The sequence below is a fragment of the Nicotiana sylvestris genome, chromosome 5 (genome assembly GCF_000393655.2).
Source record: "Nicotiana sylvestris chromosome 5, ASM39365v2, whole genome shotgun sequence".
In the NCBI taxonomy this organism is placed as follows: Eukaryota; Viridiplantae; Streptophyta; class Magnoliopsida; order Solanales; family Solanaceae; genus Nicotiana; species Nicotiana sylvestris.
The window spans coordinates 177,718,171-177,790,259 of record NC_091061.1 but is presented as its reverse complement, the minus strand read 5'-3'; the positions used below and the strand labels follow the sequence as shown (position 1 = coordinate 177,790,259).

Below are 72,089 nucleotides of genomic sequence, written 5' to 3'. Positions count from 1 at the left end.
CGAGTTCGAGTTCGAGTTCCGAGATAGAAAAAATTATTTTAGGAATCGTTTGACGGTCTTATGTGACATGAATGCGAACTAATCGAGATTTCAAACTCTTATTGAATATTGAATTGATAAATAAAAAGATATCTTATGTTCCATTTGTCATTGCTAAAATGGGATAATTGAAAGTTCATGTACCGATTTTAAATTCGGTGCAAGTTTAGGTGGTTCTAAGGTAATTTTGCCTTTTAGATTTCAACAGTTTAGGTCCTAAAATACATTGTCTTTTTCAGACATCCAAAAATTACTGATTCCAATAACTACTAAAATTAAGTACTATCCAAAAGAGCTTTCTTCACTAAAGTGAAGTTTATTTTCTTGGATTAAGCAATGCAGAATGTTGTCCTACTTTTGAATTTGTCTGCGACTTTATTTGTTTTATTTATTTTTTTATTTTTTTTGTTAATAATTGTTACTAAAAATTTTGAGCTTTGTATAATGGAAAGATGAGGTAAGCTAAATACAAAAGAATTTTTTTAAAAGAAATATTAGCGTACTTTAAAAAAGCTTTAACAAATAATAAGGGATATCAAAGATAGCAATTTTTTTTTTTTTGGAGTTGTTAAAATGAAAGAAAAATACATGAGATTCGATTATCCTAACTACTCAATCTAAGAAATCCAATCTGATGGTTCTTTGGTGTTCCTATTTTCTTTTTAATAAATAAAAGTGTCATTTTTTTTCTCTAGTTGTTGTAAATTATAATTTTAGTTGTATTATGTACTTAGATATAAGTTCAATGGAACATTTTATTTACATATTTACGTCAAATAAAATAATAATAATAATAATAATAATAATAATAATAATACAATTGTTATTCACACATATGTTTATCACTTAATTATAATTAAATAAGATATAAAATATTTTTTATTTTATATGAACACCATAATGAGTATTTATCCGTGTTCTAATTTCATCAGTAGCATATTCAGTATTTGAACTTTATAAGTTCGAAGTTTTAAAATAGCGACCTCCAATGTTAATATAAATTGTTAGTGGAAATTTTAATAAAAATACAAAAAATTAAACCAAAATCATTAAATTCCACATATAAATCCCATAAAAAATCTTCATTTCTCCACCTTTTCGTCCCATAAAATTCACCGACAATCCCAACCTAAAATTAATAGGAAAAATAAACATTAAAAAAATATCCAACCTTACTGGCTTTAAATTTTTATATTTTAGTAGTTAAAACCACACTCGTTTTTCTTCAATTTTATATTACTCCTACTTAAGTAGCCACCATCAATTTGTTATATATATTTTATTTTGACAATAATTGTTTAAAGTACCAAAATACAGCCGAATCCATCAAATTCATACTTCTTTCCCAATTCCCAACTAGTATTTCTCTATCTTCCCAGCTCACAAAACACACACACACACACTCCCTCCCTCTCAAAAAGTAAACTATGAACATGATACCCACTCCTTAAGAACTGAAAAAAACACCAAATCTGAAATATTGAAACCTCAAAACCTATTTGGGGTTTTGAGTTTTCCTGTTAAGGAAAAAAAATGAGCTCAAAAATCTTAATTTTCTTCACCATTTCAATTTTCTTGATTTTCCGGCCGACAACCTCAGACATTGTTTCCGACCGTTCAACACTTCTTTCAATCCGATCTGCTTTACGTGGCCGTTCACTTTTATGGAACATATCAAGTCCGACATGTTCTTGGCCCGGTGTTATTTGTTCACCGGACAAATCCTCAGTTCTCGAACTTCATCTCCCCGGAATGGGACTTTCCGGCCAAATCCCACCTGGTCTTTTCTCAAATCTCACTAAACTAAACTTCCTTAGTCTTCGTTACAATGCACTTTCCGGCGTAATTCCGGCCGACTTATTTTCTCCATTAAAAGACTTGAAAAACTTATACCTTCAGCATAATCTGTTTTCCGGTCCGGTTCCCGATTCGATTTTCAGTCTTTCTAATCTTGTCCGGCTCAATCTTGCTCATAACAATTTCTCCGGTCCAATCCCTTCTTCTTTCAACAATTTGACTGGTTTAGGTACACTATACTTGCAGGATAATGGGTTTTCGGGTCAAATACCGGATCTGAATTTACCCGGTTTAGTTCAGTTCAATGTGTCAGATAATCAGTTAAGCGGGTCAATTCCTAGTAAACTTTCGGGTCAACCCAAGGATTCTTTTTTGGGTACTTCACTATGTGGGAAACCACTGAATTCATGTGATAATAATAATAGTAATGGAGATGAAGGGGGAAAAAAGAAGAAACTTTCAGGTGGAGCAATTGCTGGTATTGTAATTGGTTGTGTTATTGGTTTGCTTTTGATTCTTTTATTACTGTTCTTTTGTTGTTGTCGGAAAAGGAGTAACAAAGAAACAACAAGATCTGCTGACGTGGCAGGTGTTAAAGAAGTTGGAGTTGAAATTCCTGAAGAAAAGGGTGTTGAGAATAATGGTGGAAAAGATGGATTTTTGGGTAGTGCAATTGCAGCTATAGGAGTTGGAGGGGGTAATAAAGATAAAGGAAAAGCTGAGGCAATTGTTGGAAATGGAAAAAGTTTAGTATTTTTTGGAAAAATGAATAAAAGTTTTGATCTTGATGATTTATTGAAAGCTTCAGCTGAAGTTTTAGGAAAAGGGACATTTGGTACTGCTTATAAGGCTGCATTAGAATCAGGGATTACATTGGTTGTGAAAAGATTGAGGGATGTAACTGTACCTGAGAAAGAGTTTAGGGAAAAAATTGAAGAAGTTGGAAAGTTGAATCATGAGAATTTGGTACCTTTAAGAGCTTATTACTATAGTGGAGATGAGAAGCTTCTTGTTTATGATTATATCTCAATGGGAAGCCTTTCTGCACTTTTACATGGTAAGAAAATAGTAACTTCTTTTCTTTGCTATGTTGTTTGGACTATACTTATGATACTGTTATTATTTCTATGGTTTCTGTTGATATATTGTCTTTTTTCGTCTTCTTGAGTCGAGGGTCTGTCGGAAACAACCTCTATGCACCTTGGAGTGGGGTTAAGGTCTGCGTACACTCTACCCTCCCTGGACCCCATTGGGATTTTACTGGTTTGTTGTTGTTGTTCTTCAGACTCTTGAAAGTCATCCGGTGCTTGTCGGATCCTCCAAAAATAGTGCATTTTTGGAGGATCTGACATTGTCGTGACAACGTTTTTTTGGAGAATCCAAGCAACATTACAGTATAGTAGTGTTTTGCTGATACTGCTACTTTTGCTGATTTTTATGAGGGTAGTAGTTTTGGATAGTATTTGTTTTCTTGGATCTTGTTATCTGTTCTTGAACTGGTGGTAATGTGTAAAAAGTTGCTGAGTTTGGCTGATGTGCTGTAGTTGAATTTCTTTTCGTCTCTCGTAAGTCAAGGGTCTGTCGGAAACAACCTCTCTACCTTCAAAGTAGGGTAAGATCTGCCTACACACTACCCATCGCAAACGGCACTTGTGGGATACACTGGTTTAGTTGTTGTTGTGCTGTAGTTGAATTATTGTGCCCAAATGTGTTCACGAGATGCATTTTAGAATAGGTCAAAATGCAGTTTTTTTAAATATTGGAACGAGGACCACTTTGGCTCAACCACTAAAATCAAGCTTTTCTTGTTTTCTTTTTGTCTTTAGGTGCTGAAACTTTCAACTTACACTGTCAACTTTTGGTGTGAACTTGATCTGTCATTGAAGCATGTTGCTACATTCTGCATATTTAATCTTATCTTAAAATAATATGAAAACATTGTGCAAATGAATGTGAAATTTGACATGTTATAATACAAGTTAACCTGGAATGGCTCTATAATCTGCAGTTTTTGTAGAGAAATTAGCTGTATGAACTCTTATTCACCATTTAGATTAGAAATTACGTTTTATTCACAAATGAATCTGAATTTCTTTTGACATGTAAGGAGTATAGGAAGTTGTTTCCAACCTGCATATATGTGAATGACAGAACAAGTGAGTTCCGTCGCGCAATTAACCTGGTTGTATGAATTTAAACCAAATTAACCTCTGTTTGATAACATATCAACTACTACGACAACAACAACTGTGCCTCCTTATATGAATCCCCACTGTCCATGTCGCGCCGTTTAAGCTCATCTCAGTCCAATATGATAGGATTGGAACGAGCTTAAATGGAGCGACATGGACAGTGAGGGTAAAAAGATATGAATTATTTGGGTACTTTACTCGGCATATCTCCATTGTATGACTGTCAGTAAGAAAGTAGAATTATTTGCAACTTTCATGTCATAATAGTTTGTCATTCACCTTGTCTTTTCTATAGGCAACAAAGGAGCAGGTAGGACACCATTGAACTGGGAAACAAGAGCTGGCATTGCCCTTGGAGCTGCTCACGGGATTGCCTATCTTCACGCACAAGGCCCCTCCGTTTCACATGGCAACATTAAGTCGTCCAACATCCTCCTCACCAAATCATACGCGGCCCGTGTTTCAGATTTTGGCCTTGCTCAACTTGTCGGTCCATCATCAACTCCCAACCGAGTTGCAGGTTACAGGGCACCAGAGGTAACCGACCCTCGTAAAGTCTCCCAAAAAGCAGATGTCTACAGCTTTGGCGTCTTGTTGTTGGAACTCCTAACGGGGAAAGCTCCCACCCATTCTTTAATGAATGAGGAAGGCGTAGACCTACCAAGATGGGTGCAGTCAGTGGTACGAGAAGAGTGGACAGCTGAAGTCTTTGACCTCGAACTACTTAGGTACCAAAACGTCGAGGAGGACATGGTTCAGCTCTTGCAACTTGCAGTTGATTGCACTGCTCAGTACCCGGACAGACGCCCTTCAATGGCCGAGGTCACTAACCGCGTTGAAGAACTCTGCCGTTCTAGCTTCGTGGATTCTGGAGCTGACATAATTGACAATGCAGAAGTGCAAACTGCATGAAATTGAACAAGAAAATAGTTCCATCACATTATTTCCTTTTTTTCCTTTTTTATTTTTTAAAATCGTTTTCGATTGAGCATTTTAATTTCTTTGTTCATTCTTGGAGATTCTTCAGTGAAGATCAATTGTTCATTTTTTTTTCTGGATTTATTTTTCTGTAGCAAAAAAGTTTCATTAAGATCTGGTTGGCAGTTGAAGTGGGGTTGGTCTTTAGATATTAATATATTCTTTTTTAAAGGGGTGTGAGCTGTATAAATAATTGAGATGACCTTGTAGTTACAACTCATTGCACAGTTTCTTGATTCTTTAGGATTTGCTTCTGATTAAAGATTGATTTGTTGGTAATAGTGATTGTAATTATCATTAATGGTGTGTAATGCCAACAGCCAGCAATACCATGTGAGATTATTCCTTTCTAATGGTCCAAACAACCTTATCAAAATTTGGAAGGACAAAGGTAGACAGATCCAGAATTTAAACTTTATGGTTGCCGAACTCTATGGTGAAAGGCTACCTCCAACCCTTGACTAGACTTATATGTCTTTTTCAGTCCCATTTGTAGTTTGATCTGGTACGAGGTATAAGGGATAATTAATCCCGAGATTAAATGTGAGATGAGTTTATCTCACGTTTGGTTGGGATAAAATCGTGGTATAAGTAATCCTGGGATTAATTATCCGGGATTGTTGTGTCTTTCTATTCTCATGGGAGGGTAAGATAATTAGCCGAAATTGTTAATCTCCGGAATAATTAATCATGGGATAACTTGTTTGCCAACCAAAACACCACTACATGTGTTTTCACCATTTCTTTAATACCAGCAAACTGATATTAGTATTGCAATTGATTAAGACTTTTGTCAGATTTTGAGTCTAATTAGAGTAACGTAATAAACTTAATAATCTTATTTCAACTTAGACGTCAAAACAGAGTAAAGCATACTAACCACTGTCACAATTTAATGTAATATGGAGTTAGGAGAGATTATTTTGGCTTGTGTAGTTAACAAAAAAGACATCATTCCAAAATGTTAACAAGTCTGAAAACGATTTTAAACTACTTCCCACCAGACTAAGTTAAATTAGAAGCAAATTCAAGGTCTCTTTCTCGGGTAAAAGAAGTTCACGACCCGTGGGCCTTCTACCTCCACGTGGCATTGCTCCATCAGACTTTCGCCCATTGAAATTCCCCGTTGGGTCGTGTCTCAATTCTAGTGTGGCTGATCATCTTCTTGGACTAGCTACTTATCATCGCATTGGTAAGCTATTATCTTACCAACTAGCTAATCAGACGCAAGACCCTGACTAACTATATACACACACATATCTACACTTTTAGTACCCGTAATGTGGTATAATGATCGATGAAATTGGTGCAAATCTTATAGCCTGTTTGGCCAAGCTTATTTTTGGCCAAAAGTGCTTTATTTTGCCCCAAAGCACTTTTGGCCAAAAATTGAGGTGTTTGGCCAAGCTTCTGGAAGGAAAAAAATGTTTTTGGGGAGAAACAGAAGCAGAAAAAGTAGCTTCTCTCCAAAAAGAACTTTTTTGAGAAGCACTTTTGAGAAAAATACACTTAGAAGTAGTTTTTTAAAGCTTGGCCAAACACTAATTGCTGCTCAGAAGTGCTTTTCAAACTAATTAGCCAAACACAAACTGCTTCTCATCAAAAGTACTTTTGAAAAAAATACTTCTCAAAATAAGCTGATTTTTGCAGCTTGGCCAAACGGGCTATTAGAGACCAAAGTTCAAGTTTGAGACAAAAAAAACATTAATTTTAATGGAGGCAAAATATACTAGCTGAGTTCCACCTAACCCTTGGTCGGTAAAAACTATCTGGTAATTAGTTACTACAATAGTCGAGGTGCGTATAAGCTGACATCAACATCACCTTTATAAAAAATAAAAATAAAAAAAGATATATGTCCCTACTTTTGTAGGTTTATATCATCACAAGTTCCCCACTGACAGGGTTATTATTCTTGAAGTTATGAAAAATATTTGCTTTTGAGTAAACTAATAGTTGATCAAAAGGTCCTCTTTATCAAAATAAGAGAAAGGGTTAAGATCTTTAAAGTTCACTGAAATGAATGTATATAAAGAGCATGACACACATCAAGTACCAGGAAATTGTTTTGTACCAAATGATTTTATTTTTTCCCCCTTTGACCCCTAATTAATACTTTAATACCAATATATATATATATATATATATATTAATAATAGCACCGATTTTACTCTTCTTTTTTTTTTTTTTTTGAAAATTTAGCATCTGAACAACTCAACCATATTATATCAACATTATTCGTTAAATTTTGACATTCTTAGCGATTCAACCATTGACCTCTCCTGACTACAAAGTTTGAGTAAATTTTGATATATTGGTTTACACCTTTTATTTTTCTTAATTTTTGAAGTTTAAATGAAATGATAAAAAAAACGTTAGCAATGAATATACAGTTTAAAGAAAATGTCGGAAAAAACTGAGAGAAGCTAAGTAGAGATTACTCGTAATGATCTTAGACATTCAAAAAAAAATGTTTCAATGTTATTATATTTTTTTTGCTTTTACAAATACTAGTCATTAGGGTACGCGCGTTGCGCGTGTACCTCATATTAATGAATATTAAATTTTAAAAGAAAAACATAAATTTTAAACTGAAAATTTTGATTGAGTTATCATAAAAGAAAAGTTAAAACAAAGTATAAGTTTACTAATATAGTAATTGTTTGGTGTATTCCTATATATAGGTGGTATTTTCCTATTTTAAATTTGTACATAAGTGTGCTCTTATTTTAGGACTCCTTTATTACATACATAACTGTAATGTTTATTTATGTTTATTTATTAATCATATAAGAATTAAGTATAATTTAATAATTATTCTATCATTTCAAGTCGTCTTATATATGTAAAGTAACTTGCATAAGTTCAAATATTTAAGTTGGTGTAATTTTATGTGTTTATTGGCTTATATCAATGAAGTAGTAAATTCTCAATAGATTATATATATAGTAATGAATATTAGGAATTTTTACCTAATTTGATAAGTAGTGGTTCAAATCAGATTCATTCCTATTTATTCTCTCCTCATTTTTTTAGGCTTTGCAGCTCATGAAACAAGAGTTAAACATGAAATAGGACTTAAGTTTACGAATGCAATAAGAAAAGCATTATAGTGTAGATGCATAATACAAATAAAATAAGGAAGAAGTATCTATACATAAATTCTTGATTGATTTAAACTCCTTAATATTAGGAAAAAACTTAAATGTCGGTAAATTTTTTAAAATCTGGAAAAAATTAGTATTGTTAATTATTAAATGTAGAAAAAATAATAGAGAACTAATAAGACATACATCGAATTTCTAACTAATTATTTTTATTGAATCACCCAGACAAATTATCTCAAATTTGAAATCCTTCGAGTTCAAAACATGAAATTGAAAAAGATATATTAAAGGAAAATACTTGAGAAGTTGGTGTAGAAGATTTTAAGATAAAGAGCAAATAAAAACTATCTTTATATAAAACCCGAATCATTGTCAAAAAGAAATTCTGACAGCTCTGTGTATTCAATAATAATGTAGAAACGACTTTTACTTGTACTATCTATGTGTATTTGCCAGGGCTAGTTATTGCTTGATTTTAGCACATTATCAAATCTTTTCTTCACAAAATTACTAACGTGGTTACAATTGCAGATTCTAAGGCTAGTTAATTATCATATCACAGTTTCTATATATATTACACTATGTTGTCTACAATAAATCTGTCTAAATAGAGTATTGCAAGACTTTAAGCAAAATAAGATTTTAAGTTGGTCAACATAAACAAACTACCAAGAAATCATAAGAAACGTAATAATGGCTTTTTCGTTTTCCTTCTTCTTCGCGATGAAATGCATATTCTTTTTAACTGATCTTCATGCTTATTAACAACCACAACATCTGCGTGCAACAATGGTTGATAACAACTATTCCTACTAATTAATAAATAAAAAATGTCATCGTATCAGAACTAACAAATAATACTACTAAAACAAGAGGTAATATGCATGCTAGCATAGTTTATGTTCTTAGTTGGTCAAATATGAGAGAGTTAAACACAACTGAAAAAGTAATTATCATAATTAAAAAGTCAAAAAATCTGAGCATGAATAAATATAAATTGTTTGTATTCAGAAAAAGAGAATCTGGAAATCGAGACTTGAAATAATAGCTCTTTTATAGAAGTTTTGCCTATACAATTCGAAAAGGAAAGAATTTATGATTAGTAAAAAATTAAATGACTATTTCTATATATTAGAAAAATAAATTAATGAATATTCAGATATTAACGAAATAACTAAATGACTATTTTGTCTAGTGTGAACTCTGTTTTAAAAAGGTAAAAAAGACGAACGATATTTCGCTAAGGACCTTCGTGCTTTTAATATAGTATAGATTACAACTTCACAATATTTTTATACTACCCCTCTCGCTAGGTTACATGCGTTGGATATCTAGGATATGCTACGTGAGCCATGTCTACTAGAAGTAATTGTTGCATCGAATGTGGTGGACGATGCAATATTACCAAGTTTTCTTTTTGTGTTCTTCCCAACTTCGCCAAGTGATCAGCACACGTATTTCCTTACCTCAGAGTATGTGCCAAGTTTAGATATGATGCTCCTGCATTCTTCCATCACAACCTGATCTGGGTGACTTTCAGGGACGTTACCTTCCACAGTTAGCCACATTAGGGCATCAGTCGAGTCGGTTTCGATTATTACAGTTTTCAAGTTGTAACTTTTTGCTAGAGTCAGACCGCCATGTATAGCCCATAACTCTGGTGTAAGACTTGATGTCCCTCTCATGTTAAGTCGTCCGCAAAATCCTCCTATCCGCCTTCCTTTATCATTTCGAGCAACGCCTCCAAACCCTATTAGTCCTGAATTAGGCATAAAACTGCCGTCTGCATTGATCTTGATAAACCCTAACGAAGGAAATGATCAACTGATGAAAATAGGTGTAGTACTACTCTATTGAATTTTTGTTGATTGAAAATGGCAATTAGTTGCACTTCTAGGGCCGATTGGAAGATGACTTTGCCAACAAATAGAAGACACGTACAATGATGCCATAACTTTTTAAATACCGTGTAGTTGCACTATTAGACTTTGTTTGACTATCAAAGGAAGAAAAAGAGAGTATAGAATTAAACAAAAAACTTGAGCTCTTAAATTTGTTATCACAACACATGTATATATAAAAACTGGAGCTAATCCTAATTTTTGTAGGATTCTGCGTTTAGGAAACGAATTAGAATTAAAAATTGGCTCTAGTCCTACTTGTTCCTTTATCACGTCGAGCAACACTTTCAAACCTTGCTAGTCCTAGGTTGGGTACCAAACTTTAGTATTTAGGAATTTAATAAGGAAATAGGAAACTAAATAACATGACTTTTAAATCCAAATTAGAACTCATATGGGATTTCCATTTAGGAAACCCAGACGGAGAAGGAAACAAAAGAAAAAATGGAAACGAAAACGTGACTTTTTAAATCAAAACACCAACGGGGTTATTATGGTTTCGAATTCCCTTCCTGTATTCATTATTATTACTATCCCATGTTAAATAAAATTATAAATTATGATTTTGTCACTAAACTTTTTCCTACCTACGAAGAAATGAATAAAATCCGTTTAAAATAAAAACAAAAACATTAAAAAAGCACATCAACTAAAAACGCGTTCTCGTGAAATTCGTAACCAAAGTACTCTCAATTCTGATTAATCACGAAAACAAACAAAATAATACTTACGTTGAAAAGAACCTATCCAATAGAGAACTGAGTTTAATTAAAGCCACAATTGTATTGCTTCTTAATTGTCTTACTTTATCAACATTATAGATGCACCAATCTGCTTAATTAGGTCATGAAAATTTCTAAAGGTATGCAAATTTCTTTATCGCTCGACTGTATATATGTATCTTCGCATTCATCGCCTCATCGGGTATTGTCAAATTACTTATTTTATACTTCTCGCCCGATATTTGATTTTAATATCTGTTACACTACTTATTTTTTGTCTTCGCATTCATCAGGTAACACTACTTACTTATTGTTTCTCGCTCGATGTCCGGTACTCATATTGAGGCTCAACTAATCTGAATTCACGCGGCGTAAGGCTTAATAAAGGGGGAAACACTTCCTAACATGTTTTTTCTATTCCCAAGATTCAAATCCGAGCCCTTTAGCTAAAAGGATGGAGGGATATCCATTTCACCACAATTTTCGGTGATGGTACCTGGCACACTATGTTAAGAACAGTTCATGTTGAATTGCAATCTTTTATGCCTGAATTAGTTGTTAATTATTATGATGTAAGCTCAGCGATGTGTGTTTTGTTTGAGGGAACAGAAAATGATTTATATTCTGAAAAATATTTTTCAATATTTGGTTGAAGAATAGAACTTTTTTTCTAAAAAAATATATTTGATAAAGGGGATACATAAGTCATTTTCTTGCAAAAAAAAATATTTTCACTCACCAATTTAACACCAAGAAACAGTTCCATTAAAGCTTTATTAATCACCAACTCATCCTTATATTTTTTTACTAATAATTAAACCTTTATTAGTTACCAACTAACTATGTACAAATCTCAGCTCAGCTACAACTCAGTTGGTTGATCACTCCCGTGTATTATTTCTTCACTAGTTCATTTGTCCTCGCTTCGCGCGATTATTAACATTGAGTTTATTAAGTGATTATTTTATAAATTAGTCCATATAAAAAAAGAAGGAACATAGCAAAGACTAAACCAATTTTCACTTATAAAAATCATATCTAAACTCTAAACTAATCAAATGTAATTTTTAGTATAATTGGAAGTATTAAAAAAACAACAAAGCTTGATCGAAAAATCTTCTAAAATTATAGAAAATCACAACAAAGTAAACACTTATTCGGTCATTCCCCACTCGTAAAAAAATTTCTTTAAAATAATCAAAAGCAACAACAGTAAACAAAGGAAAGAACAAATTCCTCATTTTGTCTAAATTTAGATAGGAAAGGAACTTATGGACTTCGAATCATAAAAGTGAAGCATATAGGGTGTGTTTGGTATGAAGGAATAAGTGGTTTTATCATTTATTTTTTCTTGTTTGTTTGGTGAGAGTAAAACTTTTTTCGGAAAATATTTTTTAGTATTTGGTTAGAGAGTAGAAAATATTTTTTTTATGATACTCTCCTCATACCAAACATTAAGCCAACCAAACATGAGAAAATTGAAAAATATCTTTCGGAAAATGTTTTCCTTCATACCAAACTAGAGGTGTCAAACAGGCCGGGTTGACCCGGGTCCGACCCGGCCCAGACTGATTGAAACCCGGCTCGGCCCGGTACTTAGGAGGCCGGGTGGGTTGGGTTACTGGGGTTAGGGGGTTGGTCCGTTCACCTTTAATTCATCCGGTTAACCGGATCAGTCAAACCCGGTCAACCAAAATTCCTGTAGAACCGGTTAACCGGCCCGGACCGGTTTAAAGGCTAGATTTTATTTTTTTTATTTTTTTATTTAAGGTTTTAGAGTCTAAGACAATGCAAAACCTTTGAATTTACTCTTTTTCGTTAATTTACTTGTTGTTAAATGTAAACCTTTCAATTTGTAAGTTTGAATTTTGAAATAAATGTAGCACTTGCAATTTATAAGTGCAATTTTTTTCCATCTTCATTGTATTCTTTATATTTTTACTTTATATTAATATAAATTACAATAGTTATACAAAATAAAAAAAAAACAAAAAACAAAAAACACTAACCCGACCCGGCCCCTTGGACCCGTAGGCCGTAACCCTTACGGTTTATTTTTTACCCGAATGAACCCGAATCCGTTAAGCCAGGTAACCCTAACCTGTAACCGGCCGGTTCGAAACCCGGACGGTTTTAATTTTCCCTACCTAGCCCGGCTCAGCCCACCCGTTAGACACCCTTATACTAAACACACCCATAATCAATGCTTTAATCACATAACAGAAATAACTTAAATTAGAGTACGTGTGATATTACAATAGATATAAAAAATAAATAGAAAAGTTTCAAGGATATGAAAAAGAACTATAATTCAGCCTCATGCAGTTGCACAAGCTCTGGGCTAAATTGCTCTGGGCTAAAGCATCAATTTCAAATGATTGAAGATACATTATATCTCAATTGGTAATACTTATTGTGTCATCAATTTGAATCCTGTTAAATTAAATTTTTGTACATATTTAATGAACATTTTAACATATATATATATACATGTTTTGGATTAAAGTTATTGAGTTCTGCCGAACAGCTTCACCTATGATTAGACTAGCTCCACCTATGATTAGACTTATATGTCTTTTTCATTTGCAGTTTGATCTCTACATATGTTTTCACCATTTTTTTAATACCAGCAAATTGATATTTGGTAGTGCAATTGACTAAGACTTTTGTCAGATTTTGCGTCTAATTATAGTAACGTAATAAACTTATTAATCTTTTCACAGAGAAAAGTGTACTAACCAGTAACCACTGTCAAAATTTACTGTACCATATATGGAGTTAGGAGAGATTATTTTGGCATGTGTAGTTAACAAAAGAGACATCATTCCAAAATGATAACAAGTCTGAAAACGATTTTAAACTACTTTCTGTTTGACTCAAAAGATATTAAAACTTTTTTGAACAAATTAATCAAAGATTTGGAACAGTAGAACCCTAGCTATTTCCAATAGATGTCTGTGTTTCCTTTCAATAATGCCATTTTATTGAGGGGTTCCCACACAACTTGTCTAATGAAGAATGCCTTGAGAAAGCAGAAATGCTGCTTCTTGTGAACCCTTCCCTAATTCAAATGCATTATCAGTCCTTAATTTCTGCACTTTAACCCCAAACTGTCTTTCAACCATGATGAAGAAATTCTTTAAAACTGCAAATACATTCCCCTTTGTACTTAGCAGAAAGGTCCAGGTACCTCTGCTAAAGCCATCCACTATGGTTAAAAAATATTTGAAACCATTGTAGGTAGGCACCTTGTAAGGAACCCAAGTATCAACATGAATCAACTCAAATATTCTTTTGGATGTTTTTTGACTTAAAGGAAAAGAGAGTCTAGTTTGCCTAGCTCTAGGACATACATCACAAAAACAATCAGAATTAGAAGAGATTGAAATAAAATTGAACTGTTTCATTGCATGGAAAGACAAATGCCCCAATCTATTGTGCCAAAGATTTACATTAGAGATTGCACTTGCAGAAATAGGAAAGGAAACTGAAACTTGACTGACATCATTCTGATTGGAAAATGAAACTACATTAGGTTGTGAACTATATCTAACTTTTCTAGGCTCCAACATGTATAATCCTTCCTTTGCTTTACCAAAAACTTGAGGCCTCTTCATTAAAAGGGCCTGTAACAAACATTGACTAGATGTAAGTGAAATGATGCAATGAAACTGTAGACAAAACCTATTGACAGATAGAAAGTTATATCTAAAGCTAGGGACATACATAACATTTTTCAGAATGAATTCTGGAGATATAAGAATTCTGCCTGCATGAGTGACTATTAGCTTGAAGGAATTAGGAAGATTAATATGTAGTGGAGAGGGTAAAGAAGTTAGAGATAGGAAAGCATTAGAGTCAAAGCACATGTGTTCTGAAGCCCCTGAATCAATAATCCAAGTACTAGAGTTAAAAACTGAAAAATAGGAACCATTATATTTAATAATAGTACCAACGTCAACATTTGCATTGATCTCTGGATTAGAACTTCCTGCATCCCCAACCTTAACCTGCTTGATTAGATGCACTAACTGTGAGAATTGATCTTTGGAGATGTGCTGAGACAAAGGCTCACTGCAGTTGTTATTGTGTTCTTCTGTTGTTTCAGCTGAAAATGTCCCATTTCCCCTAACTTGAAACTGGCTTCCTTTGGTATTGGTAAACTCAAAATCCTTAGGGAAACCTATGATTCTATATCAGTCATTGATTGTGTGCCCTATCTTCTTGCAATAGCTACAAGACACATTGGGATTAAATTTGGTTTTCTTTCCCTTGAAGGTTGGGTTCTTCTGTGTTAGATTTTCAGGTTTCTGCATATGATTCTTCTGGATTTGTCCAAAATTCCTTTTTGTCAGTTTTCCATTTTTCTGTGGATAGTTACTTTGAGCCATAAAATTACCTTGATTTCCCACCATGAAAGATGATGAATCAACAGAGATTGGAGGGTTTGCATAGATTTCTCTCTGGTTTTCATCTTGTAGAACCAAGGAATATGCATGATTGATGTTGGGCAAAGGGTTCATTATTAAGGTATTTCCTCTAGCTTGTCCATAACAATCTTTCAATCCCATGAGAAATTGAATGAGTCTTTCATCTTCTAAGGACTTTTCTAACTTTTCCTTTCCCTCACAAACACAAGAGCATAGACACTTGACATCACAATTCAGAGAATCTAGCTCATCCCATAAATGTTTGAGTTTCGTAAAGTATCCTACTATGTTAGTTGTTCCTTGAACTAACCCTGATAATTCTTTGCGCATGTGATAGAGTTTGGTACCATTTGACTGTCCAAACCTATGTTCAAGGCTGTTCCACAAATCCTTTGCAGATTTTGAGTAAATAACACTGTCTCCAATGTCTTTGGAGAGGGAGTTTAGAAGCCAAGAGATGACCATGTCATTGCATCTACTCCAAGGCTGAAAATTCTTGGAAGTAGAAACTGGAGCTGGGCAAGTTCCATTGATAAAGCCTAACTTATTCTTGGTTGAAAGTGCAATTGGCACAGACCTCCTCCATCCCTGGAAACCTCTACCAGTGAAGATTGCATTCACCAAAGTCATTCCAGGTGCATCAGAAGAATGGAGGAAGTAGGGATGGTTTGGATCGAAGATTACTCCATTTCCAGATCCAGTTTGGGTGACAGTAGTTTCAGTGTTATCAGGAATGATGATGACGATGAAGAGAATAAATAAGATAGAACAAAGAGAAGAATGTATCGAGTTTCATTGCTCTGATACCATGAAAGATTGTAAAAGAAGAAGACAAAATTTAGGAATTTTCTCTCTGTATTCCATTGTGTAATCATCAACCTATATATACAAGTTGTCCTATCTAGAAAGAATAAAAGAATGTACACTTGTCTAAATCCTATATGCTATGAGAATAACTAACTAACCACTATTATTATTATTATTATTTATAATGCTTATTCACACATCTCACACATGTGAGAATAATCTGATAGAAAAAATAGAAAAAGAAAAATTCTCTAATCTGGATGGGGAGGATTTGTTCTATCATGTGCCATGTGATTTGCTGAGGGAGCTCCACGTGTGAATCCTAATTGTGTAAATGAATCCTTGTCATTTCTAGATAACTCCGAAGACCTTTGCTTTGTCTGAAAACCAGTGTCCTCTTCTTCTTCTTCAATTGAACATTCCTTTCCCTTGTTTCTCTGATCAACTGAGGGAAAATTAGAGGAATTAGAGAGTGATGAGTTTTTCTCAACAAGAGCAAGGTTATCTACTTGGTTAATGGTCTAACTAATCGGGTGAAAATCAAAACGGGTCAAATCCATGAGCCCAACAGGAAAAAGCCTCTCGTCTATAAATACTTCCTCTTGTTATAAAATAAAAGCAATGCAATAAAATATAAATAAGAAGAGATAGAAAGAAGGTAGAAGTGTTTTCTTCTTTCACTTTGGTGTATCTTTCCATTGCAATTACATGGCCTTTTATAGGCATAAAAAGTAAAGATGATGGACATAAAGTAGGAGATTTAATCTTTAAGTTATTCATAACATAGGCATCCAATGTAGCATCCAATGTACAAACTATTCATAACACTCCTCCTTGGATGTCCATGTAAGATAATGTGCCTCATTAAGAACTTACAAAAAAAATATTGGGATATACATAGTTCTTTATAATATGCATTGCTTGCTACCTCATTAAAAACCTTACCAGGAAAACCCAGTGTGACAAAACCTTGGTTAAGAAAAAGAGTACAACGTGTAGTTACTCCTCCTGATGAAAAATCACTTAATGTCTCGAAGACGACGCATTGTAATCTTATATATCAACTTTTCAAATATTGAGGTTAGTAATGCCTTAGTGAACAGATCAACCAAATTATCACTATTGTGTTGAGTTATAGATCTCAACCAAATGCATTCTCGACTTGCTTCGTGAATGGCTATTATCTCTGCATGATTTGAAGAAGTATCAACCATAGTTTATTTTGTCAAACGCCATGGTATGGCTGTACCTCTACTTGTAAATAAATAGCCTGTCTGAGATGGACCTTTGTGTGGATCAGACAAATATCCTGTATCTGCATAACCAATCAATGATGGTTTGGATTCATTTGAATAAAATAAACCCATATCAATGGTCCCTTGGAGGTATCTGAATATATGTTTAATACCATTCCAGTGTCTTTGTGTTGGCGAAGAACTAAATCTTGCCAATAAGCTTACTAAGAAATCTATATCTGGTCGGGAATTATTGGCAAGATACATTAATTCCCCAATTGCACTAAGATATGGTACTTCGACACCAAGAAGCTCTTCATCATTTTCATGAGGTCGGAATGGATCTTTCTTTATATCAAGTGATCTCCCAACCATCGGGGTACTCAATGGATGTGCTTTATCCATATAGAATCGCTTTAAAATCTTTTCGGTGTATGTTGATTGATGGACAAATATTCCATCTTTCATATACTCAATTTATAGACCAAGACAAATTTTTGTCTTTCCAAGATCTTTCATTTCAAATTCTTTCTTCAAACAGTCTACTGTTTTTGGAAGCTCTCCAGGAGTTCCAATGATATTTAAATCATCAACATACACGGCGATTATAACAAATTCAGATCCAGACCTTTTTATAAAGACACAAGGACAAATTGGATCATTCTTGTACCCTTCTTTCAACAGGTATTCACTCAGGCGATTGTACCACATACGACCTGATTGTTTCAATCCGTATAAAGATTTCTGAAGCTTTATTGAACAAGTTTCTCGAAAACTTTTATATGCTTCTGGCACTTTAAATCCCTCAGGTACTTTCATAAAAATTTCGTTGTCTAATGATCCATACAAATAGGCTGTAACAACATCCATTAGATGCATATCAAGTTTTTCTTGCACTGCCATATTTATGAGATACCTGAAGGTGATAGCATCCACTACAGGAGAATATGTCTCCATATAATCAATTCCAGGCCTTTGGGAAAACCCTTGTGCCACAAGTCGTGCTTTATATCTAACGACTTCATTTTTATCATTTCGTTTTCGCACAAAAACCCATTTATACCCTACTGGCTTTATGCCTTCAGGTGTTCGAACTATGGGTCCGAAGACTTCACGTTTTCCAAGTGAAGTTAACTCTGCCTGGATAGCGTCTTTCCATTTTGGCCAATCATTTCTCTGTCTACATTCATTGACAGATTTTGGTTCAATATCCTCATCTTGTTGTATTATTTCAACAACAACATTATAAGCAAAAATGTTATTGATAACAATATTATTTCGGTTCCATCTTTTTCCGGTTGAGACATAACTTATTTATATCTCTTCATTCTCATTATTTCAGGTGCCAGGACCTCCCCTAAGGTCTTATCATTTGTTACGTCTTGGGGCTCTTCTTGAGCCACTACCTCTGTGTTATGTTCACTTTGATCACTCGCTCTTTTTCTTCTTCGAGGATTTTTATCTTTAGAACCGATTGATCTACCACGTTTCAAGCATCACTTAGACTCATTTGCTTTAATTAATTGTTCTTCCGTGATATCAACTCGAATTGGAGCATTAGTAGCTGGAATATGTACTTAGTCACCCTTGGTAGGTCAGCGGATGCATCTGACAATTGATTTGTAATATTTTGTAAATGAATAATCTTTTGAACCTCTTGTTCACATTGATTTGTTCGAGGATCTAAATGAGATAGTGATAATGCATTCCAATCTATCTTCTTTTTCAGCTGCTTATTTTCTCCCCCTAATGTTGGATATACTAATTCATCAAAATGGCAATCAGAAAATCTTGCCGTAAATAAATCTCCAGTCATAGGCTCTAGATATTTTATAATAGAAGGAGATTCATATCCAACATATATCCCCAACCTTCTTTGAGGACCCATCTTTGTGCGTTGTGGTGGAGCAATTGGAACATATATCGCACAACCAAAGATCCTAAGATGGGAAATATTTGGCTCCTGACCAAAAGCCAATTGCAATGGGGAGACTTTATGATAACTTGTGGGCCTTATCCGCACAAGTGTTGCTGCGTGCAAAATAGCATGACCCCATACTGAAATGGGAAGTTTTGTTCTCATAAGCATTGGTCAAGCAATTAATTGGAGGCATTTAGTCAATGATTCTGCTAGACCATTTTGTGTATGAACATGAGCAACCGGATGCTCAATTGTTATCCCAGTTGAAATCCAATAATCATTAAAGGCTTGGGATGTAAACTCACCAGCATTATCAAGACAAATTATCTTAATTGCATAATTTGGAAATTGTGCTCTTAGCTTTATTATTTGAGCCAACAATCTCGCAAATGTCATATTGTGAGTTGATAGTAAGCACACATGTGACCATCTTGTAGATGTATCTACCAAAACCATATAATATTTGAATGGTCCACATGGAGGGTAAATGGACCCACATATATCACCCTGTATACGTTCCAGAAATGCAGGGGATTCCATCCTAACTTTAATAGTTGATGGTCTAATAATTAATTTTCCTTGAGAACATGCAGCACAAGAGAATTCCTTAAATTGAAGAATCTTCTGATTCTTCATTGCATGTCCATGTGAATTCTCAATTATTTTACGCATCATATTAGAACCAGGATGGCCCAACCGGTCATGCCAAATAATAAAATTATCTTGATTAGTAAACTTCTCGTTTACTACGGCATGTGTTTCAATCCTGCTAATACTTGTGTAGTATAAGCCGGAGGAAAGAGCAGGTAACATTTCAAGCACATATTTCTTACCGGACATTATTGTAGTAATATAAAGATATTCAATCTTTTCATCATTTGTAGTCTCAATATGATAGCCATTTTGGCGAATATCTTTGAAACTTAATAAGTTTCTTTGAGATTTACTACAATATAGTGCTTCATCAATAGCCAAATTTGTTCCTCCTGGTAGTAATAAATTGGCTCTTCCAGAACCTTCAATTAATCTTGTACTACCGGATATTGTATTAACATTCGCTTCTTTCATTACCAAATAAGAGAAATATCTCTTATCTTTTAAAATAGTGTGTGTTGTAGCACTATCCATAAGACATATATCATCTTTATTAATCTTGAATCCAATTGAAAACTGGGGAATTTTCATATTCTTCATAAAAAAAAAGACAAATAGTACATCATAAGAAATATGAAAGACAAGCAGAAAAAAAATATTACGAAATACATTAGGAATGTAGAAACTAGCAACACATGATGCATTAGGAAAATACACTCAAGAAAAATAAACTAGTTGCAAACATAAAAATAACAACTTTTATAGCTTCATTCTCCAGTAAGATGATTAGTTCTTCAGTCAATATCCTCAAAGAAGTCTCCAACTTCTAAATGAGTAATATTTGTTAGGCCTTCAAAATCATCATCTTTATATGCAAGATGTGCCTTAGAATCATATTTATTTGAGGGACCTGCTTCATCATCATTATTTTGAAAGGTCAAGTGTGCCTCCACATTATTTTCTTTTTTCTTGAGGGAGGCTTGATAAAGTTTGACAAAATGTTCTGGCGTACGACAAATGCGTGCCCAATGACCTCTCATACCACATCGGTGACACATACTAGCTTTACCTTTTGAATGATTAATTTGAGAACCCTTATTGTTCTCCAATTTATTTCCACCATAATGACGATAATTGTTTCGCCCCCTGCCACGTCCACGTTTACGACCATGTCCACGACCACGACAATTATTTTGCTTTCTTTCAAACTTATCTTATGTTGCTACAACATTCACTTCCGGAAATGGAGCTGACCTAATGGGATAGGCTTCATGATTTTTCATTAATAGAGTATTATTCTGCTCTGCCACAAGTAGGCATGTGATTAACTCAGAATATTTCTTAAAACATTTTTCATGGTATTGTTGTTGTAGCACCACATTTGAAGCGTGAAAAATAGAAAATATTTTTTCCAATAAATCCTCATCTGTGATAGTATCTCCACATAATTTTAATAGAGAACTTACTTTAAAGATAGCAGAATTATACTCACTTACGTTTTTAAAGTCTTGCAACCTTAAATGTATCCACTCATACTGAGCTTTCGGTAATACCGTAAGTTTTAGGTGGTCATACCGATCCTTCAAATTAATCCACAATTCAAGTGGATCTTTTACGGTTAAATATTCAGTTTTTAACCCTTGATGTAGATGATGACGAAGGAAAATCATGGCCTTCACTTTATCCTGATTTGATGCTTCATTTCCTTGTATAATAGTATTTCCAAGACCTTTAGCGTCAAGGTGAATTTCAGCATCAAGAACCCATGATAAATAGTTCCTCCCGGTGATGTCAAGTGCCACAAATTCAAGTTTTGATAAATTTGACATAGTGAAAACTATCATAAAAGATGAATAAGTTAGAGAAATAATTATAATAATAAACAATTAATGAAAACAAAACGATTAAGGTAAAAGAAATGAAAATAGAGCTATATCATGTTAACAATCTACTATTTCATTTTATTCTTGCCATAAAGTAGAAATTACATACTTGTTTCATTTCACTTTATATTATTGATATATATGTGTTAATAGAATTGAACGTGACTAACATTATTTATATGTTCCAATAAATATAAAGTAATTAAAAAATTATTGCTTGTCAATTCATTTCTCACAGTTCTTCAAAATGCCTTAAAGATATGTTTTGATCCAGGGAGTCCATGACATTAGTGCATAGCTAGTTTGATGACTTTGAGGTCCTCTAAGAGTTGAGCACGGAAGGAAATAGTTATTTAATCACTGCAATGTACTTAAACTATTTAAGATGCCCAAGCGCACAAGTAATCTGCAAACAGTGAGCATATGATATGTACTGCCATAAATAAGATGATTATAATGATACATACCTTAATAAAATATGGCTCAACTTAGCGGGAGTTAAGAATAAAATTAGAGCTTCGTGTTGATAACATGTTATAAAATAAAAGCAATGCAGTATAATATAAATAAGAAGAGATAAAAAGAAGGGAGAACACTTTGGTGTATCTTTCCATTGCAATTACATGACCTTTTATAGGCATAAAAAATAAAGATGATGGACATAAAATAGGAGATTTAATCTTTAAGTTATTCACAATATGGACATCCAATGTAGCATCCAATGTACAAGCTATTCATAACACCTCTTACGAAATTATGGAGCTCTCTTTAATCCTAGAGTTATAATCCTAAAATATCTTGGTTTTGAACCTTAAGCTACAGAGTACTCAACTGTGTAAATTTAGTTCTTATCTCTGATTTTTTTTATTTTGGTTTAAAAAACTGGTACAAAGATTTATGTCTTATCTCAAATTTTTCTTTTTTATGTATAGAAACTGGTATAAAGAATTGATTTTTCTACCAATACTTAATTTTTGTATGAAGATTTATGTCTTATCTCAAAATTTTTCTTTTTTATGTTAAAGAAACTGGTATAAAGAATTATTTTTCTACCAAAACTTGCGCTTCACAGTTCGCTCCGAATTGATTTTTGTTTTTTGTTTATTGTGCTGTTTGTATTGTGGCTTTGAAGTACATAAAATTAATTTCTTAAAAAGGTTGTGGGATTGTGGTTGCTGACTTTAGAGTTTTAATTTCAGTTTTTTTCTTTTCCACTGTTATTTGTCCGTGCCAGTTTGTGTACAAGGTACCTACTGCTTCGCTCTGTGCACTAGACTTCGACAAGTGGAAAGAAGTTACCTAGTTTTGTCGTTCCAACTTCATTAGTCCACCCATACGAGCGATTTATAGCCCGTTTGACCAAACTGCAAAGTTCAACTTATTTAGAGAAGTGTTTTTCTCAAAAATATTTTTGGTGAAAAGTAGTTTGTATTTGACTAATTAATTTGAAAAGCACTTCTGAGCAGCAATTATTGTTTGGCCAAAATTTTAAAAATTGCGTCTAAGTGTATTTTTTTCAAAAATATTTTTTAAAAAAATGCTTTCAGAGAGAAATTACTTTTTTCTGCTTCTCCAAAACCGTTTCTGCTTCTCTTCAAAAGCATTTTTTTCCTTTCAAAAAATGTCTTTTTCCTATTTTTGGCAATGGTTAATATGATTCCAATAATATTATTGCTATTGGCGGATGAATATGTTCTTTTGCCTTTACCTTTCTTGCACTGATCTCCATATCATAATTTCTCAGCAGTGTACTCTAATAGAATAACTTGGAACATACTCCTCTCATACATGTATGTGTGTTTATATAAATACTTAAAACAAGATGGTTGATCAGTGCACTAAGCTCCCGCTATATGCAAGGTACGAGGGTCTATTGTATACAGCCTTACCACGGGGGTCTATTGTACGCAACCGTACCCTATATTTATGGAAGAGGTTGTTTTCCACGACTCGAATCCATGACTTTCTGGTCACATGAAAACAACTTTACCAGTTACGCCAAGGCGTCCTTCTCATATATATCTATGACTTATGCCTATAAAAAGAAATCATATATGTCATATATCTATATATTAATAACATGTAGATCATTAGGTGTTTAATAATCCAATTTTATACGGTCAAAATCAAAGAGCCCGATTTTGAAGTCTTAAATTGGACTACGAGTCCGAATCCGGGAGACTCGAAGTAGGGGTCGGACCCGGCTGAAGGACACACACCTCGAGGAAGCCGATCGAAGGCCTGACACGACCTACATCGAGGGCAGTACAATCTCGAGGACACTCAAGAAAGAGCAAGAATTTCTCAAGGACACGTGGATCAGGGCATACATTAAAGGATAAGATCTGTACGAAATGGTACATGTCTGTATGAGGTTATTATACACCTGTACCAATAGAATTTTTATCACAATTAGGAATGTACTATATTGGGGTTTTCTCCTCCTATATAAAAGGGACTTTAATCATTTGTAAAAGACACATTATTCACTGCAATAGAATATTCTACTCAGCTTTTCTTGTTTACCGTGCTCAGGAAGTGTTCATCAACTTTATTGTTTTTACTTTATTGTTCATATTTCATTGCTCTTAGCTCACCTCGAGGCCCATAAAAAAATCGAGCTCGAGGTCCTCATTGCTCTAGCAACACTAGTTTGGTTCATCAATTCTTCTTACTTAAACCCAATATTACTTGTATATTCACTAGTATTAGAATAAATCACATATCTTTAGAACTACAAATCACATTTAATTGTTACTCCCATTTTTCGAGGTAAACATTTTGGCGCCCACCGTGGGGCTAAAGATAATAGTGATTATTTTAGTGCTAGTTTTCTGATAACACATGTTATTCTTCATACTTTTTCTTATCAAAGATTCTTTGATTTCAGGCTTAAACATGTCTGGCACACAGAATGCACCTATTCACGTCGTCGAAGGTCTTGTAGAAAATCAACGGTATAGGGGTCGGTGTACCACCCATAAACCCTGAGGGAGTGCCAAATATGGAGCCAGTTGATATCAATTCACACAACGTTCTAAATACGGACGCAGGCACAAACCCCGTAAGGAATGCCACAAGGAAGCCTGGCCCGACGGCCAAAGAACACGAGGAATGGAAGAAGGATGAGTCAGCCTTCAGGTGATATTCGAGATGTTGCAAGCCCAACAAGTCGCCATGGCTCAACTTCAGAGTCAGAATAGAATTCCAAACACAGTTAAACCAGTGAACACACGACGTATTGAACCAGCACTAGAGAGGCCCGATGAAAGTGGCTTGGGGACTGACCCTACGATTATGAAAATGCTCGAAGATCTCGCCAAAAGGATTGAGACCGGAGAAAAGAAGATTGAAGAAAATGACAAAAAGGTGGAAACATATAATTCAAGGGTCGATCAAATACCGGGAGCACCTCCAATTTTGAAAGGAGTAGACTCGAAGAAATTCGTGCAAAAGTCATTCTCCCAAAGTGCGGCTCCGAAGCCCATCCCGAAAAAGTTTCGAATGCCAGATATCCCGAAATACAACAGAACCACTGATCCCAACGAGCACATCACCACATACACTTGTGTCATAAAGGGGAATGATTTGGAAGACGATGAGATTGAATATGTTTTGCTGAAAAAGTTTGGGGAAACTCTGTCTAAAGGTTCCGTGATTTGGTACCATAACCTACCCCCGAACTCTATTGATTCGTTTGCCATGTTGGCAGACTCATTTTTGAAGGCACATGCTGGTGCCATAAAAGTTGCAACAAGGAAGTCCAATGTATTCAAAATAAAGCAAAGGGAGAACGAGATGCTGAGGGAGTTTGTATCCCGTTTCCAATCAGAACTGATGGAGTTACGACCAGTCTCCGACGACTGGGCCGTACAAACCTTCACTAAAGGGCTAAATAAACAAAGTTCGATAGCTTCGAAGCAGCTGAAGCAGAACTTGGTCGAGTATCCCACTGTAACTTAGGTGGATGTACATAATAGGTACCAATAAAAAATTAGGGTCGAGGGTGATCAGTTAGGAGCCCCCTCGGGCTCAGTTTATCCAAACAGGTTACTAGCAAGGAAGTCAGGAAATGCAGACAGGGGGTCGAGATCGAATAAGGAAAGATATCAGCCGTACGTCGAGGATCGAGGGAACATGTCACAGCGTAACATACCTCGAAATGATCAAAGAGCAGGTCGAGGTCAAAGTTCCCGGGGACTCATGAGTAAAACCGGGTTTGATAGGGACTTAGGACCGGTAGAGGCACCCAGATTATCGGAGTACAACTTCAGCATCGATGCCTTGAGGATCGTCTCAGCCATTGGCAAAATTAGAGATACTAGATGGCCCAAGCCTATACAGACCGATCCTTCTCAGAGGAACCCCAACTTGATGTGTAAATATCATGGTACTCATGGGCACAGGACCAAAGATTGCAGGCAGTTAAGGGAAGAAGTGGCTAGGTTATTCAATGTGGCCACCTTCGAGAATTCCTAAGTGATCGGGCTAAGAATCACTTTAGGAGGAGTGATGCAGGCAGGAAGAATGAACCTGAAGAACCTCAACATATCATCACATGATCATCGGTGGAGTCGACGTCCCACAAGGACCTATATTCAAGCGTACCAAAGTATCCATCACAAGGGAGAAACGGACTAGGGATTACATGCCCGAGGACGCCCTCACATTCATCGAGGAAGACATCGAGGCCTTATCTCAGCCTCACAACGATGCATTGCTTATTTCTATCCTTTTAAATAAAGTTCAAGTTAAATGTGTTCTCGTGGATCCAGGTAGTTCGGCAAATATAATCCGATCAATGGCCGTGGAGCAGCTCGGATTACTTAATCAAATCATACCAACATCTCGAGTCTTGAATGGCTTTAACATGGCAAGTGAAACAACAAAGGGAGAAATCATCCTCCCAGTCAACATGGCCGGAACCATACAAGACACCAAATTTCATGTCATCAAATCTGACATGAGGTATAATGCTTTCTTGGAATGCTATGGATCCATATCATGAGGGCGGTGCCATCAACCCTCCATCAGATGATGAAGTTCCCAACAAAGGATGGCGTGAAACAATATATGGAGAGCAACATGTAGCTAAGGAGATATTTGTAGTGCATGACTTGGCACCGGTATCGGCACTATCCGTATCAAAAAAGTCAAAGGACGAACATGTGGCCAAATAGCAATCACAGCCCATGTCCTCAGTTGAGCCAGGGGGACAAGTGTCCGATGAATAGGTTGTTGAGGACGAAGAAGAAGATTTTCTCACCCCACGAGCCTTCAATGTCCCTGAAGAATCGTATGCGACGAAGTCCACGGTCGAGGAACTTGAGCAGGCCATATTGATCGAGCATCTCCCAAAATGAAAGGTATACCTGAGGACGGGGTTAACCCCCAAACTCAGAAAAAAAACTCATTCAATTTCTTATCGATAACATTGATTGTTTTGCTTGGTCCCACTTAGACATGACAGGAATCCCACCGGAGATAACTACCCATCGGCTAAGTGTCGATCCCAGATTTAAAATGGTGAAGCAAAAGAAGAGACCTCAGTCCGAGGTAAAACATGCATTCATCAAAGAAGAGGTATCCAAACTTCTCAAAATAGGATCCATTAGGGAAGTAAAGTATCCCGAATGGCTAGCTAACATAGTGGTAGTCCCTAAAAAGGGAAATAAACTTAGAATGTGTGTAAACTACAAGGATTTGAACAAAGCATGTCCTAAAGATTCTTTCCCACTGCCCAACATCGATCGATTGATCGATGCTACGACTGGACACGAGATCCTTACCTTTCTCTATGCCTACTCCGGGTACAATCATATTCAAATGAACCTGGAGGACGAGGAAAAGACTTCGTTCATCACAAAGTATGGTACATATTACTATAATGTAATGTCCTTCAGGCTAAAGAATGCATGAGCCACGTATCAACACCTAGTTAATAAAATGTTCGAACATCAAATAGGCAAATCTATGGAACTTTACATTGATGACATGCTAGTTAAGTCCCTGCACACAGAGGACCATTTGACTCATTTGCAGGTGACGTTTTATATCCTAAAAAAGTACAACATAAAGCTCAACCCCGTGCACCTAATTTTTGACCACACCCAAATTCTATTCTATTTCCATTTGTATAGAGAAAATAAAAATATACAAAATATATATCTGATTTCTTTTAATTAAAATTTTAATAAGTAAGCTATGGTATCTTTTCCTAGTATTATTTAAATTTTATGCAAAATATTTAATTTTTCTTTTACTTTTATTTGTCTATAAGAAGTGGGTCCATATTTTTATTTATGTATTTTACTTTACTTTTTTTTTAAAAAGAAGTAAATAAAATAATATTATTTTTAATTAAAAAAAAGAGACCCTAGCTAGGCCTATCAGCCCTTATCCCTAAAAAAAACCCTTCCCCATCACGTCATTTTACCCCACAATACTCTCACGTTTGAATCCCACTCCCTCACGTTACAATGCACACACACACGATCTCCCCCATCCCTCACGTTTTGTTGCCTCACTCTTCAGAGTTCGAAACTTAAATAGTGCCAAAATTGGCACAAAATACGTTTCTACTGTTAAAAAAAATTACATAAATACATAAAATGAAGTATAATACTGCGTTTTAATGGAAAGTTAGCCATTAAAGTTAAACGCACTATACTACATTTTATTAATTTTTTTTAGGAAAACGCAGTACAATACTGCGTTTAACTTAAACGCAGTATTGTACTACATTTCCCTATTATATTTGGGCCCACTTCTGCAGGACTGCAGAGAATTAATTTTTAGTGTAAAACGCAGTATTATACTGCATTTTACACTGAAACGTATTATTATACTGCGTTTTACTCTGATTTTTGGGCCCACCAATAAGTGTTATGCGGATAACTAACATAACAATAATTTAAATACATAAAATGTGGTATTATACTGCGTTTTACATAAAAAAATTCTGCACCCCAGGCTCGGACTTGCCTTATTTAAAGGCGTTTCAATTTTATAAAAACCCATTCAATACTTTCTTCAAAACTTCCGTTCATACTTCTCTTTTCTTCTTATCAATCATTTTTTTATAATGTCTGAAGAGACAAAATAATGGTTTCATTGGGGGAGGGGGTGAGGTTGTGCTGGAGAATAACTCAGTGAGGTATAGCTCACCTCCACAGTGTCATGTTAAATTGCCGCTTACAATGGAGTACAATAAATTGATATCGTTGTTACGTAAAACGATGAGTGTGAGGAAGCATTCGGTTAACCTTAAAGGAACCGGTAGATTTACGTATTCAGAGACTCCGTAGGGGTTTGCTTATTATTCTAAGTTTAACATCGAAGATGATGAAACTCTTAGAGATTTTTTGCGGATTCCGGATGAATACAGGGAATTTATTGTAATAAAATTATTGAAAATATACGTCAAGATTGAAGATGTTCCCAATAATGAGGGTGTGCATAGTAGGGATAACCCCCAGTCATCTGGTGGTTATTCTAGAGCAGTTTTCGCCAGACAGATTGCTGATGAAAGAGCTTTCCTTGATTTAAACTTGTCACCACCGGCGAATGAGCAGCCACAAAATAATTTTTTGACTTTATATAATCCACAAGACGACTGGTAAACTTCAATTTTTCTACGCTTTAGCATTGTTTATTTTATGTTTTAATTGGATTTGTATTAACACTCATATTTTTCATAGGGGGTACCGTTCGGATATGAATTTTATAAGTTATTGTGAGCACGTGATTTTTGCTTCACGAAAACTACTCCAAAAGAAATAAAAAATAAAACAAAATTCTCTTGGTGTACAATTTTTAGGATTTGTGTGTTATTTTTGGATAATTATTTGTGTTTTTATCCGTAAATGTTTACCTTGTTGTAGTTAATTGAAAAATACAAAAAAAAAATAATAATACATATTACATACATAATTAGGATTTAATTATGCATTTAGGAATTAATTAAACCATTAATTGACTCTAAAAGGAAAATCATAAAAAATATGTGTTTTATTCTATTTGTTGTCATTGTGTGATTTTTTTAAGGTCTTAATTTGTGTGCTAATTGTTGTAAGTGTTAATTAATATTTGTGTAGTTTTATTTTGGATTTTACAATTTAATTAGGAATTGTGTTTAAATTGTTAAATAAAAGAAAAAAATGAAAAGAGTTAAAAATATAGGGCCAATCAGATCTGGGCCAAAATTTTAGACCCAAAAATCAGGCCCAAACATTCAAAAGACCCAGTCCATTTCAACCAGTCCCTCAGAAGACTCGAACGACGTCATTTCTGAGTCTCAAATCTGGGCCGTTGATTTGTTTCAATCAAACGGTCCAGTTCAACCCCTGCATAATTGAAACGACACCGTTTTAGGTGTGTTTGATCAGGACCGTTCATTGCTTTTGATCTAATGGCTCCCTGGCCTTCCTTCATGACCCGACCCAATCCCATCTGAGACCGACCCAAACCCCCTGTTTAAACAAAACGACACCGTGTAGTTTAACACCCTTGATCTTGGCCGTTGACCTTAATTGATCTAACGGCTAAGATCAAAACAACCCCTCTATATATAAGCCCAATCCTTACCCCACACCTCCAAAGCCATACCCCCCCTTTCCACCTTCGTCTCTGATCTTCAGAGACCAGACATGTCTGCCACCGCTAGCCACCTTGCACCGGAAATCGCCTCACGGCGGTTCCGGTGGTCCAATCGACCCCAAAATTACACCATAGCTTCCCCACAACATCCTCTTTCCAGATTTGGTATTAGTTTCCCTCGAATCCCTACCCAATGTCTCGAATCTTCAATCAAAGAGTATGTCTGAGACCTCACTTGTTCCGATGACTACCAAATTAACACCCCTAAGTCATCTGACCACCCTCATTACAGATCCAGTACCCGTTTGCTTCAAATATTCCTGAAACTCCTCGAATCTTCGTTTGAAGAGTCAAGCCAAACATGAACCTACCCCGATCCGTTCCAAATTCATACTAGGTGACCCCCAGACCTCCCTCACCCCTAAACCACCACTGGTTCCCTTCAAATCTGCCTAGAAACGTTCGAACCCTAAATCGAAAAAAAAACGGAACCCTAGAAATTCCAAATCATGGAATCCGTCCAAATTAAGTGAGAATTTGGGGTTTAATCGACCTTAATCGAAGTGTTCTTAATTGAGAACACTTCGACTAAGGTCTGTTCGACCTCCAAGTGTCCAAATCCAAGTTGGTTCCAAGGTCGTCTGTTTCTGATCTTTGTCACTAAGGTATTTTTCCTTTCTTTTGTTCTATTTTGTGTTTATATCTGTTTATTTGTTTAGTTTAAGTTTCACTGATTTTTCAATTTTCATCGATTGATTTTATCCATCTTCAATGACCTTTTATTTGGTCGAATTCTTCTGATCGTTTATTTAAGTATATGTTGTAAACTGTATAATCTATGTGATTAATTTCGTCAATTAGTTGGTTGTATTACAACTCACTGTTTCTGTCAAATGATACTCGAATCACATATGTTTATTCTTCTGATTGATTGTCGATAATTGTTGTACATTATGGCCTGTATAATCGATTAATCAAGTGTCGTCAGTTAATTTTCTTGAAAAATTAGATAGTAGTTCCTGGTTGTTTTTCTAGTAGGTTTACCATTTTTTTTGTTTTATGTGTTAAATGTGTAATGAATTGAACATGTTATTTTCAGTCTTGTTTGTTTTAACCAGATTAATCGTTCAGTTCTTCATAGTTTATCTCATTGCCCTGATTAATACCATTTCGATTTTCTTATGTTCTTCTACTTTAAATCATTGTGTCTGAATAGGATTGTGAATTGGTTATAGTTGTTTAATCAGATTTAGTTTCAAATCTTTCTTAGCTGGAACAAATTTCAGAATTAAAAGTTTTAATACAGCTGATAGGCAGTAATATTAAGGGGTTTCAGGGGTGATTTAGGAATGAAATAGTTAGAATTATATTTTAGTGTTAGTGCTTTGTTAGTGGAATATTAATTAATACACTAATGTGGAACCAAAGGGAGTGGAGGGGCTGAATTTAAGGAAAAGCTTTCCTTAGTGGAATTATAGTGGAAAATTCTGATTTGAATAAGAAAAAGGGTCGGACAGTAAGTTGAAAGAGGGCAGATTTGTATAAAAAGGGTATTGGGGACTGATTTTAAAAGGGGGAGAGAGTGAGAATTGCAGGAAGAGAATTAAGAAGAAGAGAATGAAAACTGAACTTTGAAGAAAGAGAAAGCATTCATAGTTCAAGTTAAAAATTTGCTGGATTTTATCATCAGAATTCAGTAATTTTAGAGTTGAATAGGCTGAATTTTAAACATCTAAAAATTCAGTAATTGGAGAAAGTTAAAAGTGAGGGTTGAGATATAAAACAAAACTGAAAAGTGTTCCACTGTTAAAAATCAGTGCTAGTTTGCTACTGTGTCATTGAAGCTTCAAGCTTCTTTTCTTATAGTGTTTGAAAACCAGAAAATCTACTGTTCTATCGCATTGCTGAATACATTCTGTTTCTGCATGTGATTCCTGGTGGTATTTCTGGTTTTATTCCTGGGTTTCTGGTGTATCTGTGTTGCTGTTTGGTACTTCTGAAATTGCAACTTGTGGTCCTGAATTTGCTGTTGGTTAAAATTGTTCCATTGGTTTTATTCCTGGATTTCTGCTGGTTCTAATCTGTTTCTGGGTTGTTGTTGCTGTTGCTGCATCTATTACTGCCCTGCTGATCTCTCACCTTCCTCTTCTTTTATTTCAATACCAGGTATACTTTCGAATCAATACTGATGTGGATGTGAGATGTGAAAGTAAAAAAATGAAATGCTAGGGTGTTTTGATGAATTACTGATGTATTTATAGTTTAATAAGATATGTGTATTTATATAGCCTAGTTTTATATCTCAACTGGAATGCATGACGTAGTCTTGTATTTAACAGGAACTGTTTGGTTTTTCAAACTATAGTTTATAGTCGTCAGCCACAGATTCCATGTAGTTAAACGTGTAATTTGTAGAATGAACAAATCAGATTAAGGGATTAATTGCCATATTTCATCTTTAGCTTTCTTAGGTATTTGAGGCAGATTTTAAATAGGCAGTGTTTGATTCCGTTAGGCAGCATATAGGTCAATATTTGATTCCATGTTGATAACATTTCTTAACCTTTAATTCCAACAGTTTAAACCAATTTTAGGAATGTTAATTTGAATTAATTTGGAGAATGGTTAGTTTTGAAGACCTTAACAATTCTGTATGCACTTTGTAATTTCAGCTTTCGAAGTTGACTTATAGAATAAGACATGAAATAATTTCCTTTTACACAAGTTTGATTGCAGTTTTCCCGTTACGTTTGCTTTAATCCGATGAATAAGTGATAGCCTTATCAAGCACGTAATTAACTAGGATTATTTTATTTTATTTTTAGAGACAAACTCAAATAGCAAAAATGTAGACACTTTAGGATTGCTCTTTAATAAAATGAGACGAGCCTCGCCAAAATAAAATGCATAAATTGCGGGGCCCTCAATAGATGGTTATTTTAAATGCTTAGATTTCGGGACATGCCGTTTAGCGAATTTTGCGGCCTTCCCAAAATAATAATGCGTTAGTATCTTTAGGCGCGTATTTAATAATGTTATCTCCCTAAACTCGGGTGCACATTTATGTGACCCAAATCTAAATCTTAACGGAGTCGAAATGTTTCAACAACCACTGGTGCATTGATTGTGACGTAGTTCGAGACGCGTTTTCACGACGTTGCAATTCCTTTAAAAAATAATAATAAAGCGGTAAATAACTAAAATTGCACTATAGTTTTGAACATGTATTAAAATCAGATATTTTAGCCATTACAACAATTTAAGCGACCGTGCTAGAACCACGGGATCCAGGGGTGCCTAACACCTTCCCTCGGGTCAACAGAATTCCTTACTTAGAATTTCTGGTTCGCAGACTTCATTTGAAAAGTCGAATATTTTTCTCGAATTTGGGATTCAAGATAAACCGGTGACATGAGACACCATAAATCTCCCAAGTGGCGACTCTGAAATAAATAAATAAATCCCGTTTCGATTGTCCTTTAATTGGAAAAAACTCCCTACCGCGTCCTTTGAAGCGGCGCGAGCGAAAAAGGAGGTGTGACAGCTCTGGCGACTCTGCTGGGGATCGAACCCAGAATTCTGGTTCAGGTTTCAGAATTCGAGCTTAGATAAATTGTTATATTTGGCTTTATTTGATTTTGTTACATGTTTGGGCCTAATGTGCTAAATGCTGCTTTTACCGCTTTGATATTATCTGAACTGTATATAAACTGTGCCGAAACCCTTCTCTTCTTACCTCCGGGGATGTCTTTGCTGGTCGAAACTCCCTATTCTGTTAGTGTCAATACCTGAAATAAGAAAGAGGTCGGAAAAGTTACTAAGCCGAATGGCCTTTTGGTTTCCGGTACGTAGCCCCCTCCTCGACTTGAGTTGTCCGCTCGGGTACACAGTCTAGAACAAATACCCAGGTTATGAACCTAGAATAACTCAGTTTCATGCCGGATCCCTAGTAGGAACGTTTGTTTGCATCACGTGCATTTGACTTTGGAGGCTCAACACAGGGGTTGGGTCTGACTAGGACAGGTGTACCAAAAATAAAAAATGACCATCCTGATGCATCTTACTTGCTTCTACTTGTGCATTTATTTGCTTCGGACTGGCATGCTGACTGGCTTGTGAATATTTTGAGGAAAGAGAAATATAGGCACGAGGGTTAATCACTTGTTTTGAAAATGATGTCGAAACTCTGCCGAATTTTTGAGAAAATGGAAAGAAAAAAAGAAAAAATAGTTTTATTTGCCAATAAAATGGAGTTTTCTTTTTTTTTCAAAATAAGTTTGTTTTATCGGCCCAAACTACGCCGGTTTGATTCTCACAGGGTGTGAGATACGTAGGCAACCCTCATCGGGTTCAACCTCCCCTTTTGCAAAAATAGCCAAAAAAATGTCAAATTTTAATTGCCAACATAAATAAGTCGGGTGATGCCGTTTTTTACAAAGAATAGCCGAATGTTCCCGAAAGTGACGCCGGAAGGCTAACTTTGTGTAAACGGCCACTTTTGATCATCTTTTAGAGTTTTGGTCGGTTGACCCTCACAACCTTAAAATCTTCATTTCCGAAGTGCTGGAAGGCCGTGTTCGGAACCGGATCTTCCTTTAAATCTCAAAGAAAAAATAAAAAAAATAATATATATATAGCCAATGTGTTGAGTCAGATAATTTTTTTTACTTAATCACACTAATAAATGTGCAGAATGGGCACAAGTCAGACTTCGCACGTAACAATTGTGAACAAGATCCCTTTGGAATTGCGTATGTGGTGGGATGACTTGGGCGAGGCAGGACGCAACACAATCAATCTATACCTGGGAGGCCTCCCTGGGTTGCTGAAGATTAATCCTAGAGGGGATATCATAAAGGCCCTGGTCGCATTCTGGGACCCGACTCACTAGGGGTGGGCATTCGGTATTTCGGTTCGGTACGTAAGAATTTCGGTTCGGTATTTCGGTATTCGGTTTATCAATTGTGTATACCAAATACCGTACCAAAATATTTTGGTACAGTTCGGTATTTACTATTTTGGTTCGGTACGGTTTCGGTACGGTTTCGATTTAACAATCAATGAATATTGAATAATCAATGCTAAATGCTAACGCCTAACAGTGCACAACTGCACATGTAGTCATGCACAATTGGAACTTGGAAGAGGAATCACAAATGCAGTTTTTTCAGTAAATGTTTGCACTTTGCACAACTGCACAATCACAATGTGCACAAGTTTGATAACACTGGAAAGCCTGCACAGTGCACACTGAAAAGTGTAAACACTGAAAAATTTGCACAAATGCAGTGTTTGAAAACACTGAAAAGCCTGCACAGTGCACACTGAAAAGTGAGAACACTGAAAAATTTGCACAAATGCAGTGTTTGAAAAATTTGCACAAATGCAGTGTTTGAAAACACTGAAAAGCCTGCACACTGCACAGTCTGCAGATGCTAAACTCATTAACCCAGTTCAATAAAAATAGTCCCACAAATGCAGTGTTTGCACAATCGAAATTCTAAAGTGTTTGCACTTTGCACAATGTGCACAACTGCACATGGCTCATGGCTGAAAGCCTGAAACAAGAAAGCATATCATTCTGCAGACAACAATTTCACAATCTGGCAAGTGCAGATGCAAACTTGCACGCCAGATCTGGCAATCAACTTAATAGTTAACACTTAAAACTGACAGTGCAGTAAAAAGTTAAAAACACAGTCCAAACTTAAACTCATGGTAGCTGAACACTTAAAACTATTAAACAGTTAAAATGCAGAAAGAATAGGCACAACTGCAGTCTGCAGATGCTAAACTGCAGTCCAAACTGCAGTCTGCAGACAACAAACTTGCGAACTTCTCCGTTATCTTCTTTCACCACAAAGTATTCCCAAATATCGGAGCGTTGAGCAGTAGCACGGGGCATGATTGCACTTGAACTTGAACCTAAAAAAATATAAATCATATGTTAGAATATTATAGTTTGATATCATTATCACCAAACAAATAGAGTATTAAACTTACCCCTCAAGATGCAAGTTGCAACTATACATCAAACAATGCTAGTAGTGCTTCCATTATTTTCCATATCTAAAGATAATACGACCAAATATGTCATACAAATGAAAAGGCATGATATATTATTTTGAATTAAAATACAAACTAAATATTAAAGCTTACCAAGCTCGAGTTCCTCAAGATACTTCAAGTCTTCTTCAACACTAATAGGATTCTTCTCTTCTCTAATCCAATCTTGAACACAAATAAGAGATTGCACACATTTAGTAGTCAATGAACTCCTAAATGAATCAAGAATACGGCCACCAGTGCTAAACGCGCATTCCGATGCCACACTAGAAATTGGAATTGTCAACACATCACCAGCCAACTCCGAAAGAATAGGAAATCTAGGAGCATGTGTTTTCCACCAACTCAAGATATCAAATTCTTCACTAAAAGGCTCTTGTTCTTCACTAATGTATTTATCCAACTCCGATTTAGCACCCCCACTTCCATTGTCTTCCTTTTGTTTCTTTAAGCTAAGCTTAGTCCTAATTTTTGATGCACTTATAACACTCCCACTAGGTGTATTAGATGTGTTGTTAGATGAAGTAGAACTAGATGGAGATTGATGACAAGATTCGGTTGAATACTTTTTTAGATACTCCCCAAACAAAGAATTCATATAAGCATACACCTCAACATTTATTTTCTTCCCTTTTTCCTCCCCAAAAAGTTCTTCAAGTGCTCCCTCAACATATTCAAATTTGTTATGTGGATCCAAGACGGAAGCAATAAAAATCATTTTATTCATCTTTTCAGGCTCACCCCAATACTTCTTGAACTTTTCTTGCATTTGCTCAGCCATTTTTCTCAAATGCCCATCCTCACTAGCTAAACACATTTTCAAATGACAATAAAGTTCAGATAAATCCTCAAAATGAGAATTACAAGTGACATAACGTGAACCTGAAACTTTTTTAGTTAGCTCGTGAAATCTTGCAAGAAACTCTATAACATTCCTCACATTCACCCAATCATCAGATTCACGAGGACCTGCATTACCACCATCTTCACAAAGATGAGAACATTGATATGCAGAAAATCCATCATAAAAAAGATGCAACTTGTCAAAGGCTTTTTCAAATTGTTGTGCTGTATCCAACATCAAATAGGTGGAATTCCACCTGGTAGGAACATCCAAACACAACGTTTTGGTACATTCTACCTTTACATGTGCACAACACTGTTTAAACTTTAAGGTCCTTGCAGGCGAAGATCTCACATACCTCACAATATTTCTAACACGTGTCACAGAAGCATCAAGTTCTTTCAAACCATCTTGCACAATTAGATTTAGTATATGAGCCATGCATCTCACATGAAGATGTTTACCACTCATCATATTAGTTTTCCACATATCTAACTGTTTAGACAATTCTTTGACAGTTACATCATTTGAAGAAGCATTGTCCACAGTAATAGTGAAAACCTTGTCTAATTTCCATTCAAGCAAACAATCCCTAATAGCTTTAGCCATCTCTTCACCCTTATGACTAGTGATAGGGCAAAAATTAAGTATTCTTTTATGCAACTTCCAATCCCTATCAATGAAGTGGGCTGTCAAACACATATAATTTATTCTTTGTAATGAAGTCCAAGTGTCTGTTGTTAGGCAAATTTTTGGTTGTGCTTCTCTAAAAGAACTTCTTTAGATTTTCCCTCAATTTATCGTAAACTTCATAACAGTTCCTTGTTATTGTTCTACGAGAAGGAATACGAAATAGTGGTTGAGTTTTTCTCATAAACTTTTTAAAGCCTTCATTTTCTACAAAGCTAAATGGTAGTTCATCAGTAACTATCATCTCAATTAAGGCCCTCCTAACCACTTTTTGATCAAATTTCCAAATTGATCCTTCATCATTTTGACAAGATTGAAAATTTATCTTTGTTTGACTATTATCTTCTGCAATTTTAAGTGGGTATTCTTTGCATCTAAGCAAATGATTCTTCAATCCTGTTGTTCCATTCTTAGATGAATTAGCAGCATAAGCTTGTTTACAATATCGACACCGTGCTTTCCCAACCCCATTAACCTCAAATTTATCAAAATGGTTCCAAACGTCAGACCTAGGTTGCATTGCTTTCCTTTTCTTGGAATCTTCACTATCAATGTTGTTGGTGTTACTATCTACCGTAATAGGTAAACTTTCAGTAGAACCAACATCACTTACTTTACTTGTATCTTCCATCTATACAAAATTAAACAAATATAAACATAAATTAACAATCAACAAATTAACTAATAACTACCTTGCTATCAATAGCAATTAACTAATAAGTACCTTGCTAGTTGCTACCTTACAAAATTAAACAAATACAAGTATTATCTACCTTGCTACCAAAGTAACATGAGTTTTCTTATGTGTGCACATTATAAGTCTAGGATTAGCATTTTCACTTTTCAGTGGTTTTTAGTTATCTTCAAGTATTATCATTTTCTGACTTTTTGAATATCAATAACAATTTCCTGTAACTTAGAATTTGCTTTTGAATTTCCTGTAACTTATCATTTTCTAGAAACATTTCCTGTAAAGTTCAAAATATCACACCTAAACAAGGTAATACAACCAAAAGAAAGAGTATTAACGTGATACAGATGAAAGCGAAACATACCTTTGAAATTGAAATTGAATCGAGCTCGGTAGACTGGAACAGGACAGCAGCGTCTTCGACACTTCGTTTGCCCAGAATCGAATCGAGCTGGAAATCGCCGCCTATAACCCTAAAATAGTTTGATGCAGAAAATCAGAAATTAAATCTCAACAAAAACCTCAGAGAGTAGTCGAGTACTGGGATGAGATCATGAGAATGAGATGAGACTTACAAAACTTACAAAAGTAGTGAAGTTAACCGGTGAAGATGAGATGAGACTCGAGCTGGAATGTCGACTGGTCGTAACTCGATTCGTAGACTGATATCCTAGAGTCGCAGTCGATTCTCGTCTTCTTCTTCTCGTTCTCTGAAGGCTGAAGCAGTAAGCAAAGTAGCAAACCCTATCTCGATGATATCTCCCACTGGGCAATAAGCACTGAAGGTCGAAGAATACTAGTGTCTGATAGGGTAAATGGGTAATCGTCTAATCTCTAATTGATTATTTGAGGTAGAAGATTGGGCTTGGGTTGGGAGTTGGGGAAGATGGTCCTGGCTGGGTGTGGCCTGTGGGTGTCCGTGTGTCATGTACTCATGTGTGGCCGTGTCCGTGTCCGTGTGGGCCTATAAAATATGGTTTGGGCCAAATTTCGGTATTTCGGTTTACCGAAATAGTTAAATTATAAAATCGAAAACCGAACCGAAATATTGAAATACCGAAAATTCAGTACCGAATTAGACTGAAATACCGAAAAAACCGAAACCGAAATACCAAATTAATTTGGTTCGGTTCGGAATTCGGTTTTTCGGATTTTATGCCCACCCATACGACTCACAACGTATTTCGCTTCTCGGATTTTGAACTTACCCCAACATTAGAAAAAATAGCCGGGTACATCGGGAGCCCCAAAATTCCTTTAAGACACCAGTACCTGATCGCTCCAAGGGCCATAGCCGTACACAGGTTCCTAGACTCTCTAAAAATAAGCAGGGGGGTCCACAATCCAGATTTGGCAGCTGGTTTTTGTACTTTGCGGTTTATATACAACAGGTATGGCCGCATAGGGGGGTTCAACAAGCCGGAAAATAAAATCTGTAGCAAAGGAAACCGCCTAAAGTGGGAAGAACATAGGTGTGTTGCGTTCATGATAGCCTTTCTGGGACTCCTGGTGTTTCCTACAAAAGACGGGAACATTGACATACGAGTGTCCAGGGTTGTCAGCACTTTACTCACTCAGGCCAACAACACCCTCGTACCCATGATAGTAGCTGAAATCTTCCGCGCTCTCACAGCTTGCAAAGCCGGGGGAAATTTCTTTGAGGGGTGCAATGTGTTGCTGCAGATGTGGATGATCGAACACCTATGTCGTCGTCCTCAATTTATGAGTTATGAATCGACAGAGAAAAAATGCATAGAGGAATTTTCCACAAGGGTTGACGGGATCAGCTTACCAGAAGGGGTCACGGAATGGATAGCCCGACTCCGTTCTATTACTGCGGGCCAAATAGGATGGACATTTGGATGGTTGCCTACGAATGAAATCATATATATGCCCTCCACGGGACCCCATTTCCTTTTGATGGACTCCGTAATATTCAACCCTATGCCCCGTATCGAGTCTTGAGACAGCTGGAGAGATGCCAAATAGTTCCGAAAGATGAAGATCTTAGTGGCCAAGTAGTCGAGATCGGGCCCAGCGGACAGTTTCCTGAAGTAGTCGTCCGACAAATTTGGAGCGAATGTCAATACCTAACAGCCAATACATGTGTACGTGATTGGTCCAAGGGTGAAGTTTCGCCGGGATACCTTGCTTGGTTTAGGAAAGAAATCGAGTTCAGGAGACTGGCCAAAAAACCCTATCTCTAAGAGTTCGTCCAGGCGTCACAAGAGTAGTGGGATTGGTTGTGTAAAGAAGAGAGCTACAGGGCAGAAATAGGCAAGCTGAAACAATAGATTAAGGGTCTGAAATTTGAGAACAAAGTGCAGGTTGCTACCGACGAAGGAGAAAAGAACAAACTAGCCATAGAAAGCGAGATCCTCAAAGCTCAGATCCGGAATATGAAAATGGATGCCGACAACCAACGGAGAAGCCGGTCCGATAAAAGGTTGATAACAGGGTTAAGGAATCAGGTCGTTGAAAGCCGAAAAGACTTGGAAAGATCCGAGGCTAGCATAGCAAGAATATGGGCCAGATGGGCAAAAGGTGCAGCAGCGCGGAAAAAGCACCTATGGCAAGTGAGAAGGGATTATGAAGGGAGCATTGCAATATTAAGAGAAATAAATTCCACTCTCAGAGAGCGGGTCCTTAAACAAGCCCGATATGCTAAAACAGACAGGGAGTGCTGCTATGATTCAATAGGCCGAATGGAAGAACAAATGGAGAGGTTCCAGGATCAGCTCGTTGACAACACTCAAGTATTGGGATTAAAGAATCAAGGAATAGAACAGCTGTGTATGGAAAGGGATAGAATCAAGGGTCGGATCGATGCGATTGGGCGCTACATCACCACGAAGTGCCTAACATGTGAAGAAATGCCCCATGATACCCTTTTTGCCTCAGTCATGGGTTATGTCCACCGGATCATGGAGGAATTAAAAAGCTTGCAAAGAGGCTTGACACCAAAACCCACGGAAAGGGCGAACGATGCCTCGCGGACACCAAAATTTAAGGCTTTAATGTATCCCCAGTTCAAGTCTGCACTTGTTTGGTTTTTAAAAGTCTGTTGTCTACCCCTCTGTTCTCTTTTCATATCAAACAATGTTAATGGTGTGAAGTCTGTATTTCGCTTGTTTGTTTTTCTTCAAATGCGTAGCTTGTAATAACGTATTTTGGTAATAAAATACAAAATTGCGTCTTTATTTTTGCTAATGGCAGAACTACGCCCGGTTTGATTCATGTGGGGACGTGATACGTAGGCAATCTACATAAGATTCGACCACCCCTAAAAGATAAAAAAGAAGAGGCAAAGTGAATAAAGAAAGGACATAAGCCGGAATGACGCATGTAGTCAAAGCAAAAACATGTTAGGAATGGTTAACTGCCTAGGAACATTGCATTCCCCAATGTGAAATTGCAATATGTGTTAAACTCTAACGCTAACAAGTTTGTTGTTTATAGCAGAGAAAGAGATTTCAAAACAGTTAGCTCGTTAGAACGTTCTGGCAGATTACCATTACCACACAAGATCAAAAGGGCTCATTCCGGAAAATATGTCTGGTTCGGACAAAAGTGCTGAGGAAGAAAAGTCGGAGATGCAAATGATAAAGGGGGAAGTGGACAGGTTGAGACAAGAGATTGCTGGGATGCACCTAGCCTGGGCTAAGGGACAAACACCACCAATACTTCCCCCTACTCCTACCCTTTCACCAGCTCAGACTCCGGAACACCTTTCCACTGGTCCATCAACAAGCTTCCCCATTGGCCAATACTATCAAGGGGAAACTTCCTATAATCCCCAAGCTTCACCACCCAAACAAAACCCTCCTCCACCAGCAGTTCCTGTTTTTGTGGCACCTCTACCCGCCACATTGCAAAAATCACCCGAGGAACAAGTGTTTCAGGTTCACGACAACCAGTACTATCCTCCTGAACTCACCTTCAAACCACCCTAGCCATACATTTACACCCCTCACCTTCAGCTCCCGACAGAAACGGAGAGGCCAGCTAAGAATCCGGAGTAAGACGAAGTGCTCCGTAAAATGAAAAGCCTGGAGCAATCCTTAAGGAATATGCATGGATTGGACAGCCAAGTCAGTGTGTCTTATAAAGATCTCTGTCCCTTCCCCGATGTTCAATTGCAAGTAGGTTTTAAGATGCCAAAGTTTGATCTATATAAGGGGAATGGTGATCCCATGGTGCATATACGAGGGTTCTGTAGTAAGATGAGAGGGGCAGGTAGAAAGGATGAGTTGCTGATTGCTTATTTCGGTCAAAGTTTAAGCGGGTCCGCATTAGAATGGTACACAAGGCAGGATCCTAGCAGGTGGTATACCTGGGACAATCTAGCACAAGCATTTGTAGGTCATTTCCAGTATAACCTTGAGATCATCCCCGACCGTCTCACACTGTTAAAACTTGAGAAAAAGCCTGGAGAGAGCTTCAGGGAATTCGGATTCCGTTGGAGAGAACAAGCAGCAAGAGTCGATCCGCCAATGAGGGAAGGTGAAATGGTGGACTACTTCTACAAACGTTGGAGCCAACTTACTTTGGTCACCTGGTGACGTTAGTTGGTAAATCTTTCAATGAAGTAGTAAAAATGGGCGGCTTGGTTGAAGAGGGACTCAGGTCCAACAAGATAATGAGTTATTCGGCGATCAAGGCCACAACTCAGGCTATCCAAAGCGGCACGGGAGGTGCGCTCGGGAAATAGAAGAGAGAGGAGGTCGCAACAGTTGAAGCAAGTACTTGGTCCAGATCAAGAGGTCCAGCCCCTCGCTATCAAACCAGACCCCATTACCCAAATTATCCACACAATCCATACAACCCTATTATCCACCACAAGAGCCCCATTTCTCCATCCATCACGCCCAAACTTACACCCAGCCTCCGGCTCGTCCTCAATGGCATGCGCCGGCTCCCCAACATACATATCCACCTCCACAAAACACATATCCACCACCAAGGGCCTATAGGAATCCTTCAGGGCCAAGCTTCCACGGAAAGCAGGCTTTCAGAAACGAAAGGATGCAGAAGCCGAGAACATTCACTCCGTTGGGAGAAACCTATACTACTCTATTTCACAAGTTGAGGCAGATAGGCTTATTAAGTCCCGTTGAACCCAAATTGCCAAATCCCCTTCCCAGAAATCTGGACCATTCAGTAAGCTGCGAGTATTGTTCAGGGGCTCCCGGGTATGATACTGAGAAGTGTTGGAAGTTGAAGACTGCCATACAAGATCTTATTGACACGAATAGGATCGAGGTTCAGGCACCAGAGGCACCCAACATCAATGAAAACCCGTTACTAGTGCACCATGAGGCCCACATGATCGAACTAGTGCACGAAGGAGGGAAACTTAAAACACCCTCACAAACGGTAATGATGATTCGTGCCAGTTCGAACGAAAATTCGACCAGTGGAAAGGTAGTGGTACAGTTGGGAAAGGCAGATGACAAGCCATTTATGGTAATGGGGAAAGGTTCGTCTGTTGCTGTGAAGAAGCCAGAGTCAGCCAAGGCAGTGCTGCAGGGAGTATCAAGCACACCAGTGTTGGTAGTGAAGGGGGTCCACGTAGAACCGGTTGTTATCAGGCCAGTCATGCAGTTGCCGATGACAAGTGAGAAAGCTGTGCCGTGGAGCTACAGTCAAGTGATAGTGATGCATAAGGCAAATGAGGTTGTGGAAGAGGTATACGAGGCTCAGGGGTTAACTCGTTCGGGAAGGTGTTTTGTTCCCGCAGAATTGAGAAGGACCAATCCTGTAACAATAAAGAAGCCAGTAACGGAGGAAGAAGCAAAAGAGTTTTTGAAGAAGATGAAGGCCCAGGACTACTCAATTATAGAGCAGTTGAGGAAGACCCCAGCCCAGATTTCGTTGTTATCCTTATTGATCCATTCATAAGATCATTGTCAGGCCTTAATGAAGATTCTGAACGAAGCCCATGTCCCGGACAAGATCTCAGTGAACCATTTGGAGAAAAATAGTGCACAAGATCTTCGAAGTAAACCGAGTGACATTCTCTGACGATGAGTTACCGGTAGAGGGTACAGAACACAACAGGGCACTCTACTTGATGGTAAAATGCGAAGACTCGGTGGTCACTCGAGTACTAATTGATAATGGATCAAGTGCCAATATCTGTCATTTGGCCACTCTGAACAAACTAAAGGTTGCTGATGATAGGATCCACAAGAACAGCGTCTGCGTCCGAGGTTTTGATGGGGGCGGTACTGACACAGTGGGTGACATCGTACTAGAATTAACCATTGGTCCAGTCGAGTTCACCATGGAATTTCAAGTGATAGATGTGGCGGTGTCGTACAATCTTCTGTTGGGACGACCATGGATCCACGCAGCCAAAGTAGTGCTTTCTACACTGCATCAGATGGTCAAATTTGAATGGGAAAGGCAAGAGATTGTGGTACACGGGGATGACAGCACACATGCCGTCAGTGATGCTATGGTACCATTCATAGAAACCGACGATGACAAAGGCCCATGGGTTTATCAGGTTTTTGACACAATCTCAGTAGACAAAATTCCTGAGTGTGGGGGCCTTCCACTTCCCAGAATCACAGCTGCAACCTTCATGATAGCCTCAGAGATGTTGAACAGCGGGTTTGTACCAGGAAAAGGTTTGGGGATCGATCTGCAGGGAATGGTTCAGCCAGTTTCTTTGCCCAAGAACCTGGATACTTTTGGGTTGGGATTCAAGACTACCGCAGCGGATGTAAAGCGGGCCTGCAAGTTGAAGAAAAGAGTCTGGGTCCTTCCTAAGCCAATCCCACGCCTGTCCAGATCATTTGTCAAAGCAGGGTGCAGAAAGTTGCCAGTCCCGGAAGTTCTTGGACCCTTGATCGGGCCAGATGGAGATTTGAATGAGGGCTTTGAAAAAATGTTCGCAGATGTCAACATGATAGAAGCTGGAGAGGGTTCCAATAAGACAGACATACAATTTGTGGGGCCTAGGGCCAATGTCAACAATTGGACAGCTACTCCTCTTCCTACTTGGAGGGAGTCCTAGTATTGGCTCTCATTTTCCTTTTTGTTTTCTGGATTATTCCAGGGTTGTAATCTAGATTCCTTTTTATTTCTATTATTGCTCAACAAAGTGTGAAACCTTGTTATCCCATAATTCAATAAAATGAAAAGTTTCTTCTTCATTCCTTATTTTATTTTATTTTAATTTTAATTCTTTTTTCTTTCTTTTCTTTTTTCCTGAACAGTTCTTTTTATACCGGTCTTAACGACATGCATGCACGACGGATCTTCAACCTAGTCTAAAAGATCAATCTGATTCCGAACTAACTATACAAGAGATCGATTATGATAATGAATCGGAATACGATGAGGATGAAGCATTCGAGGAGATAAACAGGGAGTTAAGCCAATTTGAAGAAAAATCCAAGCCCAACTTAAATGACACAGAAGCCATCAATTTAGGAGATGCCGACGATATCAGAGAAACTAAAATAAGCATCCATATTGCACCAAATATCAGAGAGGAATTGATCAAAACACTTATTGAGTTCAAAGATGTTTTTGCATGGTCAAATGATGACATGCCGGGGTTACGCACAGATTTAGTAGTTCATAAATTACCTACCGACCCAGCATGCCCTCCCGTCAAGCAGAAATTGAGGAAGTTCAAAACAGGCATGAGTGTGAAGATTAAAGAGGAAGTAACCAAGCAGCTGCAAGCAAAGGTTATTCGTGTCACTCGATATCCTGATTGGTTGACTAATGTGGTGCCGGTGCCAAAGAAAGATGTGAAGATCAGGGTGTGTGTCGATTACCGCAATCTGAATAGGGCAAGCCCAAAGGACAACTTTCCTTTACCCAACATCCATATCTTGATCGACAATTGTGCCGGACGTGAGATCGAATCTTTTGTAGATTGCTATGCTGGGTATCATCAGATTCTGATGGATGAGGAAGATGCGGAAAAGACAACATTCATTACATCGTGGGGAACTTATTGCTACTGGGTAATGCCATTTGGTTTGAAAAATGCTGGAGCAACGTACATGAGAGTGATGACCACTGTGTTTCATGACATGATCCACAAAGAAATTGAGGTGTACGTGGACGATGTGATCTTAAAATCCAAGCATCAGGAAGACCACGTAGCAGACCTAAAGAGGTTTTTTCAAAGACTTAAAAGGTATGATATTAAGCTCAACCCGGCCAAATGTACATTTGGAGTTCCATCTGGAAAGCTGTTAGGATTCATCGTCAGTCGGCGAGGTATTGAACTGGACCCGTCAAAGATCAAATCTATCCAAGATTTTCCCCCGCCGAAGAACAAAACAGAAGTAATGAGTCTGTTGGGAAGGTTGAACTACATCAGCAGATTTATTGCTCAACTCACAGCAACTTGTGAACCCATATTTCGGCTACTGAAGAAAGATGCTGCGATAGAATGGACTGTAGAATGTCAGGAGGCATTTGACCAGATCAAAGGATATTTATCAAATCCGCCTGTGTTGGTTCCACCTGAGTCGGGGAGACCGTTAATTCTTTATATAACGATCCTAGAGAATTCATTTGGCTGCGTGTTGGGACAACACGACATTACAGGAAGGAAAGAGCAAGCCATCTATTATCTCAGCAAGAAGTTTACAGTATATGAGGTTAAGTACACTCAACTCGAGAAGACATGTTGCGCCCTAACTTGGGTGGCCCAGAAATTGAAGCATTATTTGTCCTCATATACTACTTATCTCATTTCCCGCTTGGATCCATTAAAGTATATTTTCCAAAAGCCTTTGCCCACAGGGAGGTTAGCAAAATGGCAAATATTACTCACGGAGTTCGACATCGTCTATGTGACGAGGACAGCCATGAAGGCCCAAGCGCTGGCTGATCACTTGGCTGAGAATCCTGTTGATGAAGAATACGAGCCGTTGAGGACGTATTTTCCTGACGAGGAAGTAATGCATATAGATGAGTTGGAATTACCCGAGGAACCAGGTTGGAAGCTTTTCTTTGATGGAGCCGCAAATGCGAAGGGAGTTGGAATAGGAGCGGTACTTATTTCTGAAACAGGACGTCATTATCCTGTTACAGCTCAACTACGTTTCTATTGTACCAACAACATGGCTGAGTATGAGGCATGCATTTTGGGTCTGCGACTAGCTGCAAACATGGATGTCCAGGACGTTTTGGTCTTGGGAGACTCGGACCTCCTGGTACATCAAATTCAGGGTGAGTGGGAAACACGGGATTTGAAACTCATACCATATCGACAATGTTTGCACGATCTGAGCAAACGATTTCGATCAGTGGAGTTCAGACACATCCCAAGAGTTCATAATGAGGTTGCCGATGCATTGGCCACTTTAGCATCGATGTTGCACCACCCAGACAAAATTCATGTTGACCCGTTACATATCCAGGTTCGTGATCAGCATGCCTATTGCAACATGATAGAGGAAGAAGTGGATGGCGAGCCATGGTTTTATGACATCAAGGAGTACCTCAGGATAAGGATATACCCGGAGCAGGCCACCGGAGATAAAAAAAGAGCCATTCAGCGATTGTCAAGTGGATTCTTCCTCAGTGGAGGAGTGTTGTACAAAAGAACCCCAGATTTGGGATTGCTGAGATGTATAGATGCCAGTCAAGCCACGACAGTTATGACAGAGGTACATGCTGGAGTTTGTGTGCCACATATGAGCGGATATGTATTGGCGAAGAAGATTCTTCGAGCAGGATTGGCTCACTATGGAGCGTGATTGTATCAATTTCGTGCAAAAATGCCATCAATGTCAGATACACGGAGATTTGATTCATTCTCCGCCGACAGAATTGCATACAATGTCAGCGCCATGGCCATTTGTTGCCTGGGGCATGGAAGTCATTGGACCTATTGAGCCGGCAGCTACCAACGGTCATAGGTTCATTCTGGTGGCCATCGACTATTTTACTAAGTGGGTTGAAGCTAAAACTTTCAAGTCGGTAACCAAGAAAGCAGTGGTGGATTTTGTTCACTCCCATATCATCTATAGATTTGAGGTCCCAAAAGTGATCATCACGGATAATGGTGCTAATCTTAACAACAATTTGATGAAAGAGGTATGTCAACAGTTTAAGATTACACATCGTAATTCCACGCCATATCGTCCTAAGGGCAATGGAGCAGTTGAAGCAGTCAACAAGAACATCAAGAAGATACTGAGGAAGATGGTAGAAGGATCCAGACAATGGCATGAAAAATTACCATTTACATTATTGGGTTATCGCACCACTGTCCGTACTTCAGTAGGGGCAACTCCTTATTTATTGGTATATGGAACTGAAGCAGTAATACCGACGAAAGTTGAAATTCCATCCCTTCGGATTGTCGTTGAGGCTGAGATTGATGATGACGAGTGGGTTAAAGCCCGGTTGGAGCAATTGAACCTAATTGATGAAAAGAGATTGGCAGCTCTGTGTCATGGCCAATTATATCAAAAGAGAATGGCGAGAGCCTACAACAAGAAGGTGCGCCCCAGAAAATTTGAGGTGGGGCAGCAGGTGTTGAAACGAATCCTGCCACATCAGGCCGAAGCAAAAGGCAAGTTCGCCCCGAATTGGCAAGGACCGTTCATTATAACCCGAGTGTTGTCCAATGACGCTTTATGTTTAACAGACATCGACGGAAAATGCATCGACATGGCTAGCAATTCTGATGCAGTAAAAAGATATTATGTATGATTTCTTTTGATTGAAATTGTTTGTTTATAGTTGGCATTTACCGGAGAATGAAATGACGGAGGCAATTCTTTCTTCTATCCAAACACTTTAACCTTTGCTTCCCCTTTTGAGCCTTATTTATTCTTTCATATCCCTCTTTTGGAATCAGTAATTAAAGAAAAAGAAAAAAAGAAAAATAATGATAATAAAGACAAAAGAAAAATCACAAGAAAAACAAAGGAATTGGGAACTACGTTTGACCTGATTCCTGAAAGAAGGATACATAGGCGCATCATGGCTCGGTCATAGTGTAAAAAAAAATAAAAATCCCCAAGCAAGAAAACTGGGACAGAAGTTTGTGTTTGTAATTTTGGGAAGAAAGTTCGATTCCAAGAGTTGTAATGTTTTACCCATCAAAATGATTTTGAACCCTCTTGATACCCCTTTTCTTTTTGACATACACAAAAACCCATATTGATGTCCAAAGAAAACCTCCCGATCAGTATCCAAGAAGTACAAAGTCATGCAAATTGAAGTCGGGAATAACACTCTGATCCCCAGCAAAGAAGAAGATCATAAGCTGGAAATGAATTGATAGCCGAAAGAATCCCCAACAGAGAGAGTCATATCGGCATCACTCCAATCCCCAGCTGAAAAATAAAATAAAATGAGAGAGTCTTATCGGTGAAAACCTTCACAGGCACCATAAGGCGACGAAAGATGAGAGAAATAAAATGAGAGAGTCTTATTGGTGAAAACCTTCACAGGCACCGTAAGGCGACGAGAGTTAAGATAAATGAGAGAGTCTTATTAGTGAAAACCCCTCGAAGGGCACTATGAGGCGACAAGACAAGATTGGCGGAAAGGATCCGCATTTGGCAAAGAGTTGAATGTTTGTATATCCCCAGCAAAATGAGGTCATCCGAAAGATTGATTGATATGAATAGACTAGGTTGATCAATCCAGAATGCACGACATGATTGTTGGGATTGGTTATATCTCAGATAAGTTCTTTTCTTTCTTTTTCCCCATCATTTGTTCAGAAAGACTTCTTCTTTTTCTATTTTGAAATCATCACTTTATCATTTCTTAGTTTAAAGACTTTACCTCCTTAGCAATTTGTCTTTGGAAAAGGATTTTCAGAGCTTAATACCAGTTACCAAAATGGTGCAAAACAAAATGCAAATAGGACAGCCAAGGATTAGGCGACAAAGCAAAAGAGTTTGGTCGCAAGACCAAATAATGAATGGGTCTAGAGCCCAAGAGGACCAAATTTTCAGAGGAAGTTGGAGAAAAACGGAAAAATGAGAGTTAAAAAGTTATGGATCAAATTCCAAGAGGATCCCCAGCAGATTTACGAGATACAGGAACAACTCCGACAGATTCTCGACCAAGCTCCACAATGGTCGGACAACACAAAGTGGGGAAGGAAGAGAAAAGAAAAACCATCCCCAGCAGGAGTATCATCCCCAACAAATAATATCATCCCCAGCAAGTTTTCTAGCAAATCAGGGAAAAGGAAAAAGGAAAAACCATCCCCAACAGAAGTGGCACGACCACTCACCACGTTTCAAACTAACAAATTTCTCTTTGATTTTAGGTAGGGAAATGAGATATTATTAACAGCAGGAAGACAGGGTCACAAAGAAGATTATCAAACTGGGGCAGAAAATTTTCTCTCATTACGAAAATTTTCTTGAAAGCAGATAGCCATTTGGGAAAGAGAGAAGATAACACAAGTTTTAAAGGAAATAAAATCCCCAACAGTATACAAGAAGGGAGTTACAAGTTTTAAAAGAAAAACAATCTTGGAAGAAGCAAGATAACCCGAAGTTATGACCTTTGGATCAGTATCATCCCCACCATTGTTAAACGGAGTAAGATAATTCCCCAGCAATGTTATTCCCGGCAGGTTTCAGGGAAGTGAAAGCACCAGCTTTAAAGGAAATAGTCTTTGAAGAAGGAAAATGACGTATTGGTGAAATAAAACATCGGTGTTATCCCCAGCAATTTTCAGAGGAATAAAACACCAGTTTTGAAGGAAGCAGTTGAAGAAGTCAGGAGCCCGCCTGGAGAATGGAGGCTGAATTATTTTAAAATTGTTGGAATCAGGAGCCCGCCTGGAGAATGGAGGCTGAATTATTTTGAGAAAGTTGGAGAAGTCAGGAGCCCGCCTGTAGAACAGATGTTGTTAAATTTTAAGTTGGAGTCAGGAGCCCGCATGTAGAACTGAGGTTGTTTATTTTAAATTGGAGTCAGGAGCCCGCCTGGAGAATGGAGGCTGAATTATTTTAAAATTGTTGGAGTCAAGAGCCCACATGGAGAATGGAGGCTGAATTATTTTGAGAAAGTTGGAGAAGTCAGGAGCCCACCTGTAGAACGGAGGTTGTTAAATTTTAAGTTGGAGTCAAGAGCTCGCCTGTAGAACGGAGGTTGTTTATTTTGAATTGGAGTCAGGAGCCCGCCTGGAGAATGGAGGTTGAATTATTTTAAAATTGTTGGAGTCAGGAGCCCACCTGGAGAATGGAGGCTGAATTATTTTGAGAAAGTTGGAGAAGTCAGGAACCCGCATGTAGAACGGAGGTTGTTAAATTTTAAGTTGGAGTCAGGAGCCCGCCTGTAGAACGGAGGTTGTTTATTTTAAATTGGAGTCAGGAGCCCGCCTGGAGAATGGAGGCTGAATTATTTTAAAATTGTTGGAGTCAGGAGCCCGCTTGGAGAATGGAGGCTAAATTATTTTTCAAGAAGTTGTTGAAGTCAGGAGCCCGCCTATAGAACGGAGGTTGTTATATTTAAAAGAAGTCAGGAGCCCGCCTGGAGAATGGAGGCTGAATTATTTTTCAAGAAGTTGTTGAAGTCAGGAGCCCTCCTGTAGAACAGAGGTTGTTATATTTAAAAGAAGTCAGGAGCCCGCCTGGAGAATGGAGGCTGAATAATTTTTCAAGAAGTTGTTGACGTCAGGAGCCCGCTTGTAGAACGGAGGTTGTTATATTTAAAAGAAGTCAGGAGCCCGCCTGGAGAATGGAGGCTAAATTATTTTTCAAGAAGTTGTTGAAGTCAGGAGCCCGCCTAGAGAATGGAGGCTGAATTATTTTTCAAAAAGTTGTTGATGTCAGGAGCCCGCCTGTAGAACGGAGGTTGTTATATTTAAAAGAAGTCAGGAGCCCGCCTGGAAAATGGAGGATGAATTATTTTTCAAGAAGTTGTTGAAGTCAGGAGCCCGCCTGTAGAACCAAGGTTGTTAAATTTTAAGTTGAAATCAGGAGCCCTTCTGTAGAACAGAGGTTGTTTATTTTAAGTTGGAGAAGCCAGGAGCCCGCCTGTAGAATAGAGGTTGCTAAATTTTAATAGAGAAGTCAGGAGCCCGCCTGGAGAATGAAGGTGTTACATTTAAAAGTTGGAAGAGTCAGGAGTCCGCCTGGAGAATGGAGGCTGAATTATTTTTCAAGAAGTTGTTGAAGTCAGGAGCCCGCCTGTAGAACGGAGGTTGTTATATTTAAAAGAAGTCAGGAGCCCGCCCGGAGAATGGTGGCTGAATTATTTTTCAAGAAGTTGTTGAAGTCCGGAGCCCGCCAGTAGAACGGAGGTTGTTAAATTTTAAGTTGAAGTCAGGAGCCCGCCTGTAGAACGGAGGTTGTTTAATTTAAGTTGGAGAAGCCAGGAGCCCGCCTGTAGAATGGAGGTTGCTAAATTTTAATAGAGAAGTCAGGAGCCCACCTTGAGAATGAGGGTGTTACATTTAAAAGGATTGAAGAAGTCAGGAGCCCGCCCGGAGAATGAAGGTGTTATTTTTAAGTTGTTATTGAAGTCAGGAGCCCGCCTGGAGAATGAAGGTGTTACATTTAAAAGGTTGGAGAAGTCAGGAGCCCGCCTGGAGAATGGAGGTTATGTCATCTTTCAAAAGTCAAGTTGGTGTCAGGAGCGTCCCCGCTTGCAGAATAGAGGAATACATTTCAAGATCAAATCAGAAGTCAGTAATGAGGAGGGTTACAACAAAAATCCCCAGCATAACAAGCTCTAATGTGGGAAGCAGTGTCCCCAGCAGACAGAGTGGAATAATAAAACTTGTGTTCAGAAAGGCAAAAAGCCAGTATCATCCCCAACAGTTTTCGAAAGAAAAGCACCAGAGGGAACACAAGCCGACCAGAAAGCAAGGCAACTAGAGTAAGTGGAAGATAGATAAGATTTTGTAATTCCTAATTTAGTCTAACTTCTTGTTTTTTTTTGGCACGGTATAATAAGGAGATCGAAAAGCAGTAGCAACAGTAACGGCAAAATGGCAGTCCCATGGTAATCCCAGCTACCAAAACTCCCCGAACTACATTAACCTGATTCCCTTCTAGCCAGGGATATGTAGAAAACCTTTGAAGCAAAGGTTCGGTTAAATCATTTTCAAAAAAATGCTTCACACGGAGTATTCCAACGGGCAAAAATCGCTCATATCCGGTCACTTTATCTTTGCACGAAAACCCTTCGTGTTTTCGGATAAAGAGGGGCAACTGTGAGCACGTGATTTTTGCTTCACGAAAATTACTCCAAAAGAAATCAAAAATAAAACAAAATTCTCTTGGTGTACAATTTTTAGGATTTGCGTGATATTTTTGGATAATTATTTGTGTTTTTGTCCGTAAATGTTTACCTTGTTGTAGTTAATTAAAAAATACAAAAATAATAATAATAATACATATTGATACATATTTAGGATTTAATTATGCATTTAGGAATTAATTAAACCATTAATTGGCTCTAAAAGGAAAATCATAAAAAATATACGTTTTCTTCTATTTGTTGTCATTGTGTGATTTTTTTAAGGTCTTAATTTGTGTGCTAATTGTTGTAAGTGTTAATTAATATTTGTGTAGTTTTATTTTTGATTTTACAATTTAATTAGGAATTGTGTTTAAATTGTTAAATAAAAGAAGAAAATGAAAAGAGTTAAAAACATAGGGCCAATCAGATCTGGGCCAAAATTTTAGACCCAAAAATCAGGCCCAAACATTCAAAAGACCCGGTCCATTTCAACCAGTCCCTTAGAAGACTCGAACGACGTCGTTTCTGAGTCTCAAATCTGGGCCGTTGATTTGTTTCAATCAAACGGTCCAGTTCAGCCCCTGCATAATTGAAACGACGCCGTTTTAGGTGTGTTTGATCAGGACCGTTCATTGCTTTTGATCTAATGGCTCCCTGGCCTACCTTCACGACCCGACCCAATCCCATCTGAGACCGACCCAAACCCCCCTGTTTAAACAAAATGACACTGTGTAGTTTAACCCCTTGATCTTGGCCGTTGACCTTAATTGATCTAACGGCTAAGATCAAAACAACCCCTCCATATATAAGACCAATCCTTACCCCACACCCCTAAAGCCATACCACCCCCTTTCCACCTTCGTCTCTGATCTTCAGAGACCAGACATGTCTACCACCTCTAGCCACCGTGCACCGCCCACTGGAAATCGCCTCACGGCGGTTCCGGTGGTCGAAACGACCCCAAAATTACACCATAGCTTCCCCACGACATCCTCTTTCCAGATCTGGTATTAGTTTCCCTCGAATCCCTACCCAATGTCTTGAATCTTCAATCAAAGAGTCCGTCTGAGACCTCACTTGTTCTGATCACTACCAAATTAACACCCCTAAGTCATCTGACCACCCTCATTACAGATCCAGTACCCGTTGGCTTCGAATCTTCCTAAAACTCCTCGAATCTTCGTTTGAAGATTCGATCCAAACATGAACCTACCCAGATCCGTTCCAAATTCATACCATGTGACCCCCAGACCTCCCTCACCCCTAAACCACCACTGGTTCCCTTCAAATCTGCCTAGAAACGTTCGAACCCTAAATCAAAAAAAAAATGGAACCCTAGAAATTCCAAATCATGGAATCCGTCCAAATTAAGTGAGAATTTGGGGTTTAATCGACCTTAATCGAAGTGTTCTTGATTGAGAACACTTCGACGAAGGTCTGTTCGACCTCAAAGTGTCCAAATCCAAGTTGGTTCCAAGGTCGTCTGTTTCTGGTCTTTGTCACTAAGGTATTTTTCCTTTCTTTTGTTCTATTTTGTGTTTATATCTGTTTATTTGTTTAGTTTAAGTTTCACTGATTTTTCAATTTTCATCGATTGATTTTATCCATCTTCAATGACCTTTTATTTGGTCGAATTCTTCTGATCGTTGTTTAAGTATATGTTGTAAACTGTATAATCTATGTGATTAATTTCGTCAATTAGTTGGTTGTATTACAACTCACTGTTTCTGTCAAATGATACTCGAATCACATATGTTTATTTTTCTGATTGATTGTCGATAATTGTTGTACATTATGGCCTGTATAATCGATTAATCAAGTGTCGTCAATTAATTTGCTTGAAAAATTAGATAGTAGTTCCTGGTTGTTTTTCTAGTAGGTTTACTATTTTTTTTGTTTTCTGTGTTAAATGTGTAATGAATTGAACATGTTATTTTCAGTCTTGTTTGTTTTAACCAGATTAATCGTTCAGTTCTTCATAGTTTATCTCATTGCCCTGATTAATACCATTTCGATTTTCTTCTGTTCTTCTGCTTTAAATCATTGTGTATGAATAGGATTGTGAATTGGTTATAGCTGTTTAATCAGATTTAGTTTCAAATCTTTGTTAGCTGGAACAAATTTCAGAATTAAAAGTTTTAATACAGATGATAGGCAGTAATATTAAGGGGTTTCAGGGGCGATTTAGGAATGAAATAGTTAGAATTATATTTTAGTGTTAGTGCTTTGTTAGTGGGATATTAATTAATACACTAATGGAGAACCAAAGGGAGTGGAGGGGCTGAATTTAAGGAAAAGCTTTCCTTAGTGGAATTATAGTGGAAAATTCTGATTTGAATAAGGAAAAGGGCCGGGCAGTAAGTTGAAAGAGAGGGCAGATTTGTATAAAAAGGGTATTGGGGATTGATTTTAAAAGAGGGAGAGAGTAAGAATTGCAGGAAGAGAATTAAGAAGAAGAGAATGAAAACTGAACTTTGAAGAAAGAGAAAGCATTCATAGTTCAAGTTAAATACTTGCTGGATTTTATCATCAGAATTCAGTAATTTTAGAGTTGAATATGCTGAATTTAAACATATAAAAATTCAATAATTGGAGAAAGTTAAAAGAGAGGGTTGAGAGATAAAACAAAACTGAAAAGTGTTCCACTATTAAAAATCAGTGCCAGTTTGCTACTGTGTCATTGAAGCTTCAAGCTTCTTTTCTTATAGTGTTTGAAAACCAGAAAATCTACTGTTCTATCGCATTGCTGAATACATTCTGTTTCTACATGTGATTCCTGGTGGTATTTCTGGTTTTATTCCTGGATTTCTGGTGTATCTGTGTTGTTGTTTGGTACTTCTGAAATTGCAATTTGTGGTCCTGAATTTGCTGTTGGTTAAAACTGTTCCATTGGTTTTATTCCTGGATTTCTGCTGGTTCTAATCTATTTCTGGGTTGTTGTTGCTGTTGCTGCATCTATTACTGCCCTGCTGGTCTATCACCTTCCTTTTCTTTTATTTCAATACCAGGTACACTTTCAAATCAATACTGATGTGGATATGAGATGTGAAAGTAAAAAAATGAAATGCTAGGGTGTTTTGATGAATTACTGATGTATTTATAGTTTAATAAGATATGTGTATTTATATAGCCTAGTTTTATATCTCAATTGGAATGCATGACGTAGTCTTGTATTTAACAGAAACTGTTTGATTTTTCAAACTATAGTTTATAGTCGTCAACCACAGATTCCATGTAGTTAAATGTGTAATTTGTAGAATGAACAAATCAGATTAAGGGATTAATTGCCATATTTCATCTTTAGCTTTCTTAGGTATTTAAGGTAGATTTTAAATAGGCAGTGTTTGATTCCGTTAGGCAGCATATAGGTCAATATTTGAATCCATGTTGATAACATTTCTTAACCTTTAATTCCAACAGTTTAATCCAATTTTAGGAATGTTAATTTAAATTAGTTTGGAGAATGGTTAGTTTTGAAGACCTTGACAATTCTGTACGCACTTCGTAATTTCAGCTTTCGAAGTTGACTTATAGAATAAGACATGAAATAATTTCCTTTTACGCAAGTTTGATTGCAGTTTTCCCATTACGTTTGCTTTAATCCGATGAATAAGTGATAGCCTTATCAAGCACGTAATTAACTAGGATTATTTTATTTTATTTTTAGAGACAAACTCAAATAGCAAAAATGTAGACACTTTAGGATTGCTCTTTAATAAAATGAGACGAGTCTCGCCAAAATAAAATGCATAAATTGCGGGGCCCTCAATAGATGATTTTTTTAAATGTTTAGATTTCGGGACATGCCGTTTAGCGAATTTTGCGGCCTTCCCAAAATAATAACGCGTTAGTATCTTTAGGCACGTATTTAATAATGTTATCTCCCTAAACTCGGGTGCACATTTATGTGACCCAAATCCAAATCTTAACAGAGTCGAAATGTGTCAACAACCACTGGTACATTGATTGCGACGTAGTTCGAGACGCGTTTTCACGACGTTGCAATTCCTTTAAAAAATAATAATAAAGCGGTAAATAATTAAAATTGTACTATAGTTTTGAACATGTATTAAAATCAGATATTTTAGCCATTACAACAATTTAAGCGACCGTGCTAGAACCACGGGATCCGGGGGTGCCTAACACCTTCCCTCGGGTCAACAGAATTCCTTACTTAGAATTTCTGGTTCGCAGACTTCATTTGGAAAGTCGAATATTTTCCTCGAATTGGGATTCAAGATAAACCGGTGACACCATAAATCTCACAAGTGGCAACTCTGAAATAAATAAATAAATCCCGTTTCGATTGTCCTTTAATTGAAAAAAACTCCCTACCGCGTCCCTTTGAAGCGGCGTAGGCGAAAAAGGAGGTGTGACAGTTATAACCCCGTCCCTAGTTGGAATATGCGTAGTTCTGGCGTATTGGACCATGGTGTTCCATCCTGGAGTCGTCACCATCAAGAAAATATCCATCATGAAACGCCAAGATAGTACGACTTGTAAGTAAAGTGATATAGCAATATCTAGTTGGGTAACTTATCATTTTGTTCTTCTTGTGCAGTGAAAACGAGCTTCTTGATGTTCCTGACCTCACACAATTGCCTATAGACGACGTATTGACTCGTGATTTGGTAGATGCGCAGAGTTAGGAAGATGATAGTGATTATGACAACAATGCGGATGAGTATGGAGATGACACACCCTTCCCTGATGAGGGTGATGATGAGGAGGAAGTGAATGTTGAACCTAAGCTGATGAGGGAGCATGTTCCTCCACCTCCCGCTAGACAAAGAGTGTACGAGTCCCACGTGCCATTTCATGAGCGGAATATTCCCTACCTTGATAATTTTCCAAGTATGCCAAACGTGGATGCCCTCATAAGGGATGATGATGAAATTCGGTCAGCGATGTGGGATGAGTCTAGACCAGCGGTTCTGACAAAAGGCATGTATTTCCCTGATAAAGCTCACCTAATTAGGGCTATAAAAATCTATAGTGTAAGAGAGTGCCGTGAGATGATGGTAAGGGAGTCAACTACGGAGGTATACAAGGCTGTATGCCGTAGAGACTTTATGGGTTGTCACTGGATGTTGCGTGCCAGCAAGAAGAAATCAGATTTGTGGAAAGTGGGTAAATTTATTAGCACCCACAGATGTGAAATGGACACATTCAATGAGAATCATTTCAACCCGGATGTAGACTTGATTTCTCTTGTCTTGATTCCATATTTGGAAGTGTCCATTAGGTTCAAATTAAAGAGTGTATTACAGCCGTCCACCAGGAGTATGATTGTACTATAACCAAAAGAAAGGCATATCTCGGTCGCAAACGTGCCTTTGAACTTATTTATGGCGACTGGGATGAGTATTTTTCATCGCTGCCCAGGTACATGGCCGCACTGCAACATTTTAACCCCGGGACTGTTGTTGAATGGAGGCTTGAGCGGAGTCCGGACAGACCAAGTACTTGCTTGAATGGAAGGAACCCTATGCGTACCACCGTTACTGTGTGAGGCACCTAAAGGCCAATTTTCAGAAGAAATATCCTGACAAGGCCTTGCATGACTTAATGTGGATGGCTGCAACTGAGCACCAGCAGTGCAAATTCATGAGGCGCATGGAAACGATCCGGCATCTAGATCCACGAGCCTTTACTTGGCTGATGGGACATGAGCTTCACATGTGGACATTTCATGCTGATGGCATCAGAAGATGGGGAGCCCTAATTACAAACGTGTCGGAGTCATTCAACGGCTTGTTAAAGTTTGCCCGTGGATTGCCTGTCACTGCCATGGTCCGCATGACATTCAAATAGAGTGCGAAGAGGTTAGTTGAAAGGCGTGGAGCTGCATCGGCATTGATGGACAGAGGTGTTCAATTTATGCCAATACCCATGAGAATATTTGAAAGGTACAGGAGGCGAGCACATTGGCATTCATTTCTACAGTACGATCATGACCGGGGTGTTTTTGAAGTTAAGACCGCTATCCACGGACACCGTGAGAATAATCTACAGACGGTGAATAAAGCCATAAGGTTGTGTTCATGTGGGTAATGGACCATCTACCGCATGCCGTGCACACATGCGTTGAAGTGCTTTCAACAAGTTGGTTTTGGGGCAACCAACTATATTGATAGGCAATACAGTGTTGTTGCATATGTAGACACGTATAGTAGGCAGTTGCAGCCATTAGGTGCTGAGCATTATTGGCCGTCGGAACCTTTTAAGATGGTATGTAACAAGGACTGTTTGCGCAAGCTACAAGTGCAAAAGAGAACGCGTATACGGAACCAAATGGATGTTGGTGACACCGTTTATACGCATAAATGTGGCATATGCTCGCAAACAGGACACGACCATCGTAAATGTCCTTCAGGTGGTGTGCGTGGCGGTGGTAATCCAGCTCCTGGTGCAAGTTCGTCGAATGTACCCAACTATCAAGGATACCCCTAGTCTTTTGTTTTCGTATTGTTTTATGTAATACGTGTCTGTACTTGTGTATGTTGCAATATCTATCAAATAAAATTATGTTCCATAATCTTGGTACATCTTATTTTAAACATGACCTTTTGATATAGTTGTTCAAATATTAAACTTATTGGTATTTGTAAAAAATACAAAAATTTAATATTAAAAAATAAATTTAATATGTAAAGCGCGATATAATACTACATTTTTTTGAGTTGTCTTGTCATTATGAAAAAGCTGAAAACCATGTGAAAAAGCAGTTTTCTTGCAGAAAAATTTAATATGTAAAGCGCGGTAAAATACTACGTTTTATTGAGTTGTCTTGTCATTCTGAAAAAGCTGAAAACCATGTGAAAAAGCAGTTTCGTTTCAGAGAAATTTAATATGTAAAGCGTGGTATAATACTACGTTTTATGTGAAATCTTGCCTATAAATAACGGGTGCATTCTAGTTATTTTCTGTGCTTAACAATAACCAATAGCAAATATTTCCATAAAACCAAAGTTTCTCTTTAAGAAATGTCTCAACAACCCCTTTATGTCCCAAGGTGCTATTGCGGAAAAAAATACAGTTTGTACAATTGGTGGGAAGAAGGTGGACGCCGCTACTGGGCATGTATGAAAAAGTTTGATAGGCAACCCAACGAGCCTACATGTGATTTTGAGGTATGGATAGATGAACCATGTGAGCAGAAATAATACAAAGAGAGAATTTATGATTTTTATAATTTGTGTACGAGGCAATGGGAAAGAGAGTGCCAAACCAACCAAGAAATTGAGGAGTTGAAGGCTAAATTCAAGGAGGTGGAAGAAGAAAAAAAGAAACTGGAAGACTAACTCAAGTGGTTTGGAGTAGAGAGTAGTAGCCGGTCGTGACTAAACAATGGCTTGTAGGTGTTGAGCGTAGTAGTGTATCTTTATGTTTCCCTTGTCAAGTGTTTTTATTAGTTGTACTGTTTGTTTTTTGTTATGTGTATCTTTAGGTTTGCTATGTTTGTGTTTGTGTTGTCATGTTAAAATAAAAATGTTGTTCAAATTCTATTACAATAAAAATATTGTTAAAATAGAATTGTTGCCATTATTTACATAATGTATTATTTTCTTCATAGAATTGTTCAAATATTCAACTTATTGGTGTTACTAAGGAAGACCAATCTAAAAATTAAAAAAAAATTATATGTAAAGTGCGGTATAATACTACATTTTTTTGAGTTGTCCTGTCATTCTGAAAAAACTGAAAACCATGTGAAAAAGCTGTTTTCTTGCAGAAAAATTTAATATATAAAGCATGGTATAATACTACGTTTTATGTGTATGTAAAGCGTGGTATAATACTACGTTTTATGTGAAATCTTGCCTATAAATAACGAGCACATTCTAGTTATTTTTTGCGCTTAACAACAACCTATAGCAAATATTTCCATAAAACCAAAGTTTCTCTTTAAGAAATGTCTCAACAACCCATTTATTGCCCAAGGTGCAACTGCGAAACCAAAAGCATGATGTACGATTGTTGGGAAGAAGCTGGTCGCCGCTACTGGGCGTGTATGAACAAGTTTTATAGGCAACCCGACGTACCTACATGCAATTTTAAGGTGTGGATTGATGAACCATGTGAGTATGAATACTACAAAAACAAGTTGTATCATCTTCATAATGTGTGTACGGGGCAGCGGGACAGAGAGCGCCAATCCAAGCAAGAAATTGCGGAGTTGAAGGCGAAACTCAAGGAAGTGGAAGAAGAGAAAAAAAAGCTGGAAGACCATCTTAAGTGGTTGGAGCAGAGAATACTAGGCGGTAGTGACTAAATAATGGCATGCACGTGTTGAGCGGTGTAGTGTATCTTTATGTTTCCTTTGTCAAGTGTTTTTATTAGTTCTACTGTTTGTTTTTGTGTTAGGTTTGCAAGGTTTGTGTTTGTGTTGTACTGTTAAAGTAAAATTGTTGTTCAAACGAAGTTAAAATAAAATTGTTTCTAAAACATAATTGTTACCATTATTTACATAATGTACTATTTACACAAAGTAAAAACATAAGTAAATCAATGTGTCCCGCAACCTGTGTGCCTCAGTGCTGCTGCTGGCCTGAGTCGCATCCCCTGTCGCCCGGGTACACTATCTGGATCATCATCATCATCAAGCCGCCTCTTTATGTGAGGATGTGCAACAGCATCGACACCACAGCTGGAAGGATCGGTAGAAGAGGCCGTCGGGCCGTCAACAACCTACAAAACAAGTACTAAGCTTAGCATGTGAAAACGTATATTAGTATTGTATGTGTTAAGTCAAAAAACATTTTCTCACCGTGTTCTCGTCGGCCTCCTGAATATATGCATCCGTGGTGTCCACGTCAAAGCATGTAGTGGCCTCAAAGATGGGCTGGGACGAAGCATTCATAAGAAAGTTAAAAATTAATTAATGGTAGCTCATTAAGGAAAAGAAAACAAATTGAAATTTTATAGTAATACAAACATACCTGCGCCTGTGGTAGATCCGCATCAACCGCCGGGGATGAGGCATAACTCAACCTGCGCCCGCCATTCACGTCCCGGGTCGGCCGATCCTCAACTGCGGTAGATGGGACTGCAAAGTACTGCTCTACATCCCGTCAAATGTATCCATGATCAACAATGCTCCTGACGGGGTGACCTACGATGCTGGCAGAGATAGCTGAAGGTTGTACGATGACATGCTGCTGGAAGGCTCATCTGCCTGAGGTATATAACCCGGCTTATCATCTCCAAGATCCTCATCTCCAAAATCCTCATCATGTCCCTCAACAGGTGGGTCGACAGGTGCCTCAATGCCCCCTTGCTGGGGACCACCTCTTCGTCGTCCCCCGCGACCCCGTGGGGCACCCCTACCTCATGCCCTACCCCTGCCTCGTGGGACAGCCCTACCCCGATGGTAGTCCACTGGCGCCGCATACTGAGCCCTACCCTCGCGCCATCTCTCGCTTGAAACAGGGTCCGACGAGCCAGATCTGCCACCCGCCGGCCATACTCAACGAGTGCAGCACTATCGGCATGCTGCTGCATCTCCTGTCCCAACTGGTAGACCAGGTGATGCCCAATAGCCTGTGAAACACTTAACATATTAATTAAATAACGCTATATTACAAATATAAGATATTAATAAGCCACAAAAACATACCAGTGCCTCGTGCCTCCCGGCGTATGGTCTGTAGCGCTCGCCAAGTACATGATGGGGTTCCCGATCATTAGTCGGGTATGACGACGGTACCATGACGTATACAGCTAAATAGTGGCCTCCTGGGTAAATGAAGGTGGCGGCGGAATACGGTCACCTCGCTGCTCCCAAATATGGACCTGCTATTCTAGCCATCCCATAAATCTATCGTCCACCTTGGTATGGTCATCCCGCTGATAGTGTGTAGGCACCCATGCAGGCTCCCCCGGTATAGGATAGGGATGGTGAAACTGGTGAAGCACACGCTCTGTGGCATGATACTCAACCATATTGAAGAAGATCATCGGGACAGAGGTGCTCCAAAGCAGTCGGTCGACAGAGCAATAATCGGGCAGCTGAGCTAGCAACTCGTCGTTGTATGACATCTAGATGAACTACCAAATAATAACATAAAAGTGAGTATGCGCAACACAACTCAATTTATAACAAGTAAGTATAGGTATATATTTACCTATCCGGCCACCAACATATCTAACACATCCCTGACAAGGGGGAGATTATGATGAGCATCGGTCCCTCAGTAGTTCCCACGTCGGAGAACCCACCTAGAAGCTAGAGGGAGCAACGGATGATCCTCACTGGGCTCTAGTGGTGGTAGAGTTGGCTGCAATGGCATGATCCGCTGCCAGGCCCAAACCTAAGATAAAAGGTTGACGTAAAATTTAAGAGTCATTTCGACCATATAGAATTCGGAGTAATGAACAGAGTATTCGAAAATTTTGTCGCCTGTAGAAGGGGAAAAAAATCACATATGTCCACCTGGCAACGCATGCTCGCCCGACACATGCTCCTATACATGTATGCAAGAACAACAACACCCCAGCTGTACATGGGTAAATCATCTAGCTGTTGCAGATGATGGAGAAAGCACATACTTGACTTCTCGAAGTGTTCGGGAACAAGACACCCACGAAAAGCAGGAGCAACGCCAATATCATGTACCACTCAATATGGAGATCCTCTGTCTCGCCGGTAATGTTTGGGTGCAAAAATGCCATATGATCTCTGATAGCTGACAAAGCAATGCGACTGCCCCCTCTCTGTACAGTGTCACCCTGAAATCTGTTACCAGTATACTGCCCCATCATATCCAAATACTGTCCACACGTCATGGATCTAATGTACTGGGGCAGTGCAATGACCCGTCCATCTACGCGCAGCCCGTACAAAACCTGAACATCCTCCAGCGTGATGGTGGCCTCTCCAGTGGGCAAGTGAAAAATGTGCGTCTCCGATCACCACCGCTCTACCAAGGCCGTGATGAGAGACCAATCAAGCTGCATCCGCCCAATTTGAAAAATCGTATAGAAGCCCGTAGCCTAAAGGCGCACGACTATGCGGGCATGGAAATAATGCTGCGCCATGAAGTCCTACAAATCGTCAAGTCTCCTGGCGTGGAGAGGCTGATCCGATAGATGTCCCTCCCATACAAAAGAGGACCTATGGTCGCCCTGCAACACTAATAGCTGATCCTCGGCTGGTCCAGGCTGCGCAAGCGGAAAGTCCATGTCGTCTACTATAATTTAAAGAAAATTAATTGTCTGTGTTAGTTTAATAAATTAAATAATTATTTTTAAAATTAGATTGAGTAATTATCTATGGGTTTCAGGTTCGATTGAGGCCCGGTAGCACCAAGTTATCCTTAATTATTATGTGTGTCAATTTCAACATTTTAGAATTTTGTTAGTTTAATAAATTAAATAATTATTATTAAAATTGGACTAAGTAATTATCTATTGGTTCCATGCTCGATATTTGAGGTCCGGTAGCACCAAGTTATCTTTAATTATTATGTGTGTCAATTTGAACATTTTTAAAAATTTTGTTAGTTTAATAAATTAAATAATTATTATTAAAATTGGACTGAGTAATTATCTATTGGTTCCAGGCTCGATATTTGAGGCCCGGTAGCACCAAGTTATCTTTAATTATTATGTGTGTCAATTTGAACATTTTTAAAATTTTGTTAGTTTAATAAATTAAATAATTATTATTAAAATTGGACTGAGTAATTATCTATTGGTTCCAGGCTCGATATTTGAGGCCCGGTAGCACCAAGTTATCTTTAATTATTATGTGTGTCAATTTGAACATTTTTAAAATTTTGTTAGTTTAATAAATTAAATAATTATTTTTAAAATGGACTGAGTAATTATCTATGGGTTCCAGGCTCGATATTTGAGGTCTGGTGGTAGCACCAAGTTATCCTTATTTATTATGTGTGCCAATTTCAACATTTTTAGAATTTTGTTAGTATTATAAATTAAATAATTATTGTTAAAATTGGACCGAGTAATTATCTATGGGTTCCAGGCTCGATATTTGAGGTCCGGTAGCACCAAGTTATCTTTAATTATTATGTGTGTCAATTTGAACATTTTTAAAATTTTGTTAGTTTAATAAATTAAATAATTATTTTTAAAATTGGACTGAGTAATTATCTATGAGTTCCAGGCTCGATATTTGAGGCCCGGTAGAACCAAGTTATCCTTAATTATTATGCGTGTCAATTTCAACATTTTTAGAATTTTGTTAGTTTAATAAATTAAATAATTATTTTTAAAATTGGACTGAGTAATTATCTATGGGTTTTAGGCTCGATATTTGAGGCTCGATAGCACCAAGTTATCCTTAATTATTATGCGTGTCAATTTCAACATTTTTAGAATTTTATTAGTTTAATAAATTAAATAATTATTTTTAAAATTGGACTGAGTAATTATCTATGAGTTCCAGGCTCGATATTTGAAGCCCGGTAGCACCAAGTTATCCTTAATTATTATGCGTGTCAATTTCAACATTTTTAGAATTTTTTTAGTTTAATAAATTAAATAATTATTTTTAAAATTGAACTGAGTAATTATCTATGGGTTCCAGGCTCGATATTTGAGGACCGGTAGCACCAAGTTATCCTTAATTATTATGCGTGTCAATTTCAACATTTTTAGAATTTTGTTAGTTTAAGGAATTAAATTAAAAATTATTGAGTTGGACCGAATAATTATGTATGGGTTCCATGCTCGATATTTGAGGCCTGGTAGCACCAAGTTATCCTTAATTATTATGCGTGTCAAATTCAGCATTTTTAGAATTTTGTTAGTTTAATAAATTAAATAATTATTTTTAAAATTGGACTGAGTCATTATCTATGGGTTCCAGGCTCGATATTTGAGGCCCGATAGCACCAAGTTATCTTTATTTATTATGCGTGTCTATTTTAACATTTTTAGAATTTTGTTAGTTTAATAAATTAAATAATTAATTATTGAATTGAATTGAGTAATTATCTATGAGTTCCAGTTACTACATACTTAAACTACAGAGACTTTATGCTAAAAGGCTCTACATTTTACTACGCTAAAAGGCTATATATTTTACTAAGCTAAAAGGCTCTTTATTTTACTACGCTAAAATGCTCTATATTTTACTACGCTAAAAGACTCTATATTTTACTACGCTAAAAGGCCACTATTACATATAAAAACAACAAACATAACATACATATGAACAACAAACTAAATAAATAATATTTATTTATTATTTAAGCAAATAAAAACATAACATTAACAATAAAAATTATTTATCAAGTTTGAACTATTTTCCCAAAGTTAATAAATCAATCCGGATATAAATAAGATACAAATTTAAACACAAACATAACACAAATTAACATGGAAACACATTCAACAATATGCATGTACTATACAAGTTTCGACGTAAACAAAATCGAAATACCTTGATTTAAGTTCTTTGCAATAGATTCAAATCGAATTTTTCAACTCGAAAGAAGGAATCCAAAGCTTGTGTTGTGTGCGGGACTTACACTCTTTGCTTTTTGGGTGACGGGTGTGGCCCAATTTTTTTTAATTTGACGGGGGGGGGGGGAGACCAGCAGTGAGGAGGGGGAGTTTTTGTAATGAAGTCATTGTCTTGGGGAAGAAGAAGGAGCCCTATATTTTATTAAAGAAAAACGTAGTACAATACTGCATTTTCCTTAAATACAGTATTGTACTGAGTTTTTCTTTAATTAAATATAGGCATTTATGGCAGAGTTATAAGGTGGATCCAATTTTAATAGGGAAACGCAGTACAATACTGTATTGTACTGTGTTTTCCTTAAAAAAATAACTTTTTTAATAAATTGCAGTATAGTACTGCGTTTAACTTTAACTGCTAACTTTCCAAAAATTATTTTGGAAACATCACAAAATAGCAAGCACTCACGAATATATCGGAGTTCTCGGTCGGGTCTGCGGTTTTCCGTCAAGCTTCTTTTGTGGTTAGCGATCTTCGACTTCTTGTTGCTTCTTCGTTCGATTGAAACTGTTGCGACGTTGGAGTTGTATTTGCGGATATTCCTTGTATTATTGAAAGAAAAATTCTGCTTTCAAGGTCAATCTGGATTCTCATTTTAGTAATATTCGTTGTGAATTTTCCATGGTTTAAATGTCTGAGTTGTATGTAGTGATATGGTATTTTTATTATAGTTTATCCATCTCAAATTTGAGAGTTCATGTCCAGATCTCATTGATGCCTTTTACTGCACTCCTCTCGTGTGTTTTCTTTTATTTCTTATATCTTTGCTTAAATTAATGTTATGTAAAATTCTGTTAAAGAAGAAGCAAATGTTTGCTTAAACTAAAGAAATCAATGATGAGAATTTTGTACCATTTTTTCTGCAACTGATCATATTTAGGTCCACATGCTTAATTAGAATTGTAGGCTTGAAGATAATTTAAAAGATTACAAAGTTGCTATGTTTTCTACCTGTGAAGTTAAAATTTATTTAGTTTCATAAGTCTCATACTGTTTGTAGCTTCAACCATAGAAGAACAAATATGGTGTAATAAGCTTCATTGTATAGTTATTGAATTGTATGACATTTTAGTCTTGTATAGCTACTGTTGAGAAAGAAGAAACTAAAAACTTTTGATTGGTTAAGTATATTAAATTAAATATTGGGTATTTGTTATGAAACAATAAAAGAAGAAGAAGAGTATTGCAGAGAAAAGTAGGGAGAGAGAATTCTTATTGATTTTGGGATGAATTACAATGGAATAGAACCCTCTATTTATAGGGAGAGGCTGACTTAGCCACCAAGTATGAACCCTAGAATCTATCTAAATATAGACATTCACCATAAAAAAAATTCTATTTATAACACTCCCCCTTGAATGTCTATTCAACAAATAATGCGCCTCATTAAAACCTTAACTAAATAAAACCTAGTGGGACAAAAATTCTAGAGAAGGAAAAAGAGTACACATTTATAATAATATGCCTTTTGGTTGCCTCGTTAAAAATCTTGCAAGGAAAACCCAGTAGGACAAAACCTTGTAAGGAAAAAAGAGTACAACGCGCATTAACTCCCCCTGATGAGAGCATCAATTCATATCCTTGAGCCTTCGCATCAATTCATATCCTTGAGCCTTCGCATCCCAATCTTGTGCACCATCTTCAAAATATCGTTGGTAGAGATTTGATAAACAAATCAGCCATATTAACTTCAACGAATTTGTTTCACCTTGAAATCATCATCCCTGATAGATATATTGTCTTCATCTGATCTTATTGGAATCGTCATTTCAATATCTTCACATAGGGGTAAAGACTCTTGCTATCATATTATCATGCTTATAGTTATAACAAGATACTTTTGTGCACAAATTGCACTTAAGATATGGTACTTCAGGATCAAGAATTGTATATGCTTTAAGCGATTAAAATCCTTCAAGGATTGTCTTATAAGCCATATAAATAGACTTTAGATGCATCTCAAGTTTTCATGTCATGCTAGACATATAAGATTGATAAAAGTAATTGCATACATCATTGACTTTATAGTTTATACTTTCAAGTGTTTGAACTACATGTCCAAAACTATGTGTCTTTCATATGGAATCAGTTCTACTTGAATTGTGTCTCTTCCATTTGGCCAATATTTTTGTGTCTATATTCGATAGACTTAAGATCCTCATCTATACTTAGCGTTATGATAGATTTCGCCGACAAACATTTTATATCGGTTCCAATATTTTTTCATAAAGACATAACATAGAGATCTCTTCATTCATATATTCAGGTACCTGAATCTCTCATGAGATTTTATGAAGTGTTATGTCATGTGATCTTCTAGATCACTTGCCTCCTTTATTATGATCATTTTGATCATTTGCTCATCTTCTTTATCAAGAAGTTTATTTGAAACCGATTTGTCTATATGGTTTAAGCATACCATAGACTTTGTCCTTCTAGGACTTAATATGAGTATTTGTAATGAGAATATAGTTACTTTCTTTGGGTCAACAAATGCGTCTAGCTTACTTTGCAATATATTGCAGATGGATTATCTTTTTATGAACTTCAAGTTCATATTATCGTATTCGAGGATCTAGATATACAAATGATATTTCATTCCACGTAACATTTTCTCAACTGTTTATCATGTCTCTCCCTCATGTTAGAAAAACTAACTTGCTTCCTCAACTTTGAAAGCCCATATTTGTGTGTCATGGTGTTAATCAAAATATACACCGCATATCAATAATAATAAGGTGGAATTATTTGGTTCCTGACCCTGAACCACTTGTGATGGGAGAATGTAATATACTTTTGTATATAACCTATATCAAACTGATATAGATAACTTTGTTCCCATAAGCAATAGTTTAGCTATTAAGTGGAGGCACTCTATAAATTATTTAGCTAAACCAACTATGATGTAAACCAACTTATCAAGATGAACTATCTTGAATAGAAAATCTGGAAATTATACTCGAAATTAAATTATTGAGAAAGTTACCTCGCAAAACACCATGTTGCGAGTTAGTAATAATTATACATGTAACCATCTCATAGATGCATCTTATGTGGTATACATGGCAGGTGAATGAGTCCATATTCACTTTTTATATTTCCAGCATTCATGGGATTCAATCCCAGTTTTAGTTGGTCTATTAATTAATGAGAACAAATAATAAAGAGAATTCGTAAAGAACTTTCTAGTTCTTTAATATTTACCCATGTAAATTCTCTTTTATTTTTGCACATCATACTTAAATTAATATGGCTAAACCAATTATACCAACTAAATAAATTATCAATATTGATAAACTTTAGATTTACACATTACATGTGCATTATCAATAAACTCCAAGTTTATTATGATATGAGTTTTTATATCAATAAACATCCACTTTATTGTAGAATTCTTTTATTTATGTAGTGCAAATTGGAGAATAAAGCGGGTAGCTTTTCGCATACATATTATCCCGCTACAAGTTGTAGTAATAGAAGATATTAAATCTTTCATTTATTTATAGTCTCAATATAATCAACCGCTTTCGCGTATACTTTAGAAACTGAATAAGTTTCTTTGAGATTTACTACAACACAATACTTTATTGATAATCAATTGTATTTCTCTAAAATAGTATAGTTGACTCTTGAAGAGTTCTCAATTAATTTTGTAGTACCACATATTCATAAACATCCATATGATAAATATTTCTTTGAAGAAGAAAGTTATACCATTATGGTAATTATCAAAATTATATGCAAGATATGTTCCTTGCATCACTGTTATCCTTTAATAATCACATTACCAGATTATTTTGGCATACAATAGGTACATGACCAGTGATCATTCATGCCATAATTATGACATTATTTTCTTATTTCATCTCAAACCTTCCTCTAGAGGTGAGTGTAGTATATTCACTACCATTAGAACGTTCATATTCTTCCAATAATGAATATGTATTCATAAATCACATGTTGTCACATTCACATCATGAATGAACCATAATCATCTATATGTGCTTTACAAAATCTCATGTCAAATTGATGACAAATAGTATTTTCACAAAGTGAAGGATTATTTTGAGAATCCTTATTGTTCTCATTACCACAATGATGATGATTATAATTTCGTCTATTGCCACGTCCACATCCATTGATACATTCATAGTAATAATTTTGTCTTCTTTCAGACTTATCACATACTGCTATCACATTCTCTAAAGGGAATGAGAATAGAGTAAATTCAGTGGGACGGGTTTTCAATTCTTTGCCCACAATCTTACATGAATTTGATCATGGCAAGACATAGAAATTTTACCACTTTGGGTGGTTTTTCTTTCAAACTCCATTAGAGTTGCAATCAAAATTTATCGTCTTTGCTTGTATTTAAATCAAATTATAGAATGTCAAGAATTTGAAAGAGAAAAGTAAAATACTTACCTTAAATTCAGAATTTAATCATGAAGGAAGTTCATAGAACAATTAACAATCATTATGCTCAATCCCAAAGCTTCTACCCAATTGGTTAGAGTCTCGTGCTGATAACGTGTTATGAAACAATAAAGAAGAAGAATATTGCAGAGAAAAGTAGGGAGAGAGAATTCTTATTGATTTTGGGATGAATTACAATGGAATAGAACCCTCTATTTATAGGGGGAGACTGACTTAGCCACCAAGTATGAACCCTAGAATCTCTCTAACTATAGACATTCACCATAAATAAAATTCTATTTATAACAGTATTAGTTTTATTTAATATTTTAGGTCAGTAGTTTATTCTCTATGTCACGTAGTATATTTGTTTGGGATTTTTTCTTATTTCATTAAGTATTAACGTGATACTAGTTGGAGTATTTAGCTTTATTGATAAATAAATATAAAACATTGTTTGAATATGACTGAGATGGGAG

The 72,089-nt window shown here is 37.1% G+C and overlaps 3 protein-coding genes across 3 annotated transcripts; 2 read left to right on the top strand and 1 right to left on the bottom strand.

Moving 5' to 3' along the window:
• Positions 1-1,339: 1,339 nt before the first annotated feature.
• LOC104243713 (probable inactive receptor kinase RLK902) lies at positions 1,340-5,285 on the top strand. Its single transcript, XM_009798951.2, has 2 exons — positions 1,340-2,893; positions 4,324-5,285. The coding sequence occupies exons 1-2, from the start codon at positions 1,573-1,575 to the stop codon at positions 4,938-4,940; spliced, it is 1,938 nt and encodes a 645-aa protein (XP_009797253.1). The 5' UTR covers positions 1,340-1,572; the 3' UTR covers positions 4,941-5,285.
• Positions 5,286-24,783: 19,498 nt separating this feature from the next.
• LOC138869711 (uncharacterized) lies at positions 24,784-25,569 on the top strand. Its single transcript, XM_070147360.1, has one exon. It carries the CDS (start codon positions 24,784-24,786, stop codon positions 25,567-25,569), a length of 786 nt encoding a protein of 261 aa, XP_070003461.1.
• Positions 25,570-37,880: 12,311 nt separating this feature from the next.
• LOC138869710 (zinc finger BED domain-containing protein RICESLEEPER 3-like) lies at positions 37,881-39,787 on the bottom strand. The gene is made up of 3 exons (XM_070147359.1): positions 39,768-39,787; positions 38,860-38,968; positions 37,881-38,435 (listed from the first exon to the last, which is right to left on the bottom strand). Exons 1-3 carry the CDS (start codon positions 39,785-39,787, stop codon positions 37,881-37,883), a joined length of 684 nt encoding a protein of 227 aa, XP_070003460.1.
• Positions 39,788-72,089: the final 32,302 nt, after the last annotated feature.

What these genes read in the sequence shown, in the direction of transcription:
- LOC104243713 (XM_009798951.2), top strand. Translation starts at nt 1,573, where the DNA reads ATGAGCTCAAAAATCTTAATTTTCTTCACCATTTCAATTTTCTTGATT. An exon ending in CCTTTCTGCACTTTTACATG is followed by an intron (nt 2,894 to 4,323) that starts GTAAGAAAATAG and finishes TCTTTTCTATAG; the next exon opens with GCAACAAAGGAGCAGGTAGG.
- LOC138869711 (XM_070147360.1), top strand. Translation starts at nt 24,784, where the DNA reads ATGGCTCAACTTCAGAGTCAGAATAGAATTCCAAACACAGTTAAACCA.
- LOC138869710 (XM_070147359.1), bottom strand. Translation starts at nt 39,787, where the DNA reads ATGGCCCTTGGAGCGATCAG. An exon ending in ATGGCCCTTGGAGCGATCAG is followed by an intron (nt 38,969 to 39,767) that starts GTACTGGTGTCT and finishes AAACTATTTTAG; the next exon opens with GGTTATAGGCGGCGATTTCC. An exon ending in ATTCAATTTCAATTTCAAAG is followed by an intron (nt 38,436 to 38,859) that starts GTATGTTTCGCT and finishes AATTTTGTATAG; the next exon opens with ATGGAAGATACAAGTAAAGT.